Raw genomic sequence first — 72,089 nt, forward strand, 5'->3', positions numbered from 1 at the left:
TGAAAATATGCGTCTGCATCGTGTTTAGGGCTCAATAAACTTTACAAAAACCAGACCACGTAATGTATTTCTTGCACACAAACATGTATTATGTGGTCGATAACTTACCCATGGTGAGACATTGTTTGATCGTTCTCCATTATAACACTCATTCTACTCTCACAACCAATAGCTACGCAAGCCATGGTTCATAATGAATAACTATTTCACAGATTGTTTATATAAAAAGTTAAAATAATGTCCCAAAACACCAAAAAACTAACGGCAGTTTTGGTATCCAGCTGACTACCACAACATCTCAAAACTGTAAACACTGACGTTCTAGACAGCGGTGTTTGTCTATGTTTGTTTCTTTTTTCCACAGAGATTGTTGCCATAGGGAAGAAAGAGAGCTGTGATAGTTTGATCGTCACTCTAAAATATTATCCGTCTATTCTATACAAGGTCTTTGATGTATGCACGTCTAGCGTCTGTTCCAAGTTGGAACTTCCAACTTAATAATCTTCGAATTCTTCGAACCTTCGAACAAGGTTCTGACAACATTTTTGAACGTCCCCTCATTTGACATTGACAGTAAATGTCAACGATAACATTCTTTCTTTCTGTCAAAAGTTTGTGTCCACCATGGTGAGTTTACTTAAAATTTTGTGATTAATCTGTTATAATCGTGCTGGATAATGGTTAGAAACCGTAATTAATTACTACAATTTGATTAACAGCCTCTAAATATATTTTTTGATTATATATTTCGTATGTAAATACTGGGATTCTCTTGCGCGGTAGACAACATTTCCTTCTCAGTTTTGTAGGGTTATTTCTAGTAAATACAATGTAAATGTGGTAAATTTCCGCATCTGTGGAGATAATGGTCAAAAACACATTAAACAGTAAGTAGTTTGTGACTGTGGCAGTGGCAAGAGTTGTGATATTATGATTGTGTACAGGCTCGCGGACCTAAGAAGCACTTGAAGCGTTTGAACGCGCCAAAGGCATGGATGTTGGACAAGCTGGGAGGCGTGTACGCGCCGCGGCCGAGCACGGGCCCGCACCGCCTGCGCGAGTGCCTGCCGCTCGTGATCTTCCTGCGGAACCGGCTCAAGTACGCGCTCACCGGCAATGAGGTGCTCAAGATCGTCAAGCAGCGCCTCATCAAGGTGGACGGCAAGGTCCGCACCGACCCCACCTACCCTGCTGGATTCATGGGTCAGTTATCTCTACAATAGGCTAATATGAAATTAAAGTTGATAATTTTTTTCTCAACAGTTAACTTGTGATCCACTATTGCGGGTATAGAACAGTGTATAGAGTAAATTTTAGTATAATTTGTGTGATGTAGTACTTACTTCATTAGCTTCTGCAGATTAACAGTACTAACAAAATTCAAAAATATCTTTATTTGGTAGGTAACATAGTTACATTTTGAATCATCTTTTTTTTACATAACAAATGTCTCATTAGCCTTAAATTGCCGCAGCTTCTCACAACCTATATAGCTCGGGAAAAGAAGCTGCAAGAAAAACCATTGGCCTAAACTTTTAAAAATAAACAAAATATTGTTATACAATTTAGTGATTTGGCTGCGTAATATCAGTTCCCAGACAACTAAACCCATGTATTCATATGTTCTAGATAATCACTAATCTTATAATAACCTTTTTTACAAAGTTTTTGTTTAATCACACATGTTACAAGTACTTCATTGTCTGTTATCCATGAAATTAGAAGGTAAACAAAGAAAAATCTGTACAGCACGATCTATATTGTTTTTGAGAAACATTGCTTGGAAAGTCCCTCATTGAATTTATATTATATATTACACAATGTGTAATATACATACACATTAGAAACTATTACTTTTAATTTTAAATATATATTTTTAATGCAACTTCTCATTACTGGGCACAAGTTTCATAAATTTTTGAAGTACTTTATTATAAAGAAATACAGCATCAGCACCTATCATGTTGGTCTAACAGAAAGCTCTTTGAGGTGTGGATACCATAGAGCAACACAAACCTCCATGTACTGTTGACTAGCCAGCAACAAAATACTGAATAATTAGGCATTTTTCAAGGATGTTGTATCAGCTTCGCACCTAGATTAAGTCTAGTGTGCAGGCCGACTACAACTAGTTTTTATAAAACTGTCTGCCCTGGGTACTATAGGTTTGCAGAGGGGCTGCCTGCGTATGTCTATTCCCTCCTATGTTGCTCTCTGGTGCATACTTAGTTCTTTTTGCAAAAAAATTACCTCGGCTACCCCAGTTGGGGTAGTCATGAGCTTATGTCATGTTAAGCAATACAGTTCCATAATGTTGCATAACTTTCCCCAAGTGCTGATGATGATATATTTGTGTATCTTTCAGATGTGGTATCCATTGAGAAGACCAATGAACTGTTCAGGCTGATATACGATGTTAAGGGTCGCTTCACCATCCATCGCATCACTCCCGAGGAGGCTAAGGTACTTGTTGTTCACAACAGTTGTAGCTTGATTACCCACCAAACTGCAGTACCCTGTTTTGTTTTGATTAAATCTTACAAGCCCTGTATCTGGGCGTTTGACAACACATTAATTTTGCGACAGAAAATTCCACTTGACATGGCCTAAATCAACCCTCGAAAGTTTTCGTTACAATGTCACTAACACCCTGTATTGTGTTGTTGTTGTATTGTATTATGGTCACCACGTTCCAGTGCATCCAAACTCAATTGGTGGAGTCTATTCTTCGTCACAGATCAAATTTGACATCTGTGGCAGTGAGGATAAGATGATGTTGATACTAAGTAATGTCTTATTTATTTGACAGTGGTTAAGCAATTAAATGTGAATTTAATTATAAATGTGTATCTTATAATTGCAATTTATTAGAGGAAAATGCCAAGTCATTTATTTATAGAAATTAAGAGGCTATCTGTCTATCACGATGACAATAATTATAATGGTTTCAAGCCATAATATTTTTTTTTTTTTTTTTTCCGTTTTTATCTGCGATCAGTCAGTCGACTATAAGCAGATCAGGTGTTGGTAGGGCAGTGCAGAGATTACTTTCCCAATGGAACGCTCTCTTCTTTAAGGTAAGACATGCAGTCTATTTGCTCAAGTCCATTACTGCGGCTTTTTTCAGTCGTCTTTGGTGGGTAGGCTTTGTGAGCGTTTCAGCCAGGGGGTTCGGATGGTGCTCCAGTCTGATTTTGTACCGTGCCGCAGTAGATCTTATTTCCTGTTGCACAGTGTTTGCCTTCAGTATTTCATGTACTTCCATGTTTCTGATGAACCATGGAGCATTTGTTATGCTTTTGAAGATCATGTTTTGGGCTCTTTGTATGATATTGATGTTTGAGGCACTGGCAGTGCCCCATAGTTGGATTCCATACGTCCAGATCGGTTTTATAATGGTATTGTAGACTAGAAGTTTGTTGTCAGTGGATAGTAGTGAATTCCTTTTCAGAAGCCAATTTAGGTTTCTGTACTTAATAGTGATCTGGTCTCTTTTTGCTTCTATGTGCGTCCTCCAAGTTAATCTTCGGTCCAAGTGAATCCCCAGGTATTTGACAGCATCACTATGAGGCAGTTCTTGGTTGCCGAGTTTCACTCCAGGGCAGTTGCCTTGTCGGAGAGAGAATGTGATATGCACAGATTTTGAGACACTGGCTTTTATTCTCCATTTTTTCAGCCACTTATCTATGTCATCAAGGCCATCTTGCAGGATTTTTGAAGCAGCATCTGGGCGTTTATGACTTGCAAGTATAGCAGTATCGTCAGCGTAAGTTGCTGTCACAATATTCCCTTTCTCAGGGAGATCTGCCGTATAGATGGTATATAGTATAGGTCCTAGTACAGATCCTTGCGGTACTCCAGCTTTAATGTCTTTAAAGACTGAGGTAGATTCACCCTCTTTTACCTGAAATATTCTGTCTGATAAGTAGGAACTCAGAATCTCATAGTAAGTGTGTGGAAGGGATTGTTTTATTTTACAAAGTAGCCCTTTGTGCCAGACTCTGTCAAAGGCCTGTTGAACATCTAAAAAGGCAGCTGAGCAGTACTCTTTATCTTCCAAGGTCTTCCTGATTTTGTTATAAACTCTGTGGACTTGTTCCACAGTTCCATGTGCTGTTCGGAAGCCAAACTGATGGTCGGGTATGGTTGATTTTTGTTTGAGGATTGGTAATAATCTACTCAGTACCAATTTTTCGAATAGTTTTGACACTGTCGGTAATAGACTAATGGGCCTATATGATGTTACATCATGAGCCGGCTTACCCTCTTTGTGTACCATAACAATCTGAGATACTTTCCATAGAGCTGGGTAGTATTTAGTTCTGAGTATACCATTGTATATGCAGGTGAGGAATACTATAGCCTTCCTCGGCAGTTCTATCAGTACCTCCTTAGTAATCAAATCGAATCCAGGAGCCTTTCTGTTGTCCATTAGCCTTATGTAGCTTATTACTTCATTGGGGGTAAAACATTTGATAGGTAGGTCTAGTTGATAGGCTTCTTCTAGTATATCGTCTATATCGGATTCGTCGCAACATGGGTTCATTTCGTTGGGAGTGAATACTTTGGCAAGGTGTTCAGCAAAGATTTCAGCTTTTTGTTTAGAAGTCCTGGCCCAGTTACCGTTTTCTAGTTCAATTGGGGGCTTCGTAACTTTAGGCTGGTTTATGCCTCGTGTAGCTTTCCATAAAGAATAGTTTGTAGATTTTGTAGCAGTGAGGCGTTCTATTTGCGCTCTAATTGTTTCGTTTCTGGCAAGTGCGAGTGCTTTTTTGACATCTTTGATAGCCCTATTAAGTGTCTTCTTGTCTTCGTTGCACCGACTCGTATGCCATACACGACGAAGTCTTCGTTTTTCCTGGATTTTGTTTCTTATTTCCATAGGTATGGTAGTTTTAGGATTCGTGTCCTGTTTTTCAGGAGTACATTGCCAGCACGCAGCTTGGATGGCATTAGTGAATTCCATGACTGCATGGTCCATGTCAGTGGGAGTCTTAAGAGCCACTTTTAGATTTAATTTATTTTCAATGATGATCCTGACTGAGTCCCAATCAGTATGCTTATTATATAACGCTACAGGTTTTTCGATATTTAGTATGACTGTGCTTACTGTCAGAATAATGGGAATATGATTAGAAGACCCATCCAGGCATGTCTCAGGTTGAAAGTAGAAGCCGTTAAGCCCACCCATGATAAAAAAGTCTATTAGGTCGGGCAATTTATTTTGGTCAGTCGGCCAGTGTGTGGGTTCTCCGGAGTTTAGCGTTTTTAATCTGAAGCTGTCTATGCATGCCTTAAGTTCTCTTCCTCTAGTGGTGGTTAGTCTCGAGCCCCAAAAAGTGTTCTTTGAGTTCCAATCGCCTCCGGCTATGAATCGTCTGCCTAATGTGCTGAAGTAATCTTGGAATTGTGGTGCTTTGACATTGTGTCTCGGCGGGCAGTAAACTGATGATATATTAAAGTTGTTAGTGGTGCTCTCTACAGAGATTGTTGTTGCTTGTATGTGAGCAGTATCGTAGCTAGGAAGCTGATGGTGTTTAATTGATGATTTTATGATAATAGCTGTTCCACCGTGTGCCCGTCCATCAGGATGATTTGTGGTGTAGACGCAATGCCTAGGTATATTAATAGCACTTTTTGGAGTGCAATGTGTCTCAGATATTAGTAGCACATCTAATTTATGTAGGTCGAGTAGCATCTTTGCTTCATCAATATTAGGCGCTAGGCCATTTATGTTCCACGCCCCTATACGCAATGCAGTCATTTTAAAAGTTTCTCTATTAGCTTGGTCATAAGACTCATTAAATTAGCTATTTGTTGTAGTAGTAGATCTATCTTGTCAAAAGATTGTTTTGAAAGCAATTCTGGGACTGCTTGGGTTGGCTGAACATTGGACTGTTCTTGGCTATGTTTTTGAGCCTCTTCTTGGATATTTTGCTCTGGTTTGGTGTGTTTGTTCATATTTCTAAGAACATCCGCATATGTCTTTGTGTTGTCTTGGGAAGTATGGGCTGATCCTGAAATTTTATTCGATTTTTGTGTGTCTTCATTTTTATTAGTCTGTTTTGGAGCTCTTTCTCTGGTGTTGTATTTCCGGGCAAGAATTTCCTTATATACCTCACAGCCTTTATAATTTGCAGGGTGGCTGCCTAAACAGAGGGCACATGTCGCTGGGGTATTTCGGTCTTTCTTCGGACAAACAGCGGTATTATGGGCTTCTGCACATTTAACGCAGCGGTACGGTCTCAAACAGTTATTTTTGGTGTGCCCGTACTGCTGACATTTGGTGCATTGAACTACAGTTTTGCGTTTCTTCGGGTCCTCTATGATTACAATGGTGTTGTATATAGAGCGTATTGATTTTACTGCTTTGTTGTTTGCATTATTTTCCAGGTTAACGAAAAATGTCGACGTTGGTTTTTTATTTGGACCTATTCGAGCATTAATTATTTCACCCTTAACAACATTGCCCGTCTGTTCTATTGCTTCTTTTATTGCTTCATGTGGAGTTGTATGGTGTAAGTTTTTTATTACGATTCTGTAGCACTTGTCTTTCCTTTGGGTAAATGTATGACCTATGAGTCCTTTCAGTCGGACAAGCTCCATCAAGCATTTATATGATTCCGATGAAGCACAGTTCACACGTAGTTGGTTCTTAGTTATAATCTTGATGGTGTAGTTCGATTTTGATAAAACACTTTCAATAGTTTCTACCAATTTGTTAATGTCTTCTATGCCATAGAGGATAAGAGGAGGCGGCTTGCTCTCTTTTTTAGAAGCGGTATGGTTGATCTCTGCATCTTTTTCATCTACAGGTAGTGTTGTATATCTATTCTGCAATGGTATTTCTTGAGTTGGTGATTCAGACAGTCGTGGTCTTTTGTTGTTCCTTATCATAGGCGCTCTTTGCCAGCTTGGCGGGTTAACGCATTCCTTTTGGCCACTAATTGTTGGTTGATTTTCGTCTTCTAGTATAGCGACATCACTCATAGATGCGCTGCGATTACGGTTTTGGTTGAACAACCCAGGGTGAAACACTTGCTGGGTTAGTTTTTTGGGTGGGCCCTTAGTCGAGGTTGAATTGTTCTCAACATCGCTTTGTTTAGGAACTTCTTCCCCCAGCATTATGGTAGGTTTTTTATTGTAGTTTTTAAAATTTTATCTTGGCAACACTATCACAAATGTCAGATGTCATTTTGAACTGTTGAGGGTATGCAAAGATAACTACGAGTTATGATTGTCACTTTCGATTTCTCTTCACTTTATTTTGGTTCTATATCACTATATTTTGTTTAAATAACACTATCACGTGATTTTTGGATGATAAACTGCACTTTGGTAATGTTTTCAAACACAAATTAACAACTTAGCGCACAAAATCACTTGATAACTGAGCAACGTATCTGTTTGTGTTGATAGTTGACAGCGAGAAAAAGCCATAATATAACATAAAAATATTGATTGATATGACTTCAATAAATGGTTGTTCAATCGCTACAAAACAGTTATTGGTTAGATGATGTAATTGAGAGAATGTAACGTGCCGGCCCGCAGTACAAGCTGTGCAAGGTGCGGCGCGTGGCCACGGGCCCCAAGAACGTGCCGTTCCTGGTGACGCACGACGGCCGCACCATCCGCTACCCCGACCCGCTCATCAAGGTCAACGACTCCGTGCAGCTCGACATCGCCAGCGGCAAGATCCTCGACTTCATCAAGTTTGAATCGGGTATGTCTCTGTCATGGTTCATTACTCGAGGGAATGTAGAAATTTTTAAACTTTGCATATTCACTGCATCTTTGAATTTTGCTTCTTTGTTATTTCTAACTTATTATTCAGAAGTCAGTTCTAATAATTAATTCATCTTTCGGAGAATGTAATTGGCTTTTTGTTACTATATTTAAGTCTATTTTGTTTTGTCAGCTGTTTTTTTACATGTAATAAATAAATAAAAAAAGGTATCAAGGGGGGTAAAATGGCCTGAAAAGCGATTCATTTAAGAAAGCACTATTGCTATTTGGTGTAAGTTTACATTGCACGCTTACGTTTGTATGCGCAAATGTCAATTTGCAATATTACCTTGTTTTAAGTTTACGCGGTTATTAACCCGAACCCGTTATTATGTGCTTTAATTATTGCAATATTACCTTTTAGATGAATTGTTTCAATGTGTTCTTTTTAACCCTTCAGTAATAAATTATTTCATAAAATTTCATTATTATGTTGCAGGCAACCTGTGCATGATCACGGGAGGTCGTAACTTGGGGCGAGTGGGCGTGATCGTGTCCCGCGAGCGTCACCCCGGGTCCTTCGACATCGTCCACATCAAGGACTCCACGGGGCACACCTTCGCCACTAGGTAATTATACTGTAACATTGACTGTGGATTGTATTATGTCACAGTAAGGACCCTAGACCAATGCGCACCAAAATAGCACTGTGTTATATTTGTTTACTATGGTAGCACATTTATACTTATAACAATCAAAAACAGCCGAAAATAATATTTAACAATCGAAATAATCAGCACGAAAGAATAAGTACCTAATATATCTATTTCGGATGAAATAAATCTCTGTCGTGACAGTAATAAATTGCCGGTGCTACGTATTATATTCTTCAGTTTCACGAGTTTAAAACTAAAGGAGCTATCGTCCCGCAGGTTAAACAACGTGTTCATCATCGGCAAGGGCACGAAGGCGTACATCTCGCTGCCGCGCGGCAAGGGCGTGCGGCTCACCATCGCCGAGGAGCGCGACAAGCGCATCGCCGCCAAGGTCGCCGGCCAGTAACCGCTAGGATAAGGTTTCAATAAAAAACTAAAAATCGAAATTTTCGCATTTTTATTTCGATCGACTATCTCTTCGGGTCCCGGACTAGATTCTTGGATCGTTTCTCCCCGGGTGGCGGAGCGGGGGCGGGGCGCGGCGATGGGGGCGCGGGGGGCCGGGCTCCCTCCGCGCCCTCCGCAGGTGGGGAGCGGGCGCGTGGCGCTGCAGGTGGCGGCGGCGCCTCAGCCGGGCGCGGCGTGGAGCGCGCGCGCGTGGCGCTGCAGGTCGCGGCGGCGCGCATGCGCGGCCCCGCACTGCGCACACACGTGCGGCCGCGCGCCCTCGGCGGCCTCGTGCAGCCGCACGTGCTTGTTGAGGTTGCTGGGGTCGCCGAAGCGCCGCGAGCAGTGCGCGCAACGCAGCGGCTTGTAGCCCGTGTGCGTGCGGATGTGGATCTTGAGCCCGTACTTGCGCGAGTACAGCTTGCCGCAGAACAGGCACGCGTGGCCGGCGCCGCGCAGCCACGCGGGCGCCGGCGCCGGGCCGGGCCGCGGGCCGCCGCGCAGCGCCCGCAGCAGGCGGCGCAGGAAGGCGCCCGGCTCGGGCGGCGCGCACGCCAGGTACAGGTGCACCTTCAGCGGGTTGGGCTGCGAGAACCGCGCACCGCAGCGGTCGCACATGTATTCCGTGCTCCCTGCATAAAAACTGCTCATTAGTCAAGTCAATCATTTATTAAATAATCTTTCCATCATCATCTCCTTAGTATTATCCCATTTTTCACAGGGTCCGCTCACTTAATCTGAAGATTTGACAGATCCGGTTTATTACAGAAGCGACTGCCTGTATGATCTTCCAACAAATGAAAGTGCATTAGAACAGAGAACAGAAATCAGTGAATATTCAAATTATTCAGAGACAGATTAGAGAAGAAACAGTGTGTTTTCAGGTATAACAATCAACAACAGTTTTATCAGACTTCCTGTCGATGCGCAGGAAGAAGATACAGTTACGTCTTATAATTGTTGATTCTCCTGGCCTGCTGTCCAAAATATGTATAAGACCTCCGAAAAAGACTTTGCGTCATAACGCCTTAATACATCTCCCTCCGGCTTCCACCTATTACCGGCAAAATTCATTTATGTGGCGAGCGAGTAACAGCTTTAATACTCTTAGTCAAACACTTGACTTGGATTTATTTAATACTGGTTGTGAAGTGGCGAAAAGATTAATAAACCGACAATTCTTTGTCTCATAAGTAATGTTGTGCAACTTTATTTGTAAAATTAGTTTGTTTTTTTTTTGTTTTTTTGTTTTTTTTTTTATTATTATTATTATTTTTTTATTATTGTTATTATTTTTTTTTTTTTTTTAATTTTTTAGGTTGTTCTAGTGATTAGGCTTCCACTGTAAGCGATGCGTGTGTATTTCTTTTTTCTTGGTTTTATATATATATTTTTTTTTTGTCTCACCTATTACTTCTATGCTATCAACTATTTGTGGGGATCTATAATTGGCTTTGTGTTACTAATTTAAGGATTAGACTGTAAGTGAATGCTGTTGATCTCCCTAATAATAAATAAATAAATAAATAAATAAATAATACTTATATATTTTCCTAATTACTTACATATCAGTTATGCTATATTTGTATTATCCGATACAAATCGATAAAGAGAACAACAGACAGTAAACAGTAAAACGGATAGTAAAACATTGCAGTAGGTAATACCGTTGTGGTGATTTATCAGGTAATCAAATGAATTTATCAAGGCAATCAGGTGGACGGGGATGGCTGTAAGGGGCGGTTGGAGGCCATTCGCGGGGTTTCACCCCATATTCTAACATCGTGGGTTTTTTACCCTATATTTAGACAGCTATGGGCACGTTGTCCATTTGTGGGTATTTTGCCCCATAGGTATTCATATAATTATGACACATTTCAGTTTTGGAATGTGATTCAGAATTCAGATAATTCGTGACCTTACATGATTATGTACCTATGGTTCACGATAACGGCTCTATTAAAAAAATCTTTCCAATGTACGTAGTCAGTCCCAAAGTTCTGTCATATATGAAAATAGTGATAAAATAAAAAGTACCAATAAGTTTATAAAAATTTATATATCAATTTAAAGGTGTGCGTCAAGCTAGCGGCCTCAAAAAAAAAATGTGCACGAAAAAATAATTTGACCATACCAAAAAATAGTACTCTTATTGAAAAAAATAGTACCTGTTGTAAAAAAATTAGTACCATCACGGTTCTGGATTTATAGCCATGTTTTATTGCACTTGCTAGCTTGACGGTGAGCGAAATTTGGCGAGAGTTAACGACAAGGTCTTTCGCTTTGATTTAAACGCCAAAAAATAGTACCAAAATAGTACTCACCCCCTGCAAAATACCGAAATGAGTACTTCAACGGTTCCAAAGTTATAAAGGCAGTTCTTTGATCCCGCTAGCTTGACGTTTTGAAAATACCTATTATCTGGGGAACGCTTGCATACTTCAGTATGTAACTAATATCAATAAACTCGTATGAAATAGTACTTCCTACCATCATAATTTTGATCCGATTCTCTTTGTAGAAATATGTTAAAAAATCATCATAACCTATGCCATACATTTGTTGTTGATACAGTCACGTAGACAATTACATAACCTCACAATTTATTCGTAAGTATTGCCATTTTGGAGGTCTACCCTAGCATTTCTTTGCACTTCAGAGTGTTGCTATTACAAAAAAATGCTATTTCATACACCCATATGCACAAATTTTAATAGAAAATGGCTGCATGGGTCTAGTTCTTATTGAAAACAATCTGTGATTTTAATACATCATAATTCATTTTTAATCTACTGTTTTATTTTATAATTTATACCTTCATGTTCAATTTGTTACGGATCGAAGTGTTTGTTAATAAACAATTTGCAGTATTTGTAGAATAACTCAAAGAGTTTCAACAATGATATTACTTTCATCTGACAACCCGGGCACTTCACCATTTTTTACCCAAAAATGGGGAAAAAATACTAAAATCTGACAACATCCTTCTTGAGCATGTGTAATAATTTTGTTCGCGACGGTACCTGTCTTGATAAATGTATGACATAGGTTATAATGACTTTTTGACATATTTCTACAAAGAGAATCAGGTCCAAATTATGATGGTAGGGAGTACTATTTCATACGAGTTTATTGACATTAGTTACAAACTGAAGTATGCAAGCGTTCCCTAGATAATAGGTATTTTCAAAACGTCAAGCCAGCGGGATCAAAGAACTGCCTTTATAACTTTGGAACCGTTGAAGTACTCATTTCGGTATTTTGCAGGGGGTGAGTACTATTTCGGTACTATTTTTTGGCGTTTAAATCAAAGCGAAAGACCTTGTCGTTAACTCTCGCCAAATTTCGCTCACCGTCAAGCTAGCAAGTGCAATAAAACATGGCTATAAATCCAGAACCGTGATGGTACTATTTTTTTTACAACAGGTACTATTTTTTTCAATAAGAGTACTATTTTTTGGTATGGTCAAATTATTTTTTCGTGCCCATTTTCTTTTGAGGCCGCTAGCTTGACGCACACATTTAAAGTATATTTATTAAGAAATGAAAATAACTTAAAATTATTCGAAATGACCTCCCTTGTTTTTAATAACTTCCCTCAAACGCCGCGGCCAGTCATCTATCGCAGCACGCACCATATTCATGTCTATTTCAGCGACGGCTTTAATTATGGCTGACTTCAGGCTCGCCAAATTTTTGTGGGGTTTAGCACAGACCTTGTTCTCTAAGACCTGCCAAATTTTATAATCCAGAGGATTAAGGTCCGGACTGGAGGAAGGCCAATCTTCGTGTCTAATAAAGTCAATTTTTTGATGGTCGAACCAGGCTTGAGTAGTTTTGGCTTTGTGTGCAGGCGCAGAATCCTGCTGGAACACGAAATGATGTCCTGAAAATAGCGTGTTGGGCAGATCTTTGACAAGCCGATTCAAAACCGTCTCTTGGTACACTTTTGCACTGGTTTTGACACCTTTTTCGCAGAAATGAACCTCCGTTGGCCCATAGTAAGAGACACCTAACCAGACCATCACTGAAGATGGATGATGCCCATGTTGAACCCGCGGAACTTTTTTTCCTGCTTCTTCAGAGTTCTCTGCGTACACTCTATCGTTTTGCTTATTGTACTTTTCTTCTATATCAAAAATTTTTTCGTCTGTAAAAAGTATGTCACGGTGTCGGTTTCTCGCGTACCGTTTTAATAACAACCGGGATCTTTTGAGTCTAATTGCTTTCAGGCGGGCATTAAGTAAGTGTCCACTCTTTTTCTTGTATGCTCGCAACTTAAGGTCTTCGTTTAAAACCTTTTTAACTGTTTTTCTACTGACCCCCATCTGCAAAGCCATCAGTTTCTGTTTTCGGACAGGATTTCTTCGTATGCGCGCCTTTATCGCTTTGATCACTGCTGGTGTTCTTGCGGAGCGAGGCCGGCCAGTTCTTTTCTTGTCCTCAACACTTGAGACTTCATTATACCTATTTATGGTACGATACACAAACCTAAGTGTTATTTTCAAATTTTTGAGCAACTTGAAAATGGTACTCGGCGAGTGTCCACAGCGATGCAACGCTAAAATTGCGATTCGGTTTTCTTTCAAGGTCCACTCCATCGTAATAAATCACGGCAAATGATCATTTTTTGTTTTAAAATAATTGTCAAACATTCAAAAATGGAACGCCATAAAATTTTTCTAAAAGCATGTTCGAAATTTAAAAATAATGTGCCTGTGACAGAACTTTGGGACCGACTACGTAGAAAAATGCGTAACTTTATATCTAACAAACGAGAACAAAACTTCCCATTGGTCAGATTAGTCTTACCATCAATCTGACCAGTGGGAAAAACTGTAAACTGCAGCCCATATACGTCCCACTGCTGGGCACAGACCCCTCTGTTTAAAGAACGGGAAGAGGTAGTATAGGAAATTGTCGGAATGGGATTTATAAGAACTGGAAGAGTATGGAGCATCGGTACATTCGTCGCTTAAGATGAGAGCACACGGTCTTGTAGAAGCAAAGTCGGAGGTGACCTAATTTGTTTTTTTTTTAAGATATTTGCCGTGTTGACGTAAAATACAGAAATCAGAAATCAGAAATCATTTATTCGCTTAGGATAGGTAGGTACAGAGTCACAATATGGTATAAAGCAGTGTTACAGCATCTCTATCCTGCTAATTATTATTAGCATGCAAATGTCAAAAATTCAAAAATTCTCTAATACTATAAAAGCTATTAGTAATAAGCCATTCGCGTAATTTAAAAGTCATAACTTTAGTGGGTCCGTTTTTAAATTTATCAGGTATCTTATTGTATACTTTTATGCACATGTTATGAGGACTTTCTAAACAAAGTGTAGTTTTTGGACAGTAGTCCCTTGCTAGTTCGTGTGGTAGTCGTCTCCTTCTAGGATTAATATCAGCTGCTGTCTTAAACAAATGTCCATGCTTTTTAACAAATTTAAATACCTCCAGTATATACATACAAGGGACTGTCAAAATTCGTAAGCTTACAAACAGCGGACGACACGAAATATAAGGTGCTTTGTTACAGATGGCTCTAATACACTGTTTTTGAGCTACAAGTGCTCTCTTGTTATCTTTGCCATTGCCCCATAGCAGGAGTCCGTAATTGAGAATTGAGGCAACATACCCGTAGTAAGCCTGTAGTGTAACTCTTTGTGAAGTTAGTCTAGACAGTCTTCTTAGGACGTAAACAAATTTACTTAGCTTATCACTAACTTTTTCTATTTGGTTATCAAAATTGAGTTTACTATTAATGTCTATGCCTAAAAATTTCACATTATCTACTTTTTCTAGTGTAATTCCATTGTAATTTAAATTAAGGTTTATTTCTTTACGTCCTTTTACATTAAATTGTATATATTTGGATTTATTTAGATTTAGACAGAGATTATTAGTGTCAAGCCATTCAACTACAGATTTAATAGTGTTGTTAATATCATCTTCATAAATATTTATATTATCCGGATTACTTTTTATAATTATTGATAAATCATCAGCGAACATAATACATGCATGTCTTGTAATTTGTGGTAAGTCATTGATATACAATAAGAACAATAGAGGTCCTAAGACACTCCCCTGAGGTACACCAAATTTATTTGATTTAATTCTAGAGCGATGGGGGGTAACAAGTTTAAGGTCATCTATTTTGTTAATTTCCACACATTGGTTCCGGTTCTCAAGATAGGTTCGCAGCCATGATAGGGCTGGTCCACGTATGCCGTAGCTGTACAATTTTTTTATCAAAATGTCATGCGACACAAAATCGAAAGCCTTGGACATGTCGAAAAATAGTACAGTCGTCCATTGTTTTGTGTCAAGACCTAAAACGACTTTATGGACCAGATTAAAGGCTGCAAGTGTTGTAGATTTTCCTGGTTGAAATCCATTTTGTTCCTGCTTTATGAGATTAAATTTAATACAAAAATTCATAATTTGTTTATGTATGCATTTCTCAAAGATTTTTGATAAAACAGGGATTAGCGTAATAGGTCGATAGTTCGCAATAGTTTCTTTATTACCTTTTTTGTGGATTGGTTTTACAATTGAAAGCTTTAGAGCTTCTGGGAAGCAACCAGTCTCAAATGACAGATTTATAAGGTAAGTGAGGACCTTAGCTAGTTCGATTTTACTTTTTTTTAGTATATTCGTGGATATTTCATCATGGCCGCAAGCATTTGAGTTTTTAAGTGACTGTATAGTATTTAGAACGTCTGTTATACCAACAGGTTGAAGAAAAAAGGAATTTGGCAGGTAATCTAAATTGTATGCCTTTTGAGATTTGACACTATGTATGTCATTAGCTGGATGTATGTAATATTCGTTAAAAGCTTCAGCTATTTCATTCGCGTCTGTGATTATTTTTGATTTTATATTTAATTTTGTAATGTCACTTTTCAAGTTTACAGTTCCAGATTCTTCATTTATAATTTTCCATGAATCTCTACCAATATTGTTACTGTTTTGGAGGCGTTTGTCGTTGTAGTTCCTCTGTGCCCGAAACATGCATTTTTTCAATAGTTTGCAATAATTTGAGTAAGTATTCTTGTTTATTTTATTTTTAGTTTGGCTTTTGTAGAGATTGAATCGCAATGATCTCTTAGTTTTACAGGAGATGCGTAATCCTTTGGAGATCCACCTTAACTTGTTGGGCTTGTTACTGATCTTAACCTTTATTTTAGGGAAACATAGTTTATAGAGTATACAAAAGATTTCATAGAAGTGATTAAAGGCTTTGTTAATGTCTATCTCTTGATAAACTTCAGTAAATGTTATTGCTTGAAGATGTTTGTAAAACTTTTTCTGATTTTCTAAACTATAGTCTCTTTTGTAGATAAACCAGTGTTGGTGAAAGATAGAGGATTTTTTAATCGGGAATGTAAACAATTGAGCCGTATTATGATCAGATAAATTTAAGGATAATACTTTACCAGATCCTCTCCTTATCGTACTTATTATGTGATCAATACAGTTTCCCTGTCTAGTAGGCAAATCTATATAAAACTTTAGGCCAAAGTAATCTGCAATTTTCTTTAGATTTTTTGATTCCGTTGAGCTTGCTAATGTATTAATGTTGAAATCTCCTGTTATTACAAGTTTTTTATTTGGAAATTTATGAAGTAAGTCATAAATAAGTCCTTCTAATCTGGTTAGAAAAGACATACTATGTTTTTTATGTGAATTGTAAATGCAGAGTACGATTAGTCCGCAGCCAGTAACCTCTATACCACAACATTCGAAAGTACCTGGTAGCAAATACCTATCTGAAATTGTTATTTTTTTAAATATTAAGCCTTTTTTAGTTAAGATAATGACACCGCCTCGTTTAGATGTGCGAGAATAGTTAGCTGCCAGTTTATAATTCGTTAGCTTGACGTAACGCTCTTCCCCCTGTTTTATAAATGATTCGCTAAAGCATAATATGTCTGGGTCAATTCCTTTAGTTATTAATTCTTCAATCGTAATTTCTAATAATTCTTTTTTTGGTAGAAAGCTTTGGATATTTTGGTGTAATAAAACCATTTTGTTGTTGGTTTCATTTGAAGTGAGGCAATTATTTACGAAAAAAGTTATTAGTTTCTTTAAAGTAATCTGTTATCAATTTTTGTTTTTTTTGTTGATATACTTTTCTTACAGTACAGTCTAAATTATATATACTAGAATTGTTACATAATATGGAGTTCTCATATTTATAACTGTCGTAATTTTTAATGTCACTAATTAGATTTTTTAAATCATGAAAGATTTTTAATATGCCGTACTTACGAATACGGCCGTCAATTCTTGAAAACATTCTGTGTGAACATTCCAGATTTTTGTTCGAGTCTAGTATGTAGGCATATTGGTGCAAAAGGTTGTCTGAGTGTAGTAAATTATTGAACATTTCTATTCGGCTGTTAAATAGATTTGCAGTTCGGCTATATTTGTAAGTAGGTAGAATTATTATTACATTTGTGTGCTGAACTTTTTGGAGTTCAGTTTGAATTTTGTCGACAATATCGTGGTAGTATTTGTTATACAAAAAGTCATTCTCTCCAATAAAAATAACGCAAATATCCTCTTGTGTAAAGTCCAGTAATTTTGATTGTAGGTCGGTCACAAGTTGCTCCGTTCCTCCACCTGAAATAAGGTATCGACAAACTTCGTGGTCACTGTAGTCTCGTAGTGCAAGTTTCAGGTTGTAACGGTTTTCAATATTACTTATTAAGAGCATTTTCGGTTTTTGAGAGTTATTATCAGGAATATTTTTACAAGAGTTTTTTATTGGCGCAAGTTTCACAGGCGAAGATGTCCCTCCGTGTTGTTCTAAATGGGAGAAGTTGAGCTTGGTTTTGGTGAGGTTCTTTCTGTTTTGTGTTTTCACAGGTTTTTTGTTCGTTGACTTACAGATGGCTTGACTAGTTTTGTGAGGTTTTTCATACATTTCAATTTTTTTCTTTAGTGTACAGTTTTCTAATATTAGTTTTTCTTTTTCATTTTCAGCCATGTTTAATTTTTGCTGTAGTACAAGTAGTTTCTTTTAGTCCCTCTTTACTGTCGCTATAGGTATCATCAGGGCCGCTTCTATTGTGCTCGCGCACGGGGGATGAGTGGAAAGACGAGTATTCATTGTCATCTGATAGTGCTTCAAACGAGTTATCAACTGGGATGTTAATTTTGTAGTTGTTTCGGATGGTAACATTTTCGCTAGAGGACATCAAGTTGATTTCGCTGGGAAGGCTAGGAGGTTGTATATTGCAGACTTGGCATACGTATGTTCTCCTTCTGGATGGAGATTTCAGATAGAACAGCTTCGTAGACGTGGAAGAACATTCTAAGTGAATCCATTTGCTACAGCGATTGCAAATCATATATTCTCTATTTTCAATATCTTTGCCACATTTATCACATACTGCCATCTTGCGGCACTTGTAGTAAACACAATTGGTTAGGTACGACAGCGATTGAATCAAGGTATAGATTTAGACAGTTAAACGTCGTCGTAGTTTCCACTAAAAAACATAGATGGCGCACGTGGTCGGTAGTTTCGCGAGGATTTTACAAATAAAGCCACTAAAATATACTGGTCAGTTCGTTATTTAAATTTAAATATAAAATTATTTATCAACACAACTATAAGTTATTTTTTCTACTCCTCTACTTTAATCTGGCATTTAAATAACCAAAAAGTCTAATATAAGTACATACATAATTAAACTCTTTGAAAAAGTGTACGCTCTATGGCCTATAAAAGCATTGTTTACAAAGTGTAACTGTACTATAATGTCGCCAAAAAAGCATTGTTGTTGTTTTTTTTTTTTGACCTGGAAACTGGCACCTTTACTTTGTTTGGTGCCATAGATATACTATAAAAAAAAGTATACATTTGCCGCCATTTTCCCGCGCGTTGGAAAATAAATTGGAAAATTTTTGTTTCATTTAAAATTACGTCGTCGTAGAAAAAGTATTGTATGCAACGTTGTATAACTAGGTCAAAAAATGCTCGTGGCGTCTCTTATTGCGATGTTCGCCAAGGCTCACATCGCAACTCACGCCACTCGCATTTTTTGACCCTTCTTATACAACTGTTGCATAAAATACTATTTAATTAGACCACTATTATCATTTTGTTCTATTATTTCCAGTTATTAAAAGTCATATGATTTTGAAGTAAATTGAAGGTGAATTCACATTTGGTTTTTACAATTTTACGTTATTGTTCACGCACACATATCGTCACAAACAGTAATCCATAATATTTCAACCACTGGTTACACTATTTGCTTATTTTTTTGTTAAATTATTCACTTTTTCTTAATTTTGAAATTAAATAACGCAGACACTTTGTTTACTTATTCGCACCATCCGATACCCCACAAAAGCAAAAATGAAATATTAGCTCAGTCGGGCGCTCACCTAGAATGTTGGCGGGCGCGAGGCAGGGCACGGCGGCGGCCGCCAGCAGCTCGTCTGCCGGCCACAGCAGCAGCTCGTCGTGCGGCGCCAGCGCGGCGGCCGTGGCCAGGCGCAGGCGCGCGGGCGCGGCGTGTGGGGCGGGCGCCAGCCGCAGCCGCAGCGAGCAGGCGGGCACGTGCGGCGCCAGGCGCGCGCCCGCCGCCGCCCGCGCCGCGCCGCGCGCCGCGCACAGCCGCCCGCAGCCGTCCCGCTCCACGTACACCTGCAACGCCACCACCATCACAACGCGCTGCGACTATTCCGATGACCGACGACTTTATTTTTATGAGTATTCACCATATTAGGGATGATGCGTGTCAGTCGGTGCAACTAATGTTGTACCTCCGGACATTAAATAAATAAATATTCTAGTAAAAATAGTAAGAATTAGTTCCATTTACCACACCGGACAGAGACAAAAATAACTCTCACCACATGCGGGCCCGCAGCGTCGAGCGCGGCGTCGAGCTCGTCCAGGCTGAAGGCGCGCGACGTGGCGCCGGGCGGCAGGCCGTGGCGGGCCACGGCGCGGCGCGGCGCGAGCTGCACGAACCCCCCCGCGTCCCCCGGGCACCCGTCCTCCAGTCGTGTCTCCTCCAGCGCCACCGCGCGGCCCTGTGTCTCCTCCACCAACCCTCCCACTACCAACCGGTACATGTTCTCCAGCCGTGTCTCCTCCAGCGCCGCGGCGCGGCTCTGCGTGTCCTCCACCAACCCTCCCGCTCCCAACCGGTACATGTCTTCAGAGTCGTGTCTCCTCGTGCGCCAGCGCCGCACTGTGCAGCGCAGCGAGCGACCTCCTTATAAAGGTCGCGATGACGGAGGGTGCGTCACCTCCCTCTCCCGACGAGAGGGATGATCCTCCCTCGTCATTGGTCCCTCCGCAAACTCAATCGGGGAAATTAAAGACTATTAATCTTTAAAATGTTAGCTACGTCTATATCATATAAAACAAACATGGAAATTTGTCGTAATTTTATTCTAATAAGTACATAATAAATAACAAAATTCTATTACGATCAATAATACTACAAATCTACAGAATTATATACAAAAATCACGTTCAATTTCTGAAGGCACGGAGAACTTAACATTAAAAAACTTAATGGTACGATATGTGTTTGTGACGAGCTCAACCAACACCGCCGGCATGCCTGGTATAGCAGGGATACACGGCCATACCAGTTGGCGCCCGAATATTGTTATTGCCATGGATATATCACTAAATTATTTCGGAATCTAGACGTTAAAAGTAAATGTAATCCAATCGTGTAAGAAATGCATCTCTTTATAAAATTCTTATGCACCTGCTGATCAATGAAACTTAGGTACATAAGTACCTAGTTATATCTTGTACAGTTTCAGCATAGTTTTACCTACTTATGTAAACTTATGTTTCGGTTTCGGCTTCAGGCCTTCGTGCCGGTACAGTGTAGGTATATAGCGCTGCAGGCTTCGATTACAGCTACTAGGTGGTATTGTTTTTGGTACTCGCGCTTTTTAACCGATTTTACGACACAACTCCCGTTAGATATATCGTCTAATTTACGTTAAGTACATGTTAACAGTGGATTTATTATTAGCTCCCCGTGTATATAAATATAGGTAATATTAAATAAGTTTAGCAAGGCACATGTCCTTTTAACTATATATCACTAAAACTTTAAATAAGGCCGTGGACGTGGGCACGATGCGGCTCGCAGCTCACACCGGCCGCTCCAATTCTGAAACAAAATAATATGATTTTCAACAACTGCAAAATAAGCCTCTTCGAGTTATTCCTTATTCTATGTCGGGGTTCGGGTGACGTACTTTATAACTTCTAAGTAGGTATGTTCATCAGAGCAATCTAGGCAATCTGCCAAAGGAATATGATACGATGATTGATTCATTATGAAAAGGAGACGTAGGCATAGAATTAGGAATAATACGTAGGTATTATAGTATTAGGGCGTTATTAGCCGTTAGTACCGGCTGTATTAGCAGTCGTTAATAACCATCAATCCGCACTGGGCCCGCGTGATGGTTTAAGGCCCGATCTCCCTATCCCGCCAACTCTCCGCCCCCCAATTGGGGTCTGAGCTAGGTTTACCTCGAGTAAACTATAATGATAAATCTGAAATGATTATTATAAAAAAAACGTCCAAGTGCGAGTCGGACTCGCCCATGAAGGGTTCCGTAGCAGCAAGTAACATAATATAAAAGTTCTTGTAGTTCGTTGTAACTTTGATCGATGTTTTAATATTGTTTTTTTTTTTGTATGATGGATCTCGCACAGGATCGGGTATTGTGGAAGGACATGGGGGAGGCCTTTGCCCAGCAGGGAGATCGAATGGGCTAATAATAAAAATAAGTTATTGATAAGTTAAACATAATTAGGTACCTAAATGATCGGATTTAGATCTACCTACTTATATGCGAACCCATTTCTAGGCTTGTGATAGCTAAACAAGCTAATATATAAAAAAATCATCAAATGTTCCTTGGAAAAAGTTGTTCGGAAAAAGTGAACCACGTCCTTCAGTATTATCGCTCACCTTTTTACATCCTATAGATATAGATTTAAGTTGATTGAATGAAAGGTCAAAAAATGGATGAGATTTAATCACTTTGGAAGAATCTCTCGCGCAAACTATTCAGTTAAGAAAAAAATGATATTACAAACCTCAATATCATTTTTGAAGACCTATCCATAGATACCCTACACGTATAGGTTTGAGGAAAAAAATGTTTTTGAGTTTCAGTTCTAAGTATGGGCAACCCTCAAAATGTATTGTTTTTTTTTCTATTTTTGTCTGAAATTATTAATGCATCTTTCGTAAGTAGTACTACTTACCTAAGTAAGTGATAACGTTTAAATTTGGTATTGTAATTGGCAGCCTTCACACGTCACTCACACAGTTGCGCGTGTTGATAATGTCAATGTGTAGTGTTCTTCTATCGTGTGGGTTGTGAGGTGAATTACCAACCCCATCAACCCTGATGTCAGGATTATTATTGAGCCGCCAAAGCCCCCTGATATGGCTCATGTAACGACTACTTACTTACACCACCAACTGCTTAATGTGCCTTCCGAAGCACGGACCATCTTACTTTTTGGATAATCAGGTGATCAGCCTGTAATGTCCTAACCAAACTAGGGATCACAAAGTGATTTTTGTCATATGTCCCCACCGGGATTCGAACCCGGGACCTTCGGATTGTGTGTGCGTCAAGCTAGCGGCCTCAAAAAAAAATGGGCACGAAAAAAAAATTTGACCATACCAAAAAATAGTACTCTTCTTGAAAAAAATAGTACCTGTTGTAAAAAAAATAGTACCATCACGGTTCTGGATTTATAGCCATGTTTTATTGCACTTGCTAGCTTGACGGTGAGCGAAATTTGGCGAGAGTTAACGACAAGGTCTTTCGCTTTGATTTAAACGCCAAAAAATAGTACCGAAATAGTACTCATCCCCTGCAAAATACCGAAATTAGTACTTCAACGGTTCCAAAGTTATAAAGGCAGTTCTTTGATCCCGCTGGCTTGACGTTTTGAAAATACCTATTATCTGGGGAACGCTTGTATACTTCAGTAAGTATGTAACTAATGTCAATAAACTCGTATGAAATAGTACTCCCTACCATCATAATTTTGATCCGATTCTCTTTGTAGAAATATGTTAAAAAATCATCATAACCTATGCCATACATATTTTGTTGTTGATACAGTCACGTAGACAATTACATAACCTCGCAATTTATTCGTAAGTATTGCCATCGCCAGTATTGCCATTTTGGAGGTCTACCCTACCATTTCTTTGCACTTCAGAGTGTTGCTATTACAAAAAAATGCTATTGCATACACCCATATGCACTAATTTTAATAGAAAATGGCTGCATGGGTCTAGTTCTTATTGAAAACAATCTGTGATTTTAATACATCATAATATATTTTTAATCTGCTCAACCACTGGACCACGGAGGCCGTTAATGTGTAGTGGCCCCGATTCCTGGAGACACCGCCTAATTTTATTTTAAGTTATATCCGTCATTTTCATATCCGTCGAAAAGGAAAGGGACGGATGATTCACAGCTCTTAATTTTAGGAAGAATGAGTAAATTAATGTGTCGGGTTATTGACTGACGTAAAATTTTTAGACGGTTGGTTTAGATTTGTGCTTAAAATTGACGTGTGTTCCATAAATTTTATGCTTATCGATTACCCGTCCCTTTCCTTTTCGGCGGATAAGAAAATGACAGATATAACTTAAAATAAAATTAGATGGTATTTACAGGAATTAGCACCAGTGTCTGTGTAAAACGAGGTAGTTTGAAGTGCCCGGGGTGTGACGTAGGTAAGGTACACAGTTTGCAACACTGCAACAGCAACTAATATATTACTGGCCCCGGCGACACTCAGTGCCTTACCTACTTTATGTGGCTGTACCCAGCGAATCACCATATCCTGTAGTAGCGAATGCACTAGATAATTAGTTCTGTACCTATTTGTTCTGCCAAAGTACATGTTAATTGCATTTTGTTCTGCATCTCGGGGCCAGTAATAGTTGCTGTGTTGCAATAGTGGGACAACAAACTACACTAGCTACGTGCGGCGCAGCGCATCTACTAAATTAATACTGAGTGCTCGACACATTAGTAAAATAGCGTAAACATTTTTGACAAGTGAGTTGCAAATCCCCTTTCACTTTTAAATTAATATTTGTACCACAGGGCGCGTCGCACCCAGTGCCACTTGTATCGAGTGCACTAAATTGTAACATTTAATCTCTTTACATCATTATTGTATTGTGCGGAGGCGATGTAAAAAATAAACCATGCCCCGCAGCTGCACAAACATCGCGCCCCGCCCGCTGCGGGGTGGGCTCGCCACGCGGGGACCAGTGTCGCGCACTTTCATACATCTAGGTAACCTACCTACCTGCCTGCTTCTCTTTATAATATTACATTAATAGTGTGTCTACGATACACAATGTAACGTATACCAAATAAAATAAGAAATACGCAACATTACCTACATAACAAGTTATATTGACCCTTGCTACAAACGAACCGTAGCTACTACGAAAGTTTCTATCTACGACGCGAATATGTTAAAAGTTAATGTATCAAGTAATAGCCCTATTATGGTGGCGACGGCACTAATCCACTGAGAGCACTCGTATGCTGAGACTCAGGAAAGTGTGAGAGGCGCGTCATGTGGCGGCCGCGCTCGCGGGGCTGCCTCAGGGTCGTTGTGGCCGATGTACCGACCAGGTACCTACTGAACTATTTTTTTAATGTATTATGTAAGCATTTAAAGAATCCATTTCCAAGTCTAGAACATTTTTCTTGGTCATTTATTTTGGAGGGTTGGGTAAGTTAAATTTAGTTGCCTACTTTGGGTAATTTTGAAGTGTCAATACCACGCCAGTGGGCCGAGTGTCCCGGGCCGGCTGTGTGGCGCGCGCGCCGGTTGATACCATCGCAGACCGCTCGCTATCGCGCGGCCACATCGCACACGTGCGTCTGCTCACTGCTCTAATGCTCACCTACTAACCTTATCTCAACTTTATTCAATCGATTGTAATTATGTTTATGAGATCGCGGCGTGCTGATAATTGCATTTGTATAATCTCTGCGTATATCTGGAGGGGCTTAAGTGAAAAATGCAATCTAACAGGAGCCAACCCAATGGCAATAACTCCATCTAACATAAATTATAGGTTTACCTACGTTGCGTGGTAGTTTGTTAGACGTTTGACAAATTCACTTACCTACAATAAACAACTAACTACTTAGCAATACCGATATTGAAAACGAATAGGTACCTACCTGCCTACTTTAGATGATAAAGTGATAAATTCACCTACTTAAATAATAAAGATAAAACGGGCGAGTACGTAGGTACATAATTAAATAACTATACGCGACGTTAATAAAGCCTAGGTACCTATTTTGAGTTGTCGGTATAACGAGCAGGCGCCTCGGTATGAAACTTTACATTTGTCATGAAATATTAAAAATGATATTAATCAAACTTCCCTTCAAGTCAGATTCGATTAACACGAAAATGGGTTATTTAGAGTCATGTACCTACAGTTACATTGTAATGTCAATGTGGTTGTGACCCGCGTACGCGCACGTGCGCTCTCCGTCGCCGTTTAAATTATTAGCGGCAACAAATAAGCTCTTAACGAAGCGGCCGCACCCCGCATCAAAACGATATTATAACGTCATCACGCCGCATCAGTTATAATGCGCACGACCGCAGCCCCCTTCCCCCCCTCCCCCTCTCCGTCGCGTCCCGTCCCTCTGCGCGTCCGCGGCGCAGCCCCTGCGCATGTCGCCTTGCAGTTCTGCGTGCCTTGTTGTTATATACAACTGCAGACATTTTGTATCTGACATTACACAGGCGGTGGTCGACAGATATTGGCGTGGGGCGAGATAATGCGAGTGGTATAGCGGCGTAATGAGCGTGCGCGCGTGGCCAATCGCCGGCACGTGCGCCCGCGGCAGGTGCCGGCCGCGGCACTTGCTCAGCCCCCATCACCATGCTGCGGACAAGCTGTCACCACCGATTTATTTAGTTCGACATACGTATCATTTCCGAATCTGATGTCATAAGAAGTAGATGGGTACTTAATACCTTAAGGTTTTTTTAAATCAAGATGTCTCGTTATATGAACGCACCTTCCTCCTCCCCCTCGCCGCGCATGGAGGGCGGCGTGACGGACTGCTCGGGCGAGACGTGATCAGCGTCGCGCTCGCCAGCCGCGCGGTACAGCTCTGCGCGCGCCTCCACCACGTCGCGCACCACCTCCGTGATGAGGTCGCGAGACGTGATGATGGACTCGATCTCCTGCGACACCTCCTCCACCAGCCACGGCATGAACTCGTCGTCGACTCCGCGCTCGATGCGCTCCATGAGGTAGCCCTGGTCGCGCAGGCCGGCGAGCACGGCGGGCAGCAGCTCGGCCACGTAGCCCTGCACGAGCACGGCGGCCGCGGCGCGCTCCCGCGCCTCCACGGCCGCGATCTGCGCCACGCGCGCCTCGGCCACTCGCCGCTCCTTCTCGCGGTGCAGGCGCAAGTCCTGCGCGGCCAGCCGCGCGCGCTCAGCCCGCTCCGCGTCGCGCAGCTCGCCGTAGCGCCGCTGCTGCTCGCGCAGCGTGGCCAGCTCCTCCTCCTGCGCCACCTCCGCCAGCGCCTGCTCCGCCGTCTTGCCCACCAGCACCTCCAGGATGGGCTGCACCTCCAGGTCGAAGTCGAACAGCTGCGGGGACACGTATATACGCGTTACATACAATTGTCCTCCCTCGTCCAGCCGGCGCGTCCGACGGGTGTTGCGCGTACTCACGTCTCCGGGGTATATCTGTGTGGCGGCGTCGGCGCCGGTCTTGGCGGGCACGTACACGGGCGTGGCGGGCCGGTCTACGAACAGGTCCGTCTGCACGCCCACCGACATCTCCACGCCTTTGTCGAATAGCTGCAACGTATCGTGAAAATTTGGAATAACTTTTGACTAGCTCCGATCGCAAGACTAGCGTTATGTATTCTCAATAGAGCAAAAATTTTACGTGCGTTTAGCGGAGTACCCACTGAAACTAAGACATCTCATCACTAATTTAAGAGCCACGATCTTGTCGGTATAGCATTGTTTACATTTTAAGGGAAAAATAGGGCAGTGGTTTTTTTCTACGACGTGTACTCGGAAGTAAATGTGGTTTATCCAACATTCTGCATGGTATCTATATCTACTCATAGGTAGGTACTATGGCATACTATTATTGAACGGGACCTAACGTACTGGTAATAGCTAGAGTGGTACTGACCTCCTCGAGGTAGTACTCGGTCTGTATGGGGTGGTGGCGGCGGCCGGGCGCGGGCGGCGGCGTGCCGGGCCGCGTGCGGGCCGCGGCCTGCCTCCGCGCCAGCGCGCGCCGCCGGGTCCGCGCCGCGCGCGACGCCGCGCTCTCCACACCGTCTCCCTGCGGGCCAACCTTGTGCATGTCTTTATAGGCAGGGATTGCAATCTACTCTGTGTCCGTAAGGCTCTGGTCGCTAGTAACTCACTGCTGTCCTGCCTACAAGGTAGTTTTGAAGCGTAGCATCGTCGGAATAATAGACGAATGACTGCCGCGTGGCGATCGTCTTATACCTAGTGTTGTAAATGGTGCTGAAACAACAACTTTGTAGCTTTGGCACAAATTGCTACGTTGAACGTTTTTGCAATTTCAGACATGTATTATGTGTATCTCGTTTTCGAGATAATCCTCATAAGTAGGTATAAGGTAGGTAAGACACATATTTTTGTGCTTAGTTTGGATGATCAGAGTTCAACATATAATTTGTACAACGTAGGTACGTTGTTTTATAGATTGATTTTTATAGATTGGCAGGTCCAATCTATAAAAATAAATAAATAATGTGATCATTATTATTTATTTATATCTGTCAAAAATAGCATGACATAAGCTCAGGACTAATCCCAAATGAGGTAGTAAGAGGTACATACATCGGAAGATGAACTAACCACCCACACCTCACCGAGCTTCCTGGTAGACTATCAAAAAAATATGCATTTTATAAACATAGAACGGAGCTGATTTGAATCGATTGAACTTCAACGCTGGAAAATAATATTGAGTAAAATTCAATGTTATTATTGTAACCAAATGTAGTATACTACCTAATGTGAGAGCCAGCTTACCGGACGCCCGCGACGTGCGATCGATGTGGCGGCGGCGGCGTCACAATAACCTTTTTCTGTTATATCGTCAGTCAAATCAATTCAATAATACCTACTGTCTACAGACAAATATTCTTACTATCATATTATAACTTGATAAGACAGGAACCCAATACTATATAAGTGTTGTAAGAACAATAACAACATCGTTCTCTGGACTAGCACTTATGAATCAGGTGTTAAATTGGTTCATCTTATCCATAAAATAGTGATAGAATGCTAGTGCCAAGACAAGAAGTCAAGAGACGCATTAATAGGTGATGCATGGTCAGGACCCTCGTGCTGTGTTACGCCATGCCCATTTGTGGAAATGTAGAAGTAAGTACTTTCATGTAATAGATGTGCGTGTTGTTGTTGCAGTTCATTATCATTTCTTCTCCCCAGCCATTAATACCTTACGAAATGACGTAGGACCAATAAGTAATTATTACCCTGGATTACCTTTGATAATTACGTTGAACTAAATTTTAAATTTCATAAAACCCTGTATAACTTAGATTTCATTGTTGTGAGATGTATACTTTTTGAGTTTAGTTATTAGTATGCGATGATTTAACGATGATGATGCGTGTACCTAGCGTGGGTGTACGTGTACAGTAAGTGGATACTCACGGCAGCCATGGGGTGGGAGGCGAAGGTGGAGCCGCGCACCACGCGCTTGTCGTGCATCACGTTGGAGTACGCCAGCGTGCCGCTGCAACCATGCAACACGTAAGTACAACACGTACTGAGAACAAAGCCCGTCACAGGATATTGCAACAGTAGCAGCTCAATCAGCTGCTACAATTAGACACCGTTATGAGTTTAAATGTAGGATGTAAACGCAAACTAGAATTCAGAACGCAGTTTCATCTGGAACGTGGTAAATCGACTTAGGATATTACACTCTGTGCTCGGTATAGATTTACCGTGACCCCAAAAATTTACAATGAAGTGTGATATATGGCTACAGGTTCATTAAAATGATTGCCTTCTAATGATGGTTTTTCTAGAGTGGGTGTTAATGAAGAGTTGATGAGAGTCAAGCGGACGTGGTTCGACCTCGCGGCTGACCCCGCCGCCGTGGACTGCGGCGGCCGCGTCTTCACCATCATTTATTCAGACAGCCAAAATTATACGACGACTGGTGACAGCTGCCTGTTCTCAAGACTCCACTTGTGGTTTTAAAATACAAATACGTGATAACGAAGATTACAAAAAACAATTGAAAACATCGGTTTGGCGGTTTCTATTGGCCTACTTTACAAAGGCACAAGACATTCGTCTGAAAGATAAATTTATAACGTAAGTAAGGATTTCTACTTATCGGATGATCAAGAATTTTACATTCGAAGAGGCCATGATTAGGAGCGGCTTCGTTGACATTTTTGAACGACAATAGGTACTCGTACGGGATAAAGGTGTTTTTGGTAATCTTCATCTCGAAAAACAAACGCCGGTTCGACGAAGGTAACATATAGCAGGTGCATACTGTTGCCCGCGCAGCCCCAGGGCGGCGGCGGCCAGCACGCGCACGCTGCCCAGCGCGGCGCCCAGCCGCGCCCGCGCCGCGCCGCCCGCGGCCTTCTCTGCTGCGCCACTCGGGCCGCGAGCGGCGCCACGCGTGTCCCGCTTGGCGCGCGCCGCCACGGGCTTCGGGTGGCTCGAGTACGAGTACACGATGGGCTCGCGCGGCGCCGGGTACAGCGACTCCAGCCCCAGCAGCGTCGCCAGTTCGGGTGGCGGCAGCAGGAACTGCCCCGACTTGACAGTGGTGACGAAGCGCGGCCGCTCTTCCTGCGGGTTCATATCTTGCAAGCGCGCGCGGCGCGAGGGTCGCTCGGTGGCGCGCAGACGGCGTAGCTTGCGGTCCAGCTCGCGGGAGAACTCGGAGCCGGGCGCAGCCGGGGCGGGGGCGGCGGGCTCGCGCTGCAGCGGCCGCACGGCCAGCACGTGCCTGGCGCGGGCAGCTCCCGCGTCGGCCTCGCGCTCGCGGTTGAGGACGGTGAAGGCGCCGCCTCCGCCGGGCTCGTCACCCGCCAGCGGGGGCATGCTGGCGGCTGCTGCGGAGCGAGCGGGGGGCGGCGTGCGGCGCGGACTGCCCGCTAACGATCACTGGCGGTCAGCGGCCGACACGCGCTACTGCGGACGGTCACTCGCGCACGCGCCCCGCTCTTCACCATTGCTGGTCACCACGGCCTCCACCACACACCACCACGCTGGCAGGCCGGCGTCAACTACAGCTTCTTCAGAATGACTGTTGCCCGGCTGTTGCATCAAATTCTTGACTTATTTATCCATTTCCTCCGGAGCAATCGACATGGTTATTCTCCTGAACGCTATATACGGGCAATAGTTTTGTCCCACACATGTTAGAACTTATTCCATTATGCCAACAGATTAGTACTCAATTTTATAATAAGTAATGTCGGAAACTAACAGCAATCGTAGAAAGTGCAGGAGCGGGCGTAGCTATATGCTACACGCCGTAACGCCGTAGCATATGTGGTATGAATGGCGCGGCGTAACTACAAGCTTCGTGTGGGGAATGCAGGCCGCTCTAATGAGATATTGCATCTTTTATAACGTCGACTCTGCTCACGTCCATTCGTAATCGCCACTGGTTTAGATAACTGCTTTCATAAATATATTACTGCTTACGAATACGAGCGAATAAAATCGTTATTGTCGGACTTCATTTACATAGTTTCGGCGGGGTATACTTATAAGACGACCTTGCCGGTTTCCTGTGGCCTTCTTATCGTAAATCTACGAAATTGGGCGCTATGAAGCGCGTTAAAATAATTAACAGTGTTCGCCGAGTGTTGGCGAGCTGTAACACGCCAGCGGCCAGTCATCGCCTATTGTGCCGCTTGCACAATGCGGTGGCACCACCTGTGTTACAATTATTTCCCGAGCTTGATATTTGTCAAGCATTTTCCGTCTTTCATACATTGTTTTCTTTGTGTCTAGGTATCATTCGAACTGTTCACTGTGTTCTATTATAAAGTACATAATATAAGCTCACGAGTTTATACCAAATTGGGCCAAAATACGTTTATATATTAAGTCGCCCGTAACCTGTAGCGGAGTAGACAGTACAACGTATTCAATAATAGTTATAAAGAAAACACGTCGAGGTATTTTATAATAGAGGTTGCATGCAGCCGGTGATTAGTGTTTTACAAGTAGAGGCGGCGGCGGGCAAGTGGGGTCAACGGTTGCCATGGCGCCGCGGGCGCGCGGGGTGAAGGCCGCGGTCGCTGACTGACCACACCGCGCCGCCGCTGCCCGCTGCCGCCCTGCTCTCGCATCCCCCAAGGTTCTTATTTCTTTCAAGTCCCACTTCTATTTATTGTGTCGACACATTAGCTTTCGGCGGACTTCAGCTATCCCGCGCGGCGTGTAATTTGTTTCCACTCCATCTTTTCATCCCCTTCTTCGTCGAGTGGGTTGGGTGGTCAATGACTGACCTCATCGACACTGGTGACAGTATTACTATTGAACTGATATGGCTCATGTAACGCCTACATTACTTAGGCGGGACCAATTGCATAACGTGCACTCCGAAGCACGGGTTACTGTCGGACAAACTAGGGATCACAAAGTGATTTTTATGTGATGTGTCTCTACCGGGATTCGAACCCGGGGCCTCCGGGTCGTAAGCCTAACGATCTAAAACTGGACCACAGAGGCCATTATGGGGTAATTTCCGGGATAAAAACCAAGCTATGTGTTTCCCTGGATCTCAACACCTAAATTAGTCAGCGATTTAAGCGTGAATTGGTAACGGACACTAGGGACAGTCACATGACTAGTAAAGATTTAATAACCGTTTCTCTTTTATCAGTTTAGCGAGCGCAAACTGATATCTGATCTACAGGTTTGCCATTCATTCAGTAACCAACTGAACTGGAGGCTTTATCTCTGTTGTTTCCATTTGATACTTGTACCTGATAAGCACAACTTGACTATGAGCTGCTTGACGATTATTTTTTATTGGATGCTTTAATTTAGTATATATTTAGTATTATATAATTATATCAAGAATACATAGGTACATACTTAATTAAAATTAAAATATTACAATTAAACTATAGAGAATTTGTTTGAATCGTCGGAAACCTGCTCCGTGTGGAAGAGAGAGAGTCCGCATGAAGCAGCCCATCAGCGAGTGTGGTGCGGTGTGGTGGGCACATGGAGATGGTAGGCGTCTCAGACCCGAGCAGAGTTACCTCCCGCCGATTGGATAGGCGGCGCGGGGTGGGGTACGGAGGGTCATCTAGTCATCTGTCATAGGGGGGGGGGGGGGAAGCTGGTCTAATACCAACTAACACTATGCATCATACAGATCATCATTATCTATTGCATCACTATCTTCTATAAAGTCACCATAAACCTGCATTAAGTACATTTATTTTTGGTCATGACGTAAGCTACCTCCTGTCTTGGTTATGTTAAAAATCCTTGATATCAAGGAACTAAACGAACTTTTATGAACCTTTTCTTCTTTGAAAATATAATCGTATAATTGTGGTTCTTTGACCAAGGTTGGTGAGGTCAGTCATTGCCTTAGGTACCCTTAACCTTACAAAGACGAATGTAAACGTTTCATTCTCGGATTTTATTTTTCATAAATAATATACCTAGAAATAGTATTTTCAAGGTAACGAGATGCTGATAAGCCGCCGGTACGAGCGCCCGCGCCGGGTCAAGGTCCGCCACCTCGTCCACACCACGCCACGACACACCGTCCGTCAGCTTCTAATACCTACTTCTAATTGCTATAAGTCACGCCGTATCGTTTTTATAACTTGACCAATTTCTAGTAGATTTATCACATCTCTCAAACAATTAAATGGTATAATTTAAAATATTTAAATGATATTTTCGAAGAAATTAATTCTGTCCACACGAGTAATTATTGGATTAAAAATGTCAGGGTTGGTGACTGAAGATGATGAGATGGTCATTGATTTGCAACCCACACCACGATAGCACGTCAAATTCTAAAAACTATCATGGGCTAGTAGTAAGGGTAATTTGTAAAAATCTTACGATTCGTGTTGGTTAAGATTTTTAGGAAAATGAAGATTGCAGGGATGCGTGTCTCTGGATAGTCTGGATAGTATGTAACGTCAATCGGACTCACCAGGAGGGGTCCCGCTGCATCTTGACATTGTTGTAGAGCGCGCGCGGCGTGCTAGCATACGTGTACGGTCCCTTGGGGCGCTGCGGCGGCGGCACGAGCACCGCGCGCAGCGACACGCTCATGGCGCAGCAGCAGCCGCGCCGCCAGCAGGAAGCACTCCTCCAGCGCCGCCGCCAGCAGGCAGCACATGCACCGACCACACGCGCCCGCTGCTGACGTCTCACACGTCCACACCACGCACCAGCGACCACCAACGACTCGCCACTACGCGTCACTCGTTGACACGCGTCGTCACTGGCACGTCCCAAAATTGACCACCAATCTCTCCGCCCGCGTTCAACTCCTCCCTGCTAATCCTCTCGTGCCAGTATGCTAGTGTCTCGTCCGGAGCTGGTCTCCGCGGGTGCTCGCCGTCCTCACTCGACTGTTATTATTTTGCTATCAGTGGGCACAAATACGCGTTGCCATGGTGACACATAAACACGCGTTTCCGGTCATCAACTCGTGACATTCACTGTCTTTATGTATAGTCGCCTTGGTTACAGTTTTAGGAGGATTATTTAAATTTTCCATAGAGCACTGACATCGATGTGTCTGTCCACCGCGGGGTCTCTGATCGAGCCTAGTTGTGAAGCAAAGGGAGCTGGTGGACCCCAACATTAATTCCTCAGGCGACGAAACGTTGCTTATTAGTTAATAAATAATAAAATTGAAATAAAATAAATATTTATTGAGTCTCCCATACAAAAACGCCATTTTTGCATAGTTTTGTTATGTAAGTAATTCACTGTCTCAAAAGTTTTTTTTTTAATATTTTTAGCTTAAGTCATATTTCTTAAGTGTAAATAAGGCTGCAAACTAATTTTAAAATAAAAGCTGTCTGAGAAATTTTCCGTACTAAGTTATTAACAATTTTCAAATGAGCTAAAAACATACTTTGGCGTCCGCATTTTCATATTTTTTTTTACACGTAACGCGAAATTGCTATAAGACTTGACTGACGGACTGAAATAACGGACAAAAAAGGAATTATCTTTAAAAAATAACAGTTCTGTTTCAAGATTTGGATTTTCATGATGTGTCATAATAATATAATCATGGCAATAAATCATTTACTTAGTAAAATAATTTTGGACTATTTGGGTCGTCATACAAAAAAGCTTCATTGCCTATACTATAGGATAGGATCGAGGCGATCACCGTGTACCTACTCATGTAAGCAAATTATACCAACCTCATCAACCCTGGTGTCATGGTTATTACTGAGCCGCCAAAGGTTCCTGACATGGCTCTAGTAACGACTACATTTCCTGAACCTCAGACTTGAAAATAGGTTTAAACTGGGATGAATTATTAATAAAGAGCGAGTTTACGTCAGTAGCGCTAGCGACCGTTTAAGTATAATCACTGTATTTGTGAAACCAACAGTTTTTGTTTCTAGTAATACCTAATCTTTATGATTTCCACCGTGTCTGAATTGATACCAAAAGTTGTATGTTTCACACGAGGGCAAATAGATTTTTTATATCTGGGGTTTTTGAATCACTCGCAGCTTTCGTGATTTATGATTTAAAGTCTGCACTTGCAAATAATAGGTAGGTAGGTATATTATCTTTGCCCTTTTGCGAACAAATAAGTAGATATATAGGTAGGTACCTACTTATTGAGATAGGATAGGTCTCTTGTTTGCAATTTTGTATACTAACCAGGAAAGGTTTACTCTACACTTATACAATGAATCTCTATCATTTCTAACTGGGCAAATAATAAACTGCTAGATGAAATAGGTACCTGTTTCGGAGCTTTCCGAATAACATTACGAAGACATATCATAGGACAATCAGTAGCTAGGTAGCTTGAAAAATGTACTCCACGTTGCTGGTGGCGCCCTCTCTTGGTTCGTGGCAATACTACGTCCCCTGCTCGCACGCTGTGTTGTACGGTGGTCGCGACGACTTGACGCGTCGTGACGCTAGGGTACTTACTTGCTGGGTGTGAACATGCGTAGTCCGAGTGGTGGCCGCTAGATGGTGGTATACACAAATATAAAGTTTAGTTGCTGGCCCGAACCGTTAAAAATATGCCTGATATTATGTTTAAACGGAAAATGTAGCTCGTCAGTAAATGTTATTAAAGTGTAAAATAATATGTTGCCGACAAATATATTAATATATAACAATAATTATGTTTCGTGCATGTACATATTGAATAACGTGCATTGTGCTTTTTGGAAGTTCTCGTCATAGTAACGAAAAATGTATGCGTGCAAGTACTTTAAATGAAATGTGTGTAATTATACTACATAACATAAACTGCCTATATAAGTCCCACTGCTGGGCACAGGCCTCCCCTCAATCAACCTCAATTATACTATTTTTTTTAATTAATAAAATATTTACAAAAATAAATACATTCTAATTTTTTTTTATACGACACGATTCATTTCTAACAAACATTATAGAAGCAAAAATTGAAGGGAAGAGAGGAAGGGGTAGACCTAGGATAACATTTATGAAACAAATAAAGGAGAAGGTGCAGGTCGTGTCGTATCAGGAGGTGAAGGTTTTGGCGGGAAGAAAAGAGGAATGGCGATTACTCCACCGACAAGAGCGCAGCTCTTAAATGGAGGGAGACAATAAAATATTTAATATAAATGAAGTGCGTGAAAATGGGGCATGAACAATTAATTAGGATTTATAAAAACAAAATCAAAACTCATAATCAGAAACATAATAAGTAACTTCGTCACGTTCAACTAAGCGTTTAAGTGTTCTGTTGGACCAGGTTAGATGCCGACCTAGGGTCACCCCCTCTGATATAAATGAAAGTAAGTAAGTAATTATGTATTTTTTATTTGCTTTCCACTTACGTAGCACATTTTAAGCAATAAATGATTATTCTATTCTATGGAATAATATATAAAAATAAATGTTTTTTAAAAGATGAGTATGAATAGGTTAGGTTAGGTAGGCAATAGGTGGATTTAAAATTAGTAGTAATTATAGTTAGTACTTTTTTATAGTTTCCTTTTATATTTAAAGAAATAAATATAAAAATAAATAATGATAAGTAGATATTTATTTGTTCTTACACTTGAAACAGTTGAAGTTGTGATATATGTATGTTATGATTATGTGATATGCATAAAGCGGTTATACAAGACATTGGGATACAAGAGCTATTATTATATTGTGGACGATTTAATTTTAATACACACTTCCTCTCTTCCCTTCAACGTTGCGGTGCCCTCTACAGGGTCCATGTTTCATTTCCTATGCCTATGTAACACCCCATTGTACTACATGGAATGCAATTAATAATTATGGGCCGTCTTCATTGTCTCCTTAACAAGCGAAGTAAATTGTCCCTTAGGAATAAGGTGAAAATTTACACGACTTGCATCCGTCCGATCATGACCTATGCAGGGGTAGTTTTTGCTCATGCGAGTCCCTCTCAAATCCACCGTCTACAGGTAATACAAAATCGTTTCATGCGGAAAGCCACGGGAGCTCCGTGGTTCCTTCGCAATGAAAACCTGCACATTGACTTAGGTCTGTCAACCATTGCCCAATGGCTCAAATTAGCTTCCAAACGTTTTTTCGATTCTGCTCTGCACCACCCAAATCCCCTGGTAGTTGCGGCTTCCGAATACATCCCGCTTAGGGACGGTACTGAAAAGTATCGGGGTCCGAAGGACGTAATATACGATCCCGACGACCCGATTACTCTAGCCATAGAGGCAGCCAATCAGCTCGCGACACCAAACACTTCAGGACCCCGATACCGACCCCGCCGGCGTGGTCGACGATTTCCCTCATTCAGCGCTTATCGCTATCGACCCATTAGGGTTGATTAATTCTTTCAAATATTTTTCCTCTCAGACGACGCCCTGAGCCGAGGTTCGCGCCCAACTGGGCACCCTCGGGCCTGTTGTCTTAAACGTTGTACCGGGTGAGAGCCTTTAGCGCTCCCCATTTGTCCGGCCAAGTAGTTAATGCCATCTGCGGCAAATCTACAATAAGTCACGTCAAAAAAAAAGCAATTAATAATTGAGTATATCAACTGTTCTGTAGAATCGCAACAAAAGATTAATCTCGTTGATGTCTTTTGTATGAAAGTAGCAGCTGGTGTTCTTTTTGGTTTCCTAATTGGCCGTATACTACTATTTGTTGCTTCATCCGAATTGAAGTGATCCGACAGAAAACCAAAGATAACGAAATAGCTCGAAAAGTTAGCAAACTGAACCGACAACCGCTGGAATTCATCTAAAAAGCAATATTGCAATTTGACATTTGTTTGCATTGCACAAAATTTTTATTGTTTTTTACGCGCTCGGTCTGCGATTGTTGAAGTTAAGCAACTTTCGCAAAGGCCGGTCATAGGATGGGTGACCACAAAAAAAAGTTTTGATCTCGAGCTCCTCTGTGCTTTGGAAGGCACGTAAAGCCGTTGGTCCCGGCTGCATTAGCGGTCGTTAATAACCATCAATCCGCACTCGGCCCGCGTGATGGTTTAAGGCCCGATCTCCCTATCCATCCATAGGGAAGGCCCGTGCCCCAGCAGTGGGGACGCTAATGGGCTGATGATGATGATGATTGCTTTTTTAGATGAATTGCTTTGATGTGGCCTTTTTTAGCCCCCAGATCTTTAACGCTTTTAGTTTTGTCAAGTTACAATGCAATTAAGTTCTACCACCCATTTTGATTGTTTTGATGAAATATTTAGATGCATAAAACTAAGTATTCAAAACATAATATATCACCTCTGTTTACGATCAGATATATCTACTTAAACTTATCAACGTTAAAATAACCGAATATAAGGGGTACATGTGATCCTCGGTAGGTACTAATACCAACTACTGATCACATTATGTAACATTGAGATCTCAACCGAGATCATGTTTGTTAATTTGCATTAACTGTGTCGAATCGATTCCTACTGCCAATGGTTTAATGCGGCGAGAACAATAAGACTGTGCAGCAATCGGTTCAGGGCTGTTAATCATATCGAGTGTGATCTCAATATTACTACACCCTGGCCTTGGGAGGGCAGCACATCGTAATCGTAACCTAAGAAAAATATGCATAGAGAAAAAACAAATAAGTACTTAATTATTCAATAGGACATAATGTCACGTAACGTTAGGTACGTATATGCTTTTCGTATCAATTAATTTAATCAGCCTTATCTCTGTTCAAACTTATTAAATATTTAAATTGAAAGTCACTGACCATTAGAGGCAGGTAAGCGAGTGTCGACTATAGTTTGTTTACTCACATTTGCTCAATTTCGAGTGAGTTGTTTGAATTGTAGCAAACATTAATGGCAATACTTTCGGATTTATAGTTGGTGTATTAGATGGTCGATGATGCGAGATGACGCGATGGTGGCGCGGCTCCGGCGAGGGTGGATGTCGATGAAGACGTCACGCCATCATGGCGTCATAAATTAATGACGTCACGTTCCATGCCGCCGCGCGCGTCCCCACAACAAGCGTCACTAATGTTAAAGTTAAAATTATGAAACTATGTATTTGTATGTAGTGTGTCAGGATCGAAGCAAATGGAATTCTATAGTCTCTGCTTACCCCGGTGGGAAATAGGCGTGAGTTTATGTATGTATGTATTTGCGAAGTTCTGCTGATTTCCATCATTCTGCGATATTGATTCATTCGTGTTAGGATCTGTGATGTGTTCGTTACACCTTAAAATATTGAAGAATGTATTATTTTAAAGTTTGGTTTTTTAATTTTCATCAGTTACTGCTGGACCAAATATACTTCCGCACACAAATGGTCAGGTAAGTGATAAACGATTTATGTAGATTTACAGATTTTCTTCTCTTGATAAAGCTGTTTCTTAAACATAACTATGAATTAAATAGCGTTTGTAATTTGTGTTGCACCTATACTTAGAGACAGTTACAAAATGTTTGTTATTTGGTAGGGTCCTCGGTGTCGGGCGCGCGGCGGCGGCGGCTGCGCACTGAGGATTAATGTAGTGAGCGTAATGTGGCTGACACATTACTTCCGCGCACTTTTGTCCGGGAAATAAAAAGCTCGGCCGCGTGCACGGGATTGCCGCCTTCCGTCCTAGGACGATTTGTGTTTGATGTTTTTTACGAAGCCCTAAACTATTGAGATGGAGGAATACCATTCCAAAGATTAATTTTTCGTGTTTGTTGTAAATTTGATGAAATCTATTATAATCCACGTCAAAAAAAGTCTCAGTTTTACATGTTTTTATTATATTTAAATTATTTATCCTGACTTATCCCATTATTATATTAGGATGGGAAATATACATATGATATACAGCAGCAATTATCAAAGGTATGTTATTGACAGGTGTTTTATTGTAGGTCGTATTGTATTCACAAACCTTACACCTCAATGTTCATCTATAGTTTTCAGATTGTCCACAGGAGTATCAGACAGACAGTTGTCTCAGGGCGTCGTCGCTCACATGAGACACTCTTAATTTAGCCATTCCACGTTATTTTTATGCGCGTATTTAATTTATGATTGTAGTTATGTTTCCCGTGCGCTGTGCGCTGGGAGCGTCGGCAGGACGGAAGCTGTGCGCGTGTCGTGCGTTCAGCGCGCAACAAAGCGCACGTTTTTTACGCGCTTTACCGGGACCGCGCGTAATGACTCATTAATTTCCGACAAAGACGTGATTTACTGACGGGACCGTTGTACTGATGTCTCTATTATTTTATAGATGGGGATAGAGGGTAGTATCTTACGGTTTCACTGTTTGAGTAATAGCAGGATTTAAGTTTAGAAATTCCAAAACAAATAAAAGTGTCGGAATGTTGATTAAAGTATGTCGGGGGCGTGCGCCAGCCCCGGGGGTCCGCACCGCGTGGCCGGCGGTGCGGCCGCGCGGGCCCGCTCCGCCGCGACCTCACACTATACTACACTGTTTTTATGGCCACTAATTAACTGATTTCTAATAACACCTATTACTTGCTCAACAAAACGCCTTTAATCCGCGCACTGCACACTATTATGATGTTGCAGACAGAATCTATACAGGGTGTTAATGACGTCCTAACTAAAACTAAGGGGGATGATTCAGACCATGATTCTGAGTTAATATCATGTGGAACTTTCCGTCGCAAAATTCATGATTTTTTAAATTATTTTCCATTCTGTACTTTTGCGACGGAAAATTCCACTTGGTATCGACTCAAAATCATGGCCCAATTCACCCTCAAAGGTTTCGTTACGCTGTCACTAACACCCTGTATATTTGTTTGTAATCTAAGCGAATTGGAAAAGTACCCTCTTATGTGCTACACTACTGTACTAGAATGGTCCTCTGGAATGGTAGTTATAAGTTTTTGAAATAAATAAAAAATAAAATAAAAAATATATTATTTAGTAATAAAATCCAGAAATTGCATTTCTTATCTGCAATGGCTGACATGTTACTATAGCAACATAATATTATACATCAATGGCCCCGATTCCTGTAGACACCTCCTCATTTTATTTTAACTTTTGGGCGGATAAGAAAAATTACTTACATAAAATGAAATTAGATGGTGTGTATTGGAATCAGCGCCAATTGACGTTCTATTACTATCGACGCTACCTGACGTGCCCTAGGGGGTTAAAAAGTCCACGTCGCAGTAATTCATTTAAGAAAGGAATATTGCAATTTGACATTTGCGCATATAAAATTAAGTGCGCAATGCAAACAAATGTCAAATAGCAATATTGCTTTCTTAGATGAATTGCTTCGATGTGGCCATTTTAACCACCCAGATCGTGATCAATATGACTGCAATATGGTTATTGAATTGATGATTGAATCAGCAATAACTTAGTTCAGTAAAATTTATTTTCAAGTTGGATCACTCTGGTTAACAATCATTGGGTAAGTTAGGAGAAACGCTTTTCGAAGGTGTTCCATACCTACTTATGCACCATAGCTTAGATTGGTTACACTACTACGCGGACATATTGTGTATTTATTTATTTATGGAACACTTACACATAAACACATTTATATTTATTTATATTTTGAACGATATATGATAACGGTGACGTGACGTATTGTAGATTTGCCACACACATTTGATGGCATTAACTACTTGGCCGGACAAATGGGGAGCGCTGAGGGCTCTCATCCGGTACAACATTAAAGACAAAAGACCCGAGGGTGCCCAGATAGCCGCGATAGGCGCCGGATGAGCACAATCGTCGACCACGCCGGCGGGGTCGGTATCGGGGAGTGGGACTTGGGAGATGGAGTTACTGCTATGTAAACAGATGTTGTGAACATTAGAAGAGACATACAATATATCGCCAGTTTTCAATATGAAATGATGTATGTATACGTGTGGGTACCAAACCGTATCATCGCTGTAGTAAAAACTGTAATATCAAGTAAAACTGCGATCCGATGCATTAGATGGCGGCATGAATATGTATGTGTAGAAGAGCGGGGAAAAACGGCGCGAGCGCAGCCGCGGACGGGTGGACAGAGAAACGTCTTCTGACATCGGAATGGCTTTTATTTCTGGACTATTGTATCAAATTATAATGAGAGTGAAGACTGAAGGTTATCATGATTTCTGAAAGACTCTTTCAAGGGTGACCAATAGGAGTCACGTGCGGCCACGTGAGCGTCTCCAACATTAGCATAGACTGACAGCTGCCTCCCCCCCCCCAACCCGCGCCCCGCGGTATAATGTCGCCACCTCCGTTCTCGGCGCCTGCGCACACTTCACACTATTTTTACTGTTTTTCTTGGAACTATAGTAGCTAATAACCGACTTTAAAAAAGAAGGAGCTTATCAATTTGTCCCGTATGTACGTAATATTGTTGCAAATGCACCAGGTATATTCGTATATATGTTAGTCTATGTGAGTTTCTAAACACGTGCGCCATATTTCACAGGTGTGTTTGTGCTCGCCACTGTCCTGAGGTCCTCGCATTTCTTAGAGACTACAAATTGTATTGCAATAATTCTCATTTGATTAAGTCCAACTTAGGAAATAGTGCAAGTTTCATTACAATTGGGCAAGGAGTTTTGAAGTTATGATCAAAAAAAATATTATTGTGGAACAATACCAATGAACTCGTTGATGTCTTTTGTGTGAAGGAAGCCGTGTTAGTCGGCGACATGAAGCCGTTAGATGGCATTTAATAGTAGGTATTACATACATATATAAACTCACGCCTATTTCCCACCGGGGTAAGCAGAGACTATAGAATTCCATTTGCTTCGATCCTGACACACTTCTCTTGCTTCCTCCACATTCATCAATCGCTTCATACACGCACGCCGGTTCAGAGTAGATCGTATTGAACCTTTTCTAAGGACATCTCCAATTTGATCATCGTAAGTCCTTCTCGGTCTTCCTCTGCCAGCCCTACCATCAACTTTCGCTTTATATACCGCTTTTGCAATTCTATTATCCTTCATCCGCTCAACGTGTCCAAACCAACCTAACATTCCCTTCTCAATCCTAGTCATTATATCGTCTTTTACACTACATCTCTGTCTTATCACACTGTTTCTCACTCTATCACTCAACTTCACACCGCAGATGCTACGCAAAGACCTCATTTCTACGGCATTGATCCTACTTTCATGCTTCTTCTGCCATACCCAACATTCACTACCGTACTTCAGCGTAGGGACAAGCACTGCATTGTGAACAGCCATCCTCGCATCTTGCGAGATACATTGGCTACTAACAACTGCATGCATTGCCCCATTCACTGAATTACCCACTCTCACTCTCCTTTCTATATCTTCATCACATTTACCTATATAATGTAATAGTAGGTATTGATTGCAATAAATCTTTTTCTTTTTCAGATTTCAGCATTTTCTCATATATGAAATAAAAGCTGGTTAAAGACTTGAAGGGTAAAATATTGAACGTCGCATCGTTGTGAGATGTGCAACGAGCCCCCCAGGCGCCGCTACACACGACGAGCTGTCATACATCGGTTACCTGACGGCAACAGGAACACAGTTATACCTCCAGGCATGATGGCGTGATGGTGTGACGGTTTGTATTCATTTTTTAATTACATACAAAAACTGACTTCCAAAGATACGACAACTTTATAAATAGAGTGATATTGTAAAGCTGCCTAAGAAGTGATGTGTATGGGTGAGGTGTGACGCGGGTGTCTGCTTGCCATGGTAATGTGATGCTGCGCGGATTGATTGCGCACTCAATCATTCGAATGGCAAATATTCTCAAGGTTATAAATAAAACAGTGTGTACATACATGGATTTGCACAGAGAAAAACGCTTTTATTTTCATGTATTGTGTGAAAGAAATGATTTGATATGTAATAGTAGAGCTGGGAAGGTTGTGATATACACAAAGCGCTGCACTCGTGGTAAGAGATGTTGTTTGTGGTGCGGAGACGGGGGGCGGCGGGAGGCGGGGATGTCCGCCGTCGGTGGTGGGTGGTTTATACAGAATCAAAACTAGGACGTATTAGGTTGAAATACGCATTGCATGTTTCATAGTATGCAGTAATGTTATACTTTGTTACTTGAGCATGTTGTAGCGGATATTGTTGGCTGAGGAAAGTTGTTGTGCAGCAAGTCTACACTGAGTGTAATACGTTTAAACAAAACGTGAGTGTTCGTGGTGCAGTAGATATTTTAGGGAGTAGGTTGTATGGCGGTGGCAGCGGTGCGGTGCGCGGGAGCCGATGCGCGATATGCTAATGCCGCGGCTACTCGCGGCGCGGGTGCGCGGGCGCACGCTGTAACTTATGGCTCCAGCGCGCACAATGAACGCCGCGCCGACCGTTTTGTTCAATAACGTTTTATTTTGGCCGCTATTGTCGATTGTTCACTCACTAGTTTATACGGCGGTCCCGCGGCGGCGGCGGCGCGCGCGCAGATGCAAGGCGGCGCATGATATCCTTCCGCGATTAACTGCGCCGCGCCATTGTTGCTGCTTATTGCTATCAGCAATCTTTTTTCTAGCATCGCGATGTTATTGTATTATTTCGAGAAATGTGAGAAAACTATAATATTATGGTTTATGTACCTACCGCAAGTGACCACAATATAGGTACTAGGTGAGTGCACTACTGACTTAATTCAACAAGTTCTGAATTTTAAAACAGGTTCATTAGTAGGTAAATAAGACGCCAGTACCAAGAGAGTAGCTGCAATTATCCTCCCCTTTTCGGTGGAGCTAGAAATGAATGCCACATTCATCACATCAATCATTTGATTGACGACAGAGCAGCAGCCAGCGGTAGCGGTCAGATGTGTAGTCGGGTCGCCGAACGTCGAGTAGTCGGGTCGTCAGGTGGTCGGGTCATCGGGCTGTCGGGTCTACTTCCCGACACAATGCCACGTCGTACATCACACATGTTTCTTTCAACCTCCCAACCTGGTGACAACGATTGTATTTTGGATAATTTACTCGATGCGGAACGGCTTGACAAAAAAGCCTACTGGTTCACAAATGTACCTGTATAAAAAAATATTGAGAAGATTTTAATCTTCTCAATATTTTTTTTCAATACTCATTATTAAAATAGTACATTGTATTAAGTAACTTCAGTATTAGAATACCTACTGATAGTTTATGTAGGTATGTTTATGGAAAATTAAAGTACTTACCTAACTAAGATAAATACCATTCATTGACTTACAAATTGTTTTGAATAGAATTTTCGTATAACAATGAACGTTTCACAAAAAAAACTCCAATTTGTTTTTATAACAATACAATTAACACGATATCTCAGCAGCGAACAGTAGGAGTTGGTCGGCGAACAAATGTCGATGATACATCACGTCTCACAAAAACGGTATTCGGCGTAAAAAGCGCGACATCAGATAATACAAGCCGCGATTAATCTACGGGACCAGGTATAACAACGGGACCGTTTTTTTAGCGTGTCCCGGGTAGTCCCGACCTCTGTTCCGCGAAGTGACCCGGGACGGTACCGTTCCCACTCGCTGCCTTCATAATGGAACTCATATCTCATCGCTACTGACTGCTCCACCAACGTTGTCTCAACGTTGCTTCAAAATGCGCGAGGGTCATGTACACACGTCGCACCAATTCTATCAAAACTCAAGACATATTATTTTATGGAGTCATGATTATGTATTTGTAATGAGGAAAGATATGAATTATGATATACTTTTCCTACTGGGATAGTTGAAGTGTTTGTAGGTGCTTAAGGAAACAGATTGAAAAAAAAAATAACTTGGACCGTATTAGCTATTCGGTTTTTACGATTAGTTGCATTTTGTAATTTATGTTCAGATTAATTCCTCGACTTTGAGTTCCGAGTTACGACACGGTTCATTACGATCGTTTTAAAAGCATAGCTACTCGTAACTGACAGACTTTACAAAAAAATATTTATAATATGATATTCACATTGTACAGTGAATGCAAGCTTTTGAGATGCGTTAGTCGCCTGTTTGCCTGTGTGATTAGAATGTATTAAAATACATTTACTTGCTAGTGACGGGCGGAGGAAGCGTCCCGAACATTTCCACACGGTGCGGTAGGTACCAACGGAGGGTACCTACGCTGGTTGCGTAGTTTGTTCGATTGATTCCACAAACTGGAATAAATATGAGGCTGCCGGCGTCAGCGCATCTACAACACAAATGGGATCAAATATTGATGAGTTCTCGAAATCTCGCCACCGTTACCCTGCGCCCGCGCCGCGCATACGTTCTGCATACCTTGATGGATGTTTGTCGAAATTATTCCGATTGCTATGCGCTTGACCCGCGTTAATGTGCGCTGTCGACATCGTCCGACCCTTGCGTCCGTCACTCTTAAAACATGTCAAGTTTTCACGGCCTGACTCGAACGATATTAAATTTATTTTTTGTAAAGTTTTAAACTCGGTTGTCTTTTTCTGAGCGTCTATTGATACATTGTGTCCTCTCACATAAATCAAGAAGCTGGACGTGTGAAGAATTGGAGAAATATGTTAGTATATCTCACGAGAAGTGTGCACGGGCGCGGGTGTGGAGAATCGGGCAAGGGTTCGGGAGCTGCGCCCGCGCCGCTGTGATTCACGACTGTCGCGACATCAGTGCAGCGCGCAGGTGTGCACTACTTGATGGCTTCCCTAGAATTTGCTGATAGGATCTGTTTGTTAGGAGATAGATAATATATTGTGCAGTAACACGTTCCCAGTGTCTTCGCTTCTATTACACATTTTATTTGTAGTGAATTCTTTGGACTGCAGTTATCAACTTATCAAAATTCTCCCTATTTTATATACCCCGACGAAAGTTTGTTTTTACGTATCAATGTCAAAATTGGCTACATTAGAGAGAGTAATGTTTGCGTTGCACAATAAAATGTAAAGCGTGTTGTATAGTGCAGGTTGTAGCCGGGAGCCGGTGGTGTTTGCCGGCGTCACGTGGCGGGGACGTGGAGGGCCCTCGGCCGCGCGTCGCGCTTTAATTACAATATAACAACCCTCCCCCCCCCGCGCCCCGCGACCCGCCATTGTCCTCTGAAGGGGTGACGCAATTATCTCTTTGACGTTTCCCAGCATTGTCTCCGTGATCTGTCAGCCGACCGCACCGAATATAATTGGGATGATTTTTATTACACAACAAGCGTGATAAACGAAATAAATGAAAGGAGTTGGAGACGTATTCCCGGGTTTGATTATTATAATTTTTAGATCACAATAATGTAGATGGTGTAAAGTAGAATTTGTGTATGTGAAGGTAACTTTAACCTCCTAAGGCCGAGATTTCCAGAAACAATAATCAAACAATGGGGTTCGAATTTTAAAATGACATTCTGTCTTACGACTTTAAACAAGAGTTTAAACATCACGTCTCATTGTTGTCATAACATCAGGGATGTTTTGGTAGACGAGCGGGGCGGATAGGGCACGCGCGCGGCGGCCGCTCGTGGTAATGTATGCGAAATAGTTTAATTTAGCGGCGACATCTCGGGCGGCCCCGGCGGCCCGGCCGGGTGCGCGCTGGCCGGCAAATTAAAAAACCAAGGCGATTGCTCCCGTCACCGATCACCGCCCGGCGATCAACCAGATTATAATGAATAGAGCCGTGCAAAAAGCCAGACTCCAACCCTTTGTTGTATTTTGTTTTAAAATAGGTATTGCAAATTGCATAATGCAGTGTCAGAATAAAGCGATGCTAGGCGTAGCGGCCGCGGCTGCACGGCTCCCCGCGGCGCGGCGCGGTCGCACGCCGCGATCAAAGACGATTGTTTACATTCGCCTTGTTTATTGACAAATCACTCATTAAATCGACACGCGCGGCAGTGATTGATCGACACTCGTCGCCGGCGCTATTCACTCACGGGGAGTGTCAAACTGTTCTCAGCCAAATATTGCGCTAGCGTTGTTGTCCGGAACAATACGGCCCGTGGGCTCGATCCAACGACTCTCTTTTTATAATAATGCGAGTGTTCACGCTCCACTGCGGCTGCGTATCGGTGCGTAATTAACAGCGCTGCATATCGCCTTATAAAGCTCGCGGCGCAGTTGACGTAAGAAGTGGCGACAAAAAGTCGTCTGACAAGCGTCCGCGCTGCACAACAACCCCAGCCGTTGTTGGTAAACTAAGTACTTCTATTCTGGAATAAATTGCACAATATAATGAGGTAGGTTATTGTTGGCTTACATTGTTGCAGGGACACTTCCCTGTCCAACTGCACGTTAAGAATCTACAAACGTAACTGCTCCTAGTGATTAGTTACGACGATTTGTAGTAGTTGTACTTCACAGTTTATTGCAACCATGGGAGAAGACGTGGAAGAGAACAGAAGACTGGCCCACGAAGTGTTTTGCACTAAGTAGTTATAACTCAATGGTAGACTGCAATTTATTATTCGCTGAAAATTAAGACACCCATTCCATTCACTGTCTCGTCTTTCTTTGGGATACTAAAAGGAACGAAAGCTTGATGGAAAGCTACCACTTGCCTCCACTTAAAAAAAAATATGTTCGTCAGAATCAAGTAAAGCCAAAGTAAGGCATAAAAATGCATAAGAGGAATTCTTTTTAATTAACTTAGTGTAGGTTTGCGTTAGATACCATTAGTACCACTTGGTCGGAGAAATGGGGAAAAAATAAGAGGAATATCATGAGGCCCAGACAGCTAGCTTTGATAATAAGTTGGATGTCATGTGTGATGTGGTTGTCATTCATTAAACATTCTAAACACAAGATTGCAGCTCTTTGAACTGGGAACAGATTAGGCTCCAGGTGTAGTGACGCCGGGGGGCTGAGTGGGACTCGGGGAGGCTTCACTGAGTCGCGGCAAACAAACGAGACAATTACGCGATACAGGTGTCAAGTGGTCGCGGATCACCATTGCAAAGCAGCTGTTGAAATAACGAGCGGCGAGCGGGGTGGAGGGGGGGGGGGGCTAGATGGAAGTGAGGGTGCTGATATTAAGTTTACGTTGTCTCGGCCGGGGGCGCTCGAGGGCGCGCGGGGGGCGCGCGGGGGCGCTGATTTAAATGCGACCCGCTGCAGCGTCGGCGAGGGGCGCCACATCGGAAGCTTTTATTTTTATTTGCACCGGTAAAGGCCTCCTTTGCATAGTCAAACAGCAATTTGACATTATTTGGAAAGAAACATTTACATTTAGGAGTTGGGAGCGCAGACTTCAGAGGACGTCTTAACGAGCAGGCAGGGCTGTTGAGCGGTGGAGCGCTCGCGATTGTCATCCCGACACTCTTAATTGTTTGTGTATCAAGTGCCTCCTCACTTATGCAAGAGAGGTGTCTTGAGGGTCTACGTAGCTCTCGATAGTACTGCTGTGTGCTACGGACCTGAGCGTTGGAGTTATGACAGTTTGGGCATGTGGCGTGAGTGCCGTCTGCGTGCTGGGTGGTCGTGAGCGTCGCGCCGCCGCCCGTGAGAACCACGCACTATCTCCTACTATCATCTCGAAGAAAGCCTCACTAAAGTATAATGCAAATGTATTTGATGCACTTTGGTTAGTAGTACCAAACTATATGCTAGAGTCGCCAAGTTCAAGTAGACCACATTATATTATACTTATAATGTATTGAGGAGTACTAGTTACCTAAAAAAGTTAGTCAAACAACTTTTTAAAATAGAACGCATTCCAAAAACAAACATCGGAAGTTGTCAGTATGGCGAAAAGGCGCGAAGAGTCGGGGCGCGGCCGCCCCCGCGGCGTGCTCCAATAGAGAGCGCGCGCGGCGCGGATTGGTCCCCGCACTCGCGCGAAAAAACGGCGCGGAAAACAATGGCAATGGCACTCGACGTGCACTGCCACATACTGGCGGCAGCGGCCGCGGGACGGGGAGGGGGAGGGGGTGACGAGTGAGTGATGTCACCGCGACAGCCTGCGCTTGCGCCTGCGACTACTTGCGGCTCGTGGGTACTACCTAGCTTCCGCACTACTCATGCATTCCCTGTTCATACAGTGGTTACCAGTAACTCACACCTCATAGTACTTTTAATAGAACTTTCTGTAGAGTAGAATTTGGGAATGGGGAATAATTAAATTCCAGCCCATAAAATATTTGTCACTTTCAAATATTTTTACAAAAATATGATTTAATATTAATTGACCACAAAAAAAAAGTTTTCATCTCGAGCTCCTCCGTGCTTCGGAAGGCACGTTAAGCCGTTGGTCCCGGCTGCATTAGGAGTCGTTAATATCCATCAATCCGCGCTGGGCCCGCGTGATGGTTTAAGGCCCGATCGTCCCTATCCATCCACAGGGAAGGCCCGTGCCCCAGCAGTGGGGACGTTAAAGGGCTGGTGATGATGATTAATTGGAAAATATATTATCAGTAACTTTACAGATAATCATGTAATTTGTTACTGGCAATAAATTTATTTTATTCTTATTCTTATAATCATATTAGGACCGCTGTGTCGCGACACTCGTGACGTAACAGTCTTGGCACGCCGCTCTGTGGTCACGGGCACCTACTACACGGCAGCCATCACTTTACAATCATTGTATCTACAGTGACTAAACTACTTACATATACTAAGTGAATGTGAATATCTGTATATCCATCACTATTGGGTCGTGTTCGTGTACTAAGTTCAAGATACATTATGATTACTAAATAAAGACAGATCTAAAAGTAGTGAAAAATATTTAGTTTTTTTTTCTATTTAACTTATTTATTATTTTTAATCAAGGAAAACGTAATAATAAAGTTTCTATGACGTCACAGTGTCCTTTTTATACTAATTCTATAGTACTTTCGTGTTTTGACGTTTAGTAAAAAATAACTGTTTTGACTAGTTGAAACCTAGCCTGTTGCTAGTTTCGGACTCAATTTCCGATTGCAAATCAATTAAAATTGTCTTCTTATACGATGAAATTACACAAAATGTTTGCTTCCATACGAGATACTGGCCAGATTGTGATCCACAGTTCCACAGGCTGAACTTATTCAAAAATAACGAATTATGTGTTACAGAGGTTCAAATTTTAATAAGTATAGATAGAGTTCATACATTTTTAATCTAGAGACGTTATGACAAAAACATTTTGTTTAAACAGTCTTATTTCAGATTGAAAACATATGTTACTTTACTACAAAAAAAAATCTAATAATTGCGGGCATCAATGAGTTAACGATATTTGTAATTAAGGTTATTTGTAATTAAGTAATCAGTATCTAATATTTTCGTTGCGTGTTCTAAGTTGCACATCCCTGGCCTCCTTGTGGAGGTACTAGCAGTTATTGTCTGCGATACGATCATTATTTTAATAGTTTGGGCTCTATCATTAGCAACAACAATTTGTAAGTAAGTACTTATACTTATTTTTATTTCTAGCATAAAATGTCCCACTACAGGGCACAGGCCTCCCCCGCACTACTCCATGCTACCTCCCGGATGATCTCTCTCCACTATCTCAAAGTAGGTATCCAGGTCATCTCTCCAAGGCTTCTTCAAGGCCTCTAGCTCTGCGTCCAAAAGGTGTCCATTCAGTGACGGATTTCTATCTGGAGGTAATTTCTTCGCTTACATAAACAGCAATAGTACGTTATATGCTACCGGGGAAAGACCTCCTCTTAATTACGCAAGCGCGTGAAGGCGCTAGTTCCGCTACGGTGATGTGGTGGTGTGGTGGAGTGCGGCCGCTGTCAGCGCCACGTGCTGCTTGCCTGCCCACGGCCACGCACGGCATTGCTCACGAGCTGTGCAGTGAGGTGATATCTACATTAATTTCACATCACCATGCCCGCCACGCCGCCATCTACTAGTCAAAAAGGAAAACTGTTACATATAAATCATAACACGATCATTATCATGTGTAATAACATGGATGTATTGTGTGTAATGTGAAGCGAGTGGGGCGCGGGGAACCGAATGCAGATTACAAATCGCCGACTAATCGCAGACATACGGATACACTGTGCACTCATTCTGATAGCTAATTATACATCATTTTCTACAATTATGAACTTTATCCTGTAATATAACAACTCGGTAAAAAAGCTTTATTGATTGGATTATCTATGCATAAAATGCGGGGAATAACTTTCCGAGTAAAGTATTTGTGACGTGCGGAATGTCCAACGAGTCTTGTGAACACAGGTAAGTGGGCAAGGATTTGTTCCAACTAAAGTATACTAAGTAGTTTAGAGTGAGTATAAAGAGAGCGGTGTTCGACCCGGCCGGCGGCAGCACGGCACAATAAGCAGGGTACACACGTCGCGGACAGACGCGGCGTAAAAACGCGGCGAGTGACATAAATATTGTATAGACGCGCGCGGAATGCTAATGAGGACGTGCACTTCTTGCTGCGCCCGCGACGCTCAAACTGTAGGACTCTCCATTGTCTAGCCAGTTTGATAGGTACTACCGCTGGGCGCAGGCGTATCCCTTAATGTGGATTTTGTGCTGATTCTGCCGAGTCAGTCCGGTATGTGTTGAGACGACGTGCTATATTTTTCAGGTGATTGATTGGTAATGTGTATAAAGCGTTACAAATTATCAATTTGTTGTATCTCCAGTCGCCAGAGGCCTTTAACGAGAAATCAGAATCATTTATTCAACGTAATTATCATGGATAAACTTTGTTGAAGGTCAATATAACATTTTTGAATCTACGTAATTTCGCAATGTGTTATGGCTGAAGAGAAATGACAAGAAATTGCGATAGCAACATATCTTTTAAATCAATGGTATACTTACATTACAAATTGTTTAAGAACACATTTAATACCAGGAATTTTAATGATTTAGGTAATCATGAATAATATACCTAATAAGATTTTTTAAATAAAGTAAGCTTCACATGAGCTTTAAATTTATATTCTGGAGAATTGTGAGGTTGCAGTTTCAAATGCAGCACAGGAGTAAACCAATTATTTTCGAATTTGTTAGCGAGTTCATGTTTGGATCTGTGATTATATGTATTCAACGGTGAAGGAAAACTTCAGAGGAAATCGAAAAACGTGCTTTCGGGAGTATGTGAGGTGATCTGTTATTGGGCCGGCTTTTCCTTCGGGTTAGAAGATCAGACAGGCAGTCGCTTCTGTCAAAAAATCAGACCTGTTAGTGACCGTCAGAATGGCCGGTTCGGAATCTTCAGGTTAGGTTAGCGGACTCAGTGATCCCGGGTTACCGCTAGGGAAATAGTTATTGAGTTTATGTGATAAGGTCGTAAGGCCAGATGCCTTTTAAAATTCAAAACTAAATCCGTTTAACTATCGTGTCTGTAAATCCCGGCTTTACGAGGATAATTTATCCGTGGGTACAGTTTGAGGGCGAATGGTCGGGCGACGCGGTCGCCGCGTGCGCTGCGTCTCAAGAAATGATGTTTCTAATCAGCTCGCTTTGTTACATCCACTGACATCGCTCCTCTCTGTAGCCACCTTGAACGTCGTCGCTGCTACTATTACACTACACATGATACGACAGGCTTCTGATACTGATACGTATAGTAGGTAAGTACTTACGTTTGATGAAGAAATTATCGCGTTCGGTCGCGCGTTCGAGTCATCCCGGCCTGTGAACAATGGGAAGTATTCCGATTGTCTTCGCTACATTGATGTATAATATGGTTAGCATTGTTTCGCTACTATTATGTTATCAACTTACACGTTAATATACTTTGATTTTGTTTTTTCATTACTTTTCCACGTTGTTACTCTATACGGACAGATAATTCAGCTCAGTAAAAATATAAAAAATCATTTTCTTTTGGTTGTTTGTGTAAATGTCACACTTAATAAATAGAAAAAAATAATTAATAAAACCTAACTGTTTTATTCCATCGATACAGCATTCTGCGTTTTGTAACAAGACTCTTTCGAAATGTCAGTCGAATCTTAGCCACTGCCTATTTAACAGTAGATGCGCTAGTACCGTGCTGTCGTGCCGCGGTGGCGGCGGCGACGCTGGCCCGTGGTCGGTGGTGGCTGGCTGGCAGCCCGCGCCGGTGCGTAGTGAGCGGCGCGCATTCCTGCGCGGCCGCGGCTCGTTGGTATTCCGCGGCCGCGTCGCGCGCGCAAACCGAACGCGCAAAAAAGACAATGACTTCGTATTTTATGTGGCCCTAAACGTTCCATCAGCGTATTGATACGATTCGTCTGCCCTGTCCTTAAATGACGAGCGGATGTTTTCGTTTTTGAAGGATTTCATCGTTCCCGCTGTCCGGTTTTTTTAAAGCAACGGTTTACAATAAGAGCACCGTGAGACCCGCCCGGCGCGGGCTGAATCACTGGAAAATGCACTACTATTATTTCTGTAAATATCGAATACAGCGTGTTCTTTTTTTTTTTTCAAATCGTTTGGTAGTAGTTACTTCTTCAAACGAGCTCGATTGCATATGGATGTGTATCAATACCAACACTGGACGTAGAACAGTGCAGTGATTAAACAATGCGGCGGCTGCGCGGGCGCTACCAGGAACACGGTGTTTGCCTCACTCCAACACATTGGAGACTTTGTCCCGCGACTGTTTGTCGACCACACAACGGGACATCGTCTCTCACACGTAGAACATCGTAACCGCCCGCGAAATAACACATACTTATATTCTTTTGTAAGTGTATTGCTTATTGTTATCATTAGCTACAAAAACGGTGGAGGGCATCAGCCGTGTATGGAGCCGCAACAACTGCAGGCGGCGCGGGCGCTGACAATGCTCCGCGAACAAACACGCGCGCGCGCACTTACCTGTCAGCCCGGCCTGCTGCTGGCTGAACGACGGACTGTCTCTACTTATTTGTTACGGTTTCCACTCCTTTAAGCGGCGGGGTACAGATCGTCACGAGAAGCTACAATTCAAGAACAAGCTTTTGAAAGAGATGTCATGAATCCCTTATCAAGCGTAGTGAGAAATGAAAACATACTTTTTATTTCTTACTTTAACACCAAAAATATGATTAGTACGCCAGTAACCAGGTGCTAGGTTAACCTAGTTATGTTAACATAATACTCGAATATAACAGACCATGTTGGTTGCAGCCATTGACAAGGTTACAATATTCCTTCATATAAAAGACATCAACGAGTTAATCAATTTTCTTCCATAATAATGTATTTTGACTATACCTTTAAGACTACTAAACCGATTATGATGACAATGACACAGGCCTCCTCTCAAGCAACCAGAGGGGGTATGGAGCATACTCCACCACGCTGCACACTGCTGCTGTACTAAAATGTAACAATATTTACAAAAATGTAAGCGACAACGTTATCGTCATAACTTTAAGTCATTAATCAAAGCAAACAGTGATAATGAAATGAACGCTAGTTCATTGCATTCATTCTGGTCCTCATGGTAGCAGCAGCTATAACCTCAATGCTTGCTGAATACATAACAAGTGTTATGAGCACCTTACACAAAAGTAAAGCATTGGTTATATTCATGTTAGAGATTGCGGAAAATAGTGACAGAAGGTTATTCTAACAAGCGAGTCGTGTGTCAGCGGCGCAGGCGCGGGCGCGGCCCGTTATGTTGCCCGCCGCCGGGATTTTGGCGCCACATGCCCCCAGCGAGCACACGCTCATCATAAACATAGTTTGATCCTGACCTCACTGTGCACGGCTTCAAGTACACCAAACTATGAACAACAACTCTATCACGACAATATAACTGCGGTATAAAAACTGTATTTGATTACGGACATTGTTTTTGTTCATACTTTATTAAACTACATGCATGACTTTAAAGGTTCACGATGCGAATACTTAGTTTTTAACAGGATGACTACCAGCACATACTTATATATAAGATTTAATGATGAAACTTGATGAGATCATTATACTATCATGAAAATATTATCTCACGTCCTTTCATTAGTAGCAGCGAGTGAGAAGGAAATAGGAGTGGGGCGCGTGCCTAGCTGATCTCGGTGTCTGTCTAATTACAGTCTGTGACGTCACAACTACACATCACTGCAGCCATAGACATACTTTTTTTTCGCACTGTAGCAATGACCATGACAGTGTAGCATTAGTGTGCTTAGTGGTTGTGAAGTGGTGAGTAGTGGCGGCGGCGCGGACGCACAAAGCCGGCGTATCTGCGCAGATCTGACAATTAGGTACGCGGTTATGATTCATTCAGTTAGCAAAGGACACGTCCACAGACGTGAGTGTAAGACCGGTGGTATGTTAATATTCGCTAACTACTTCACAGAAAGCAGGATCCCGAGTATCGGGCACTTTTATTAGTCGCTGTCTACGAACGAAAAATCAAAAGTGAATGTAAAACTTTGTTGTGACATGAATTATCTCACGCTTCGCGAATAAACGTAGGAAGTAATGTAATCGATGTTTGAAGAAAGACAAGGATCTGATCTTTAGGAGGAATGCTCATGAGTGTTAGCGCCGATGGTCGCGGGCGCGGTCCGTCACGCGGGCGCGACGCGCGCCGCATGTGTCGTGCGGCATTAGCGCGGTCGCACGGCGCACGTCGCGGCGCGCACAGCTCGCCAGCACCGCACCGTTAATCAATCGACCGTGGGAGCCGGCCACGTGCTCGCCACCGCACCACTCTCTCCACCTCACACATAATGTAGCGCACACCAACTTTGATGGACATTTCGCGAATAAACATTAAGCTGTGGCGCAGACACAGGCGCAGACGGCAGGCGCGAAATACGAAACAATGGCGGTTTAAAATACAATGAGTGCGCCCTGAAATACATAACATCAGCGACATTCCCGTCACGAGCGCTTACCTTTTTCGACTATTTTGTGCGCACAGCGTCCGCGCCGATCACGAGCCGAGCCTTCTCCTTATTAATAACGTGGTTTGAATTGGAAATTTTGTAAACGATAACCCTGTTTTCGGTGACATCTGCCCTCAACGCCTACGCATCATTAAGACGCTCGTATAAGGCGTGAGTGCGCTGGACCCGGTTGCAGCCGTGTCAGCAGTTAGCATGCGCGGCGGCGGCGGCGGCGCGGCGTGTCCGCAGCATGTGAGATGTGCTCGTGATTCAATTAAGTCATCTCTGCGCTGCTAATTGCACCGCTGCGCGGCCGCCGCCCTAATTGCCGCGGTCACCGCGTCTTAGCATACATTACAATAGCAATTGGCTCACCCGCAACGTCTTGGCATCCCTCGGTCACACCCGCGCACCGGCCGGGGCCGCTCCACACTGCGCCGTCCTCGCTCGAACATAGATCGGTTACCGCTCGGAGCGGGGTGCGCCCGTTGCGTCGTTTGGCGTCCGTCACGTTGCTAATATCCTGTAAGGTACGCAAATTGTGTGATTAGTGTCGCGGCGAGGCTGGCCACCGCACACCAATAAGAATGCAAATATCAATTCTACAGCTTCCATTCCAAGAATTTCACAGAAATGCAAAGTATAGGCCAGATGAAATCAGAATTCAAAAGCAAACATCTTAGTCTCGGTTAAAATATTACACATCTAATGAATATATTTCTTGATGAGGCACTAATGAGTACAGGGTAAATAATATTTGAAATGGCTAATTCTAATTAATTCTAATTCTACAGGTTGTTGTTTTTCACCAAATGTGCGAAGTTTAAGCATGTTATCACAGTTAGAGGCATTTAATTGGTTATTGCAAATTTTAATAATGGTGTCATAAACGTTTCATTATTAAAGATAAGTAGTTGATGGCACAATGGACACGCTGCCCGCCGCCGGCGCACGGCGACACTTTTTGCGTCCAACTCGCAGGTGCCATATTTATTGCCATAGTTAAGCTTCTGTTCGAGCGACGCCTGAATTCTTTAATACACGATCAGAGTCTATATAAATGCAAACATCGTCGGTAATTATGCAATGATGTCTTCTGCGAATGTTTTCAAGAAACTACTAGTTGTATGTGTCGTCGCGCGCGGTTGGCATGCGAGATGTGTCGCGTTATTAATTGTTGCAACGGTTCAGGAATGTGTTATCATTGCATGTGCCCTGGCTGGCTGTGTCCAGCACACTGCTACAACACTACAAGGAAAATAAATATACTGAAAACAAGAGACTTGTTTCGTTTTAAATTTCTGAGAGAGATATGTCCTACGTTTATTCATCTGAAACATCTTTTAGTAGTTAGCCTTAAGATGAAGATGCATACTTACATAAATTGTTTATTCGCCACCCCGCTCTGTCCTGCGTGATTGGAAAATCTAATAAAAATCATTAAAATTACTATGTGACTTCAAGAGATAAGCAACTCTGATTATATTGAAAACATTATTTTTAAAACAGAGGTATAGGTTATGTGAAAAAATCAATTATTTGATCAACTCGAGCTTAGTTACGAGACAGTAATCACCCATTACGTTCATCTTATGGAATTCAAAGCATCAGCATCTTTTACATTTATTATTTTTGCCGTCATCATAAGGACCACGCTAATCTTTAGATAACGAACAAAATTATACGTAAGTACTTATATAAAGGAGCTTTTGCGAAAGCATTTTGACGTCTGCGTCACACCAGCGGCGCGGCATGTATCGCCGCCGCGCGGGTCTCGGGGTCGGTGCGTGTGCGCAGCCCTTATCTACCGGAAACTGTTTACGTCCGCGCGACGTGCGCCCGCACACGTGACCCGACTACCATTACCCTCACTTTGTTTGTTTTTTTTTTCAACTTTTTGTCCCTTATGTATTCAAACTATGAATGAAAGTGCGGGAAATAGCCTCTCTGCTGACTACAAACTGCACTAAAATCATGTTTTAGGGTTAAATGTGGTTAATAGCAGCATCAACGCCTGCGGCCGCGTCTCGCGGGGGGCGGGGGGCGGCGGGGCCGTCGTCGTGTCGTGCTCACCTGTGGACACGAGGGACGAACTATCTATGGATATGTACCAAGGTCCAGGGTCTACAATTCATGTAAACACACACACACACACTAACTATGTAAGTTTGTCCAGCTGAGAATCTTGTACAAGTCTAAAGGTTTTTTCCCATATGCACGACATACTTATTATATACGTATTACTTACATGCAAAAACTTTTGGTTTGGCCACTTACCGGTTTACTTATATTCTGCGTGTATTGAAGAAGTATGTAGTAGGTAAATAGACGTGGTGGCAGCGACTGCGTGAGCGAGGCGAGGTGGTGGTGCGGCGGCGCGGGCGCACCACGTCGCGAGACGTGTCTTCCTGCCGGCTGGCTGCAGCGTGCACGCCGCACGGCCGCTGCCCTCGCTGGTGGGAATCACTACTTTGTAGTTCTTACAATTTGAATCGTCGAATGACATTCAGTTTAGTAAGACGCCGGGGTGGCTTTGTGGAATCCTATAGCTCAGGGGGTGTAAAAGGCAATTAATCTAAGAAATCAATATTGTAATTTCACATTTCACACAACAAATGTCAAATAGCAATGTTGCTTTTTAGATGAATTGTTTCAATGTTGCCTTTTGAACCCTATCGCCAACCCACATTGAAGATGCTCTTGATGCATCTGCGTTGGGCATTCATTTACAACCTATATAGGTAAGTAAAGTAGTTTAGTAGCTGTTGAACAATTATCAGCAAGCGTTGCCTATCGTTATTCGTTGTTACCTGCGCGTGTCTCCCTCCCCTCCCTACCCCCGGGCCCCTGCACGTATGGTAATGTATGGTAAAGTTTCCAGATTTAATGAAGCACAGTAAAGTCATTCCATTGTTTAAAGCTGGTAGTACTTCTGACCCTACTAATTTTAGACCAATATCTATACTACCCACGCTTAGTAAAATATTTGAAAAAATTTTATTACTGCAATTACTTCAACATTTCAATTTAAACAATTTAATGTCTAATAAACAATTTGGTTTCACAAAGGGTCGCTCAACAACCGATGCTGGTGTTGAGTTAATAAATCATGTTTTTCAGGCTTGGGAGGAGTCCAAAGATGCTATTGGTGTCTTTTGCGACCTTTCCAAAGCCTTCGATTGCGTTTGTCATGATATCTTGATCGCGAAACTTCGTCACTATGGAATAACTGATAATGCCATCGCTCTTTTGGAGTCATACCTTAGTGGCCGCGTTCAGAGGGTTGATGTGCATGGCTCCAGATCGTGTGGATCTAACGTCACTATAGGCGTCCCGCAGGGCTCAATTCTAGGTCCATTTCTATTCCTAGTTTACATAAACGACCTACCTAGTCTTGTAAAACATGAGGTGGTGCTGTTTGCAGATGATACCTCCTTACTTTTTAAAGTAAAGAGACGACAAGATTCCTTTGACGATGTAAACAACGCCATTTCAGAGGTAGTGGATTGGTTTACTGTAAACAACCTGCTACTTAATGAAAATAAAACAAAATATGTTTATTTTACGTTATCGAATGTTAGTAGGCCCCTCGATTCTATTATTGTAAAAAATAAGGAATTGGACCTCACGGATACTGCTGTATTTTTGGGAATTACTTTGGACGCTAAGTTGCAATGGAGTCCTCATATTGATAAGTTGTCCAAAAGGCTCAGCTCAGCAGCATTCGCGGTCAAAAAAATTCGTTTAATAACCGATGTAGAAACCGCGCGATTAGTTTATTTTGCCTACTTCCACAGTCTAATGTCGTACGGCATCTTGCTGTGGGGTCATGCTGCAGATATGAACAGCATTTTTGTTCTGCAAAAGCGAGCCATTCGGGCGATTTACAAATTGGGACCCAAGATGTCACTTAGAAATAAATTTAAAGAAATTAATATTTTAACTTTGGCATCACAATATATCTTTGAAAACTTAATATATGTAAAAAAACATATAGGATTATTTGCAAAAAATAGCGATCGGCACATTGTTAATACCAGGAACAAAAATAAACTTGCTTTACAAGTCAGTCGATTACATAAGATTACTAAATCTTTTAAGGGGCAATGTATACGTTTTTACAATAAGATTCCCATTGACATTCAGAATTTGCCTTTCAACTGTTTTAAGACAGTAGTTAAACAAAAACTTTACAAAAAAGGTTATTATAAAGTTAGTGATTATTTAGAAGATATGAATGCATGGGATTAACTGTCTGAGAACTGATATTAGGCAGCTAAATTACTCAATTGTATACCAATATTTCATGTTTTATGTTTATTTTTATTTTTTTAAAGAACGTCTAGGGCCCTGTGCCGAGGTTTTTCTTGCAGCTTCTTTTCCCCGGCTATACAGGTTGTGAGAAGCTGCAGTAGTTTTAGGCGGATGAGACGTTCGTTATGTAAAATTGACGATTCAAAGTGTAACTATGTTACCTACTGAATAAAGATATTTTTGAATTTGAATTTGAAAAAGCTCGCGCCACGTAACGGCGGACGACGAATAAAAATTGTATTAAAATATTCAGTTTAGATGTTTTTGCCGGCCACCTGGACGCATTAGCATTGTATTGTAATGCTCTGGAAGTGTGCACAAAAAACGATGGCTGATAACGAGCAAATTAATGAATTATGTAGCGGCGGCGCACGCGCACGCTCCAGTTGTGCGACACTCGTCTGCGGAGACGAGCTGAATCATCACCACCTTCATGCCAGCTCGCTGTACTCCACGGCTGACCCCAGAGACATTCCATGTTGACATTTATACTTATTAGTTGCCACTGCCAGCTCAACTAACAGCTGCTGCTTACAAATGTTCAAAAATTTGTACATACATTTATTATGGAAGCAGTGTTATGATGATTATTGAAATACAATAACAACTTAAACTGCGACAAAGACCAATGTTACCATCCAAGTTTATTTTATGTAAGTAAATGTTTAATGTAGGTACTCTTTACGGGTTCATCGTAAGAAGATTCATGAGTTTCATGATATAATATTACTTCTCATTGATATCGTTTTTACTAACGATTGAGCCGCTTGCTGCAAGATTATGTTCAACACCTTATTGTAATGCTGACAAATATAAAATTCATTTATTATAATAACGTATTACCAAGTGTGAACACGAGTTTATTTAGCGGCAATTGAAATAAATTTAAATAAATGCATGTCGATGTCTCGTCACTGCCTCGTTATTATGGACCTAATAAATATTATCTTCGCTCTCGGGAAAACTTTGGAAATTTTTGGAAAGATTTGAATATGTTTGTGTGATGTCTGTTTGTTGGGCGGTCTGTTGAGCGGCGCGGGGGGCGCGGGCGGCGCGGGGGCGGGGTAGTGATTGACGGCCATCGGCATAATGCGTGCGTAACGTTTTCATGAATTGCATGAATATCAATCATGTTTGCTCTTATTTACCACCTATTATTAGTTTTTACATACATACATACATACATAAACTCACGCCCGTAATCCCTAATGGGGTGGGCAGAGCCACAAGTAATCAAAGACAACTTGCAGCCACTGTTGATACGAATTCTATTATTAGTTTTTCATGTACTCATACTGACAAGTGAAGGATCTTTTTCTTAATATTTGGAATTGCTACATATAAGTATGCTATGTGAACAATTTACGTTTCACACAATGAAGACTGATTCATGTGCAGTCTAATTTAGCAGATTTTTTTCTTTCATGTACCTACGTAGATGTACCGCCTAAACAGTTGGGTAGTGACACCGGCCTTCGGCGGGGAGGTGTCCTCCTGCGTCGCCCGCGCAGCGACACCTACTTGTGATGCCGCGGCGCGCGGCCACGAGTTATTACCGCCGAAGCATTGTCACGCGGCCGCGTCGCCCATAGCAAGCAGGAGCGCTGCTGGCGGCGCACGGCGCGCCACGGCCATGGGAACCATCGGCGGACCTCAGCCAACAACGGAGCGATCGCGAACGGTACCTCTCTACCGAGCTTCATTCACTGCATAAGCACAATGTTAGAAACCGCCGCCGACGTGCGCGCGCCTGCCTGGCAACAAGCGACAGCCGCGAGCGCAGCCCACTTCATTTTCTAAATTGAATTTATTCGCCAGACCTTTACCAAGAATCCCACCGAGGTCCGTTCACGGCCGTTATAAAGCGTCTCCAAAGGTTCCCCCTGGCTATATTATTAAATTTGCCAGAAATTGCCAGAAAATAATCAGAACAAAGTTATGACAACACTGCATAAAATCCTTGGCTATGTTTCTGTGGTGTTTTATTTCGAACGTGAGCGAAATATGCGTTGTCGCTTGTCGATGACCTCGGTTACGGTTACAACTTGTCTTGTTATTCCGGCGTCTAGGGTCGAAAAGCGGCGGTTATCGCGCACATCGCCGGCGCCGGCGCCGCTCCGCAGGTCCCGACGGAGCAGCGTCACGTCGCTGTGGCTCAGCGTCACTCGTTGCGCCCGCGCCGCCGTCGCTGCCTCGTTAGTACGCGTGTGTCATCATCTATCGAGACGCGGCCAGTCACGTCTTCCTATAAAGTGAAACTCGTTCTTCAATCCCATGACATTTTTAATAGAGCCTTTTGTTTATTTTACTGCGTAATTTTCAACCAGAACTATCAGTCTTGTTTCACATAAACTAAAACATTCGACTACAATGTGGAACAATTTGATAAACAATAAATTCTTATAGGAGCATCGGTCACTGGTGATCAGCGCAGATTAACGGTGCCGGCGGAATTAAAATACCGGAGCTGGGGGCGGGACACGGGACCAGCGACACACGACCGACTGCTGCGGGACTGTCGCACGACGACTACGCTAACGCTACTGCCCTTGCAGTGCAACTTTTGCGTACATCTACATTGTATCCGCGATGCCACTTATACGCCATACATACATAAGCTCAAGGCTATATTCCCTACTGGGGTAGTCAGAGGTACATCCATTGCGTGATGGACTGTACTCATGCTTTATCGACCTTTTTGGTAGACCAACGTGGTAGGTGGTGAGCCGTGTCGCCGTCTATAAATTGCACTTAAGATAAATTAGCTCATTCGTGTAACTCCGGAATACCGGTGCTTCCCGCTTGAGAGGCAAGAGAGAGAGAGAGAGAGAGAGGCGCTCAAAAGTGGCACGTAAACTTAGCGCCGTCTCGTGTGCCAAGTGTCCAAAAAACAACTCAGTACAGTAGATTGTGGCGCAGAATCATAACATGGTTATCTTAAACATACAATAACTGCGTCAAAAAAAAAAAGAAATAATTTACATTTGTGTGGTTGGAAGCTCGGGCAATCGCGAGTGTGTCGCGGTCCTTAGCGAGCGCGCGTCCAAAACGCCGGTAGCGAGGCTCGATATGTATCGCGTATAATATTCCTGATCGCGTTTCATTTTGCTCGGTTTGTTCCCCGGCGGAGCTTCTTTGTGTGCTAAACTTGTGATGGCAGCTGTGTCTTGCTGTGTTCCTGCTGGTGATGGCTCCGTGTAGGTACATTTCTTTACATATCATTCGCACGCACTAAGTAATACTAAACTTATCCACGCTTGTGAAGGACTTACATCAACTCTTGAAAATGATAACAAAACATACTAAAAAGTTTTTCATTGTCCTTTTAGAGTAAGTACTATTCTAAAAAAACAATGAAAAAGATTTGTCTTTATCCTGTAGACAGTCACGGCGAGCAAATTGGAAGTCCAAAGTTGATTGAACTTTGGAGGAACTATTATATGACTTCCTAAAATTAATTAAAAGCAAAATCGTTTACAGTTAGCAGTTCATCAATAAGGCAGCGTAGTGTATCTGCGCGCGGTAAACCGCCAATTAAGGCCATAAATATCAAATGAGTAACGGCGGCGGCGGGTGCCGGGGGCGGGGGTGTGGGATATCAAGTGTACGGACACCGCCAGCGCTCGCGCCGTCGGCCGCGGAGCGGACAACGCCCGCCGCCCGCAGGCCGCCCGGCGGCGGCGCGCCTGCTGGAAGCTGCCTTCTAGCCATGCAATGTTTTTATTAATATAATAATTATTTACACACAACATTTAGTAGTCCTTGGATGTCCTGAGCTGTGTCTCAAGTTACCCCTCAAAGTTCTAGTAGTAGTAATATATTTGCCGCATATGGCATTCACTACATGGCCGCAAGAATGGGGAGCGCTGATGGCTCTCATCCGGTACAAAATTTAAGTCAGCGGGCCGGAGGATGCCCCTTTGGGTCTCTTGAGGGTGTCACCGGACAGGGTATTTGTTAAAGAAGTAATCGACCCTAGTGAGCCGATACCGATAAGCACTGAATGAGGGAAATCGTCGATCACGCCGGCGAGGTTGGTATCAAGATCCTGAAGTGTTTATTGCCACGAGCTGATTGGACGCCTCTATGACTAGAGTAATCGGGTCGTCAGGATTGTACATATATTAACTTCGGGCGCCGATACTTTTCAGTACCCGAGATGAATTCGGAAGCCGCAGCTACCAGGATTTAGGTGGTGCAGAGCAGGATCAAGGATACAGATATATCACAATCAGTTACTAACTGATAATTTTGTGTGTTATAAAATGAGTGGACACGTACGTGCAAATCATAATGTAGGTACCAGCTTACTGTAGTATGTACATCAGTAGGTACAGTGCAGTACAGTGTGTAATCCATGAGTTCATAACAGTCTCGTGGCAAGTTCTATATAACAAATAAACAAAGTATAAGGGATGTTATGTTGGTGTAGGTACACCGCCGCCCCACCTGCGCGTGCGCCGCCGCTACCGGCCGCCAGACAGTCATGTAATGGAATATTGCACGTCAGTTCACAACCACTCGCAATTTATTTCTTCTGTTCACTGGGATTTATAGCTCAGCTCAAATAATTAGCTCAGTGTTATTACTGTAAATTTTGAATGAAAATCACGCGGTTGATAAATATGTACATAAAAGTGTATGCGCGTGAGCAGCGCAGCTCTGCAGTCCAGCCATTAGTACGCATGCCCAGATTGCGCGCATATTTACAGTGTGCTTATTTACTGCAAACTGCAACAGGTGCGCCGCCATTATACTAAACATGAACATCATCTTTCCCAAAATTCGAATACAATGTACTCTTGAACATTCGGCCAGCCGACTCATTTCGGGACCAAATCTGATCCCGCCTTCAGGCGATTCAAATTATCGGCAAAATTACTTGAGTACCAAAGAACTTTGCATTACTTATTCCTGGAGGAAATATTCATGCTTGATAGTAAAACCACGTATTGATGTAGGTATTATCTGTGTTTTGTTGCAGTAAGTGTTCGCATACATATTACCTAATGAACCAATTACGAATTTTCAACATTAATTACGCTATCGCTCACGCGGCGCGAGCCGGGGAGGTATGCGACAAACATCTGCTGTAACGAGTTCCTGCCTACCACTCGCCGTCAAAGATCAAAACACATTACTTGTAAGTGCATTGCTTCATTTGTCCTATCTTGAAACCAAGGTACTACCCACTTCATACTACGACTAGTATTCCTTTATTAGGCGCATTTAATTGAATGAGTAGGTACCTACGTGTTATGGACCCCATTCGCTTTTTTCTTGATGGTGGCCAAGTAGGAAATGCGTATCTAAATGTATCGACGTGAAATTGAAAACCCAGCAACAATATACGTTTTTGTTGATTTTACGCAAAGAAGACACAATATGCTTAGACCTGGGGCTGTATTGTGTCGTTACGTACGAGCGTATCATAATAATAACTATAATGCGCCTGCGTCGTATTGTTAGACGATAATGACAATGATCGTCGTCGATCTAAACATTCTCCAGTAATCTGCAGCCATTACGCGCGGGCGGCGGGGGGTTAATATTGCTAAATCATAGCCCGGGTAGGACGGTAGCCGCCGCGACATGCGTCCGCGCCGACATAATGAACCGCCGATTACACCCGCGCCCCGCACCCCGCGCGCATGCTCAGGACGAGCCTCCACATACAAACATGAAAACTGCTCCTGACTAATAGAATAGGCGTGTATATCAGACAGCGAGCGCACGCGTAATCATCATTGAGCCAGTTTTATTGTTGCAAAACATTGCCCGCTACTTTGTTTTTATCTCATCTATAAAAGTAATTTAATTCTCTTTTAATTTAAGTTATAATCTCAATAAGACAGTCATTAAATACATTTCGCAGCAAATAACAGGATATTTATGAATGAATGTGAGCATTAGGCCGAGGAGGGATTGAAACAAAACGAGCGCGGGCGCATCCGAATTCCTCGCGGACGAGAATCGATTACCGGCGGCTGCGGCCGGCGGGAGCTACAACAACTGTTTGATTGAACTCCACCCACTAATTATATTCTTATGAAATAAACTCTGCGTTTAACTTCGGAGCACCTCGCAGGCGAAACGATGCAGCTCTCTACCTTCACATTACTGGTTTAAGCCGTACGGGTTTCTGAAAGGGTTGGTTTTTGAATGGTGCAGTTGTAGAATTTGGGTGCGCACAGCACGGTAGCACCGACCCGTCCGGCCACTAGTTGAGACCATCATATCGAACAACGCTGCTGGCTCTATGCTTATATTTGCAAGTATTTATAAGCCTTTAGTACTCTTTTGTTTATCGATGTAATGTATCGACCGGCGGGGAATAGAAAATGTCAGTAATTGAGTCGTCGATGAGCTCCCTGTGTCTCCGGTCGCTCGCGGGAACATTCGACTGTGCTGAATGGCCGCCATTTATCCTCGCGCCAACGTATTAATGCTCCAATATGTATTGCATTAGCGCCTTCATCTGATAAGACGCGCGATTCTCCATCTCGACACACTTTGCATTTGCTGCGACACTGTGTCATCTCTGTCTTGGTAAATGTAGGGTCAGTCTCCGCTGCAGCGTGCAGCTGGTGCACAGTGTGAGCCACTCACTCATCTCCGCCGACACGCCTCCTCTCGCGATGACAATTATCTGGATGGACACGTGAAGTAATCACCCTTCACGACGGAATATATCGACGTAGCATCGCTCTCCGGGGTATTGGATACGTGAAGTTGTTCATTTTTAAAGAAGTGTCTTACGATACACTGACGTAATTAATAAGTACGTGTTTTTTTTAACAAAGAGTCGACCTCTCTCTTTATCAAAAAGGACATGAGAGAGATTATCCCAATAAATTTATTATATTATAGTTTCATATATTATAGGTTGAAATTAAACAGGGTGGACAGAGTGTCTTCTGGCGCATTGTGGCTTTCATCACTTTAATAAGTTTGAAGACTTGGGAAAGAAGTAGGGGATAGATTAGTACTTAAGCTTTATTTACATGCTTAAACATAGAAATAACACAGCGGGCACATGCATAAGGGGTGTAGAGCATATACCACCACGCTGCTTCACTTCCGGTTCGAGCTGTTTTACGAGTAGTAGCCGGAACCAATGGCTTTACTTCTAAAGCACAGAATCATCCTACTGTTTCGGACAATCAAGTGATTCAGCCTGCAATGGTCTTTACCAAACAAAAGACCTCACTTCTTACAAAGTGATTTCGACAATTTTCCCATCGGGGATCTAATCCAGATCTCTGGACCGTGAACCCAATACTTTAACCACTATACCAAGGAGGCTCTTAAGCTTTATTTATATAATTAAAAAATAAAAGACCAGGCTTGGGCTCTAAACCACTGGATGCGACTTTATAAGTTTTAATTCATGTGTAGATCATTAGATAATTGATATCAAGTGGTTTCCGGAATTTGTGCTTTGGTTAATGGCGATAGGCTCGCCCACTGGTACATGAGACGTAAATACAGCTGACGATGAGAGTGTATGTACTAAACGCGGTCCAATGTGCTGAACTGGATCAACAGCAATCACTTATAAATAAACCTAACATCTCTGCCGATATCTTCAGGGGTGCAGGCGACATGATAATTATGTTATATTTGTATTTGTGTCATCGGTGACATTGTCAATTGTTATAACATTCAGCCGGTGAGCGGAGGACGCCCATTACGGTGATTTAAGTGACAACGGCCGCGGACGGTTATGACACGGCTGTGGTTGGTGCCAACGGTGGTGCCACGCGGACACCTGACACGAATCGCAATGGATTTTATGACTATTGACACTTTTTCGACGCTCTGACATGAATATTCACCCATCGCCCTTGAATTGTATTAGGGTACACATCAAAAGAATCTCAAAAGTTACTAATTGCGGTAATACCTATTCGTCTTTCGTGATTTCTCCGTAGACACCTTGAGAATACGAGTGTAGTTTACATGTGACCGACATACTCAGACAGCATTGTTACAATGACGGATATCTCAGCATTTTCTAATAGTATTTGTATTTTTTTTATTGTATAGATCCTATAAAGCGTGTTTAACTAAATTGATATACTGAAAAATCTATTAAAATAAAAAATGCATTACTTACATCTTTTGTACTACCTACTTACATCAAAATGAAAAATAGGTAAAACGAAAATAAATTGTACTGGGACTCGACTGTGTGCGGAAGAGGTAGATGAAGATGTTGCTGCGGATAATTATCAATTATACAGATAATTATTATAAGTAACATAGTACGTATAATCATATGAAATAAGAGACAATTTGGAATGATATCCCCGGTCGTAATTACGAGGTGGATAATATTTCTGTGCAGGCAATTACGTACATCTAGTAGTGGACGAGTACATAAGTGAGCGAGTGATTACTTGCAGGTATGTGAGTGGTGCATCAACCGTCGACCGGCCCAGGAGCAGGTTGCGGTGACAACCAGTCGGGGGCGGGCCGCTGCGCCCGCGCCGCCGCCGCCATCACACACAGAACACACACTTTACTTGGTCTTGTACTTCAGAATATTATGTACTGGGTAATAAAATAAACATTATAGAAATTATATAACTGGTCCAAATGCATTACTCATATATTAGAACTTACATTTATTTTTATTAATGACAAATGGGTTAGCGTTTCACTCCAATCTCATCTGATAATTTTAAATTAGTGTATGTGGTCGTGTGTACGGTCACGTGCATTAATATGTATACACTTTGGTACCATGTCACATTAACTTTTTTGACAAATTGAACTGTAAGTCTCACTAAATGTCAAATATGTTAGTGCGACAGAGTCCTAAAGTGGGTATATTATATTGCTCATTTATTTATTTATTTATGACTGTACTTAGTTATGTGCCCCATACAAGGTAGAGGACCTAACATTGTTGTCTCCTCTTAATGCGTAGACTGTTGTCAGCACTTTGTCATACCTAAAGAATTTGTAACAATAACAAAAACAGGATGTGCAACTCAGTAACGGTTGATGTTCTGGGAACGAACCGCCTACGCAATACGAGGCTACCTTTTTAATTAAGTTAGTAATAAGTTCAGATTCTAATGTAGAGCTCCGTCGATCAGACGTATAGGTTAAGTTTAGTTTTTTTAAAAAAGCTCGACGACTACCACGACATTTGACTGGCGCAGTCGGGTTGGATTCTGTCAATAGGCTTGACACAAAGAATTCCAAACTCAGTTCAACGTGTACAGGCCGACGGGATCCAGCGAACCTATAAATTTGTCAACGCTCGCATGTTAGTCGTCGCAGCGCCGCCGCAGCTTTAAAGAGGAGGAATGGGTGCAGCCGGACGGTGAGTAAACCTTTTCGCTTTCCTGTGTTGTCCCTTCTTTTCCTTGTGGCTGTAACATATTTTCGGTCAAAATCGCCGAATCTTATCTGATTATTGCAATCATTTAATTTTAAGTTCTGATTATCGCAATCAACATATTTTCGGTCAAAATCGCCGAATCTTACCTGATTATCGCAATCGACTATTGCCTGATTATTGAAATCAACATTTTATAATTATTGAAAATCATTTTTATATTATCCTGTGTATTTTACATTGTGTTTTATTGTGTATTATTTTTATATTGTGTGTTTTGTGTAAAAAAAAATTTTAAAAATGGAACAAATCCAATTGATACCCAAGGAAATGCTTTGCCTCATCCCACGATTTGAAGGAGAGGGAAGTTTATTAAATATTTTTATAAAAAAATGCGAATATGTATTAAGAAGTTTCAATAGGCCTAACAATTTGTCTCAGGATCTATACAATTTTCACTCAATATCTAGTAAGCTGTCTGGAAAAGCCGCGTCCCTTTTGAGCGAACGCGACGATATTAATACATGGACAGAATTAAAAGAATTACTTATCCAACATTTCGGAGACCCGCGTTCAGAAGAATGCATAGCAATCGAACTGGAGCAACTAAAAATTAAAAATGGAGAATCTTTCTCAGAATTTTGCAATAGAATACAATCCGTGCGTAGTGCACTTATTGCCAAAGTAAATTTATTAACCGACGAAGGCATTAAAGCAGCCAAATACATCATATATAATAACTTGTCATTAAATGTATTTTTATATAATTTGCCTGAAGAACTTATACGTATCGTTAGGCTTAAAAATTGCACAATTTTGGAAAACGCCTTGAGTATTGTCATGGAAGAAGAAAATTTCATGAGACAATACAATGCAAAAAATAATAAAATTAAACCATCACTTAATAACCAAAATAATCAAAACTTCCGCCCAATTCAAAATGTTCAAAATATTCCCACGCAAAACTTTAAATTTGGAATACCCCAAAATAACCAAATGCAACGAAAATTCAATGCCCCAATTGCACAAAGTACAGGATTTAAAATTCCTAAACAAAATCATCAACAAGGTTTTAGATTTGGTATACCCAACCAACAAGGGTTTAGATATGGCACACCAAATCAGCAAAATTTTAAATTCGGAATCCCACAAGGATACCGTCATCAACCAATGATGCCCAACCAAAACCAGTTTCGATTTGGCGTACCAAACCAACAAATGAAACCAATCGCAAACCAATCCACTGATGTATCAATGCGCACAGCGCCACCTCTTAGGCAAAACATGCTTAACGTCCCGCAAGACAGCGAAATAATGAAGACACGCCTATAGTGATATCTGACTCAGAGGAAACCGCAAGTATTCCTTCAATCGGAAGATATGAGCTTGAATCGGAGTTTCCAATAATATCTCCATCTGAAAGCACTGCAACAGCTAACTCTAGCTTAGAAACAGCTCATTCCGCCCGAGATATTGATACTGAAGGTATACCCATTTTACAAGAAGCTATAGATACGAAACCAAATCAATTATTAATATATACCTGGAACAGACAACAAACTTGTGTCAAAGATCTTTCCCGTGACAAACAAAACGTGTTGGAAGTACATTTGCCCACGGACAATTTTGGTTTAATTAAAAAATTCTTATTAGAATATATTAACCCGAAAAAGAAATACTACATCTATTTTGAAAATAACGCCCTTCGAGCACAATTCATTAAAGCAGTTATACAACTATTTCGGAAAGGAACAGTAAAATTCTATGAATGTACAAAAAGAGTGGTTTACGTAGAGAATGAAAATGAACAACGCGAAATTGTGATAAGATATCATAATGGAAAAACCTGTCATAGAGGAATTAGAGAAACCATAATGAAATTAAAACGTAATTACTATTGGCCAAACATGGAAGTAACTGTCTCTAGTATAATCAACGCCTGCGAAATCTGTAAAAAAACAAAGTATGACAGAAAACCTTTTAAACCTGAACTCCAATTAACGCAGACTCAAAACAAACCTTTCGAGGAATTGTTCATTGACATTTTCACAATTGAAGGAAAAACCTTTTTAACAATTATCGATGCATTTAGTAAATTAGGACAAGCTCTTGAAATC

General features: G+C 42.0%; 2 protein-coding genes across 2 annotated transcripts; one reads left to right on the top strand and one right to left on the bottom strand.

Moving 5' to 3' along the window:
- Nucleotides 1–561: 561 nt before the first annotated feature.
- LOC126366998 (40S ribosomal protein S4) lies at nt 562–8,830 on the top strand. The gene is made up of 6 exons (XM_050010346.1): nt 562–627; nt 945–1,203; nt 2,366–2,463; nt 7,555–7,726; nt 8,228–8,357; nt 8,661–8,830. Exons 1-6 carry the CDS (start codon nt 625–627, stop codon nt 8,788–8,790), a joined length of 792 nt encoding a protein of 263 aa, XP_049866303.1. The 5' UTR covers nt 562–624; the 3' UTR covers nt 8,791–8,830.
- An 11,512-nt stretch (nt 8,831–20,342) lies between these two features.
- Nucleotides 20,343–30,041, bottom strand: LOC126366905 (radial spoke head protein 3 homolog B). The gene is made up of 6 exons (XM_050010248.1): nt 29,482–30,041; nt 28,623–28,704; nt 27,094–27,249; nt 26,619–26,747; nt 25,952–26,534; nt 20,343–21,003 (listed from the first exon to the last, which is right to left on the bottom strand). The coding sequence occupies exons 1-6, from the start codon at nt 30,039–30,041 to the stop codon at nt 20,984–20,986; spliced, it is 1,530 nt and encodes a 509-aa protein (XP_049866205.1). The 3' UTR covers nt 20,343–20,983.
- Between the last annotated feature and the right edge of the window lie 42,048 nt (nt 30,042–72,089).

This window comes from Pectinophora gossypiella, chromosome 5 (genome assembly GCF_024362695.1).
Source record: "Pectinophora gossypiella chromosome 5, ilPecGoss1.1, whole genome shotgun sequence".
NCBI classification, from domain to species: Eukaryota; Metazoa; Arthropoda; class Insecta; order Lepidoptera; family Gelechiidae; genus Pectinophora; species Pectinophora gossypiella.

Coding starts and splice junctions, on each gene's coding strand:
- LOC126366998 (XM_050010346.1), top strand. Junction 1,204..2,365: donor CTACCCTGCTGGATTCATGG/GTCAGTTATCTC, acceptor TGTATCTTTCAG/ATGTGGTATCCATTGAGAAG. Junction 2,464..7,554: donor TCACTCCCGAGGAGGCTAAG/GTACTTGTTGTT, acceptor GCCGGCCCGCAG/TACAAGCTGTGCAAGGTGCG.
- LOC126366905 (XM_050010248.1), bottom strand. CDS start 30,041: ATGCCCCCGCTGGCGGGTGACGAGCCCGGCGGAGGCGGCGCCTTCACC. Junction 26,535..26,618: donor CACAGATATACCCCGGAGAC/GTGAGTACGCGC, acceptor GTGTCCCCGCAG/CTGTTCGACTTCGACCTGGA. Junction 21,004..25,951: donor CGGCGAGGGGGAGGAGGAAG/GTGCGTTCATAT, acceptor ATTTTGTTTCAG/AATTGGAGCGGCCGGTGTGA.